The sequence below is a fragment of the Daucus carota genome, chromosome 1 (genome assembly GCF_001625215.2).
Source record: "Daucus carota subsp. sativus chromosome 1, DH1 v3.0, whole genome shotgun sequence".
Classification (NCBI taxonomy): domain Eukaryota; kingdom Viridiplantae; phylum Streptophyta; class Magnoliopsida; order Apiales; family Apiaceae; genus Daucus; species Daucus carota.
The window spans coordinates 6,301,656-6,370,920 of record NC_030381.2 but is presented as its reverse complement, the minus strand read 5'-3'; the positions used below and the strand labels follow the sequence as shown (position 1 = coordinate 6,370,920).

General features: G+C 34.5%; 10 protein-coding genes across 15 annotated transcripts; 5 read left to right on the top strand and 5 right to left on the bottom strand.

Moving 5' to 3' along the window:
• The first annotated feature begins 17,582 nt into the window (after positions 1–17,582).
• On the top strand, positions 17,583–23,794 carry LOC108210004 (agamous-like MADS-box protein AGL19). Its single transcript, XM_017381238.2, has 7 exons — positions 17,583–18,230; positions 21,736–21,820; positions 22,244–22,308; positions 22,434–22,533; positions 22,691–22,732; positions 22,999–23,037; positions 23,374–23,794. Exons 1-7 carry the CDS (start codon positions 18,040–18,042, stop codon positions 23,491–23,493), a joined length of 642 nt encoding a protein of 213 aa, XP_017236727.1. The 5' UTR covers positions 17,583–18,039; the 3' UTR covers positions 23,494–23,794.
• A 1,857-nt stretch (positions 23,795–25,651) lies between these two features.
• On the top strand, positions 25,652–28,196 carry LOC108205944 (protein STAY-GREEN homolog, chloroplastic). The gene is made up of 4 exons (XM_017376081.2): positions 25,652–26,095; positions 26,402–26,575; positions 27,438–27,605; positions 27,709–28,196. The coding sequence occupies exons 1-4, from the start codon at positions 25,964–25,966 to the stop codon at positions 28,051–28,053; spliced, it is 819 nt and encodes a 272-aa protein (XP_017231570.1). The 5' UTR covers positions 25,652–25,963; the 3' UTR covers positions 28,054–28,196.
• Positions 28,197–28,574: 378 nt separating this feature from the next.
• LOC108205935 (uncharacterized) lies at positions 28,575–30,159 on the bottom strand. The gene has a single exon (XM_017376070.2). It carries the CDS (start codon positions 29,678–29,680, stop codon positions 28,742–28,744), a length of 939 nt encoding a protein of 312 aa, XP_017231559.1. The 5' UTR covers positions 29,681–30,159; the 3' UTR covers positions 28,575–28,741.
• A 218-nt stretch (positions 30,160–30,377) lies between these two features.
• On the bottom strand, positions 30,378–32,316 carry LOC108216969 (expansin-A7). Its single transcript, XM_017389830.2, has 3 exons — positions 31,707–32,316; positions 31,031–31,346; positions 30,378–30,898 (listed from the first exon to the last, which is right to left on the bottom strand). The coding sequence occupies exons 1-3, from the start codon at positions 31,846–31,848 to the stop codon at positions 30,586–30,588; spliced, it is 771 nt and encodes a 256-aa protein (XP_017245319.1). The 5' UTR covers positions 31,849–32,316; the 3' UTR covers positions 30,378–30,585.
• Positions 32,317–32,469: 153 nt separating this feature from the next.
• On the bottom strand, positions 32,470–39,256 carry LOC108204978 (PGR5-like protein 1A, chloroplastic). Of its 4 annotated transcripts, none has more exons than XM_017374703.2 (11): positions 38,909–39,256; positions 38,092–38,204; positions 37,146–37,242; positions 36,959–37,059; positions 36,282–36,338; positions 35,062–35,138; positions 33,980–34,031; positions 33,303–33,413; positions 33,122–33,219; positions 32,974–33,038; positions 32,470–32,748 (listed from the first exon to the last, which is right to left on the bottom strand). In XM_017374703.2, exons 1-10 carry the CDS (start codon positions 39,099–39,101, stop codon positions 32,975–32,977), a joined length of 963 nt encoding a protein of 320 aa, XP_017230192.1. In that variant the 5' UTR covers positions 39,102–39,256; the 3' UTR covers positions 32,470–32,748; position 32,974. The 4 variants fall into 4 exon arrangements, with proteins under 4 accessions (XP_017230192.1, XP_063947545.1, XP_063947544.1 ...); XM_064091475.1 differs by having other exon boundaries at positions 32,470–32,792; positions 32,969–33,038; positions 38,909–39,209; XM_064091474.1 differs by having other exon boundaries at positions 32,470–32,760; positions 32,969–33,038; positions 38,909–39,209.
• Positions 39,257–40,392: 1,136 nt separating this feature from the next.
• LOC108204647 (uncharacterized) lies at positions 40,393–45,897 on the top strand. 2 transcript variants are annotated; one of them, XM_017374190.2, is made up of 9 exons: positions 40,393–40,540; positions 41,229–41,335; positions 42,060–42,286; positions 42,369–42,620; positions 42,740–42,816; positions 42,901–43,264; positions 44,356–44,406; positions 45,357–45,418; positions 45,497–45,897. In XM_017374190.2, exons 2-9 carry the CDS (start codon positions 41,245–41,247, stop codon positions 45,549–45,551), a joined length of 1,179 nt encoding a protein of 392 aa, XP_017229679.1. In that variant the 5' UTR covers positions 40,393–40,540; positions 41,229–41,244; the 3' UTR covers positions 45,552–45,897. The 2 variants fall into 2 exon arrangements, with proteins under 2 accessions (XP_017229679.1, XP_063947537.1); XM_064091467.1 differs by having other exon boundaries at positions 40,409–40,540; positions 41,235–41,335; positions 45,497–45,775.
• Positions 45,898–48,605: 2,708 nt separating this feature from the next.
• On the top strand, positions 48,606–51,359 carry LOC108204649 (uncharacterized). The gene is made up of 3 exons (XM_017374191.2): positions 48,606–48,856; positions 49,272–49,387; positions 50,444–51,359. The coding sequence occupies exons 1-3, from the start codon at positions 48,752–48,754 to the stop codon at positions 50,940–50,942; spliced, it is 720 nt and encodes a 239-aa protein (XP_017229680.1). The 5' UTR covers positions 48,606–48,751; the 3' UTR covers positions 50,943–51,359.
• A 1,488-nt stretch (positions 51,360–52,847) lies between these two features.
• On the top strand, positions 52,848–55,290 carry LOC108204646 (subtilisin-like protease). The gene has a single exon (XM_017374189.2). It carries the CDS (start codon positions 52,892–52,894, stop codon positions 55,091–55,093), a length of 2,202 nt encoding a protein of 733 aa, XP_017229678.1. The 5' UTR covers positions 52,848–52,891; the 3' UTR covers positions 55,094–55,290.
• Positions 55,291–55,426: 136 nt separating this feature from the next.
• Positions 55,427–57,013, bottom strand: LOC108216962 (cytochrome P450 76T24). Its single transcript, XM_017389825.1, has 2 exons — positions 56,132–57,013; positions 55,427–56,038 (listed from the first exon to the last, which is right to left on the bottom strand). Exons 1-2 carry the CDS (start codon positions 57,011–57,013, stop codon positions 55,427–55,429), a joined length of 1,494 nt encoding a protein of 497 aa, XP_017245314.1.
• Positions 57,014–57,776: 763 nt separating this feature from the next.
• On the bottom strand, positions 57,777–64,055 carry LOC108205001 (uncharacterized). 2 transcript variants are annotated; one of them, XM_017374741.2, is made up of 6 exons: positions 63,664–64,055; positions 59,775–61,431; positions 59,541–59,691; positions 59,298–59,445; positions 58,957–59,202; positions 57,777–58,279 (listed from the first exon to the last, which is right to left on the bottom strand). In XM_017374741.2, exons 2-6 carry the CDS (start codon positions 61,414–61,416, stop codon positions 58,034–58,036), a joined length of 2,433 nt encoding a protein of 810 aa, XP_017230230.1. In that variant the 5' UTR covers positions 61,417–61,431; positions 63,664–64,055; the 3' UTR covers positions 57,777–58,033. The 2 variants fall into 2 exon arrangements, with proteins under 2 accessions (XP_017230230.1, XP_017230229.1); XM_017374740.2 differs by lacking the exon at positions 63,664–64,055 and adding an exon at positions 63,011–63,255.
• Between the last annotated feature and the right edge of the window lie 5,210 nt (positions 64,056–69,265).

Sequence of the window (69,265 nt, the reverse complement as noted above, 5' to 3'; positions counted from 1 at the left end):
ATTAAACATTTGTGAAGTGGCTTGTTCATCGAGTCTTTGTCTTCGTAGTTCTTCTTCATAAGTAGAAATAGTTTGGAATCTTCTGAATAAATAAAGTATTAAAACTTTATACCTTCTGGACTTCTGGACGTGCTACAAAATATTATTTGTACACTGAGGCTTGAACATATTAATGAACTTCTTTCAGTGGTGTGCAGCAGCATCCTGAAATTCTTCAGACATATGATTTTAATAAATCACTTGACGTTCTTCGTATGGATTCCTTCAATAGTGCTTGCTAATTTACTTTCTTTCTTATCAGAGTTGAGTTGATACTCTTAAATACAAATAGGCTTAACATATGCCTTTCAATCTCCCCCTATTTGTTTGTTAACATAACATGCAAATTATCGAGAGGATAACTCAACTAACTGATAAGACAAAGGATTAAACATGAATTGTAAATAGCAAAAAGTTTCTGGTATTTCATTAAACATTCACCAGAATTCAAACAAGTACATTAGATTACATAAGGATGTTCTTACTGAACATATATTACAAATTCCTTATCAAATCTAAAGATCAACTTCCCCTTCTTCGATATCTGAACTGTGAAGGACAGGAGTTGACGGTTCTTCTCTGGATGGCACTTCTGATGTAGTGGACTCACCACGCTTCTTACGTTCTCGTGCCAGAGCCAGTTGATGTAACACTTCCAACTCTACAGGGTCTTCCTGGAAGTCTGATGGCTGAGCCTTTGTAACATTCTTCATCCTCCGGAAATATTGAGAAATATTCCTTCGGGTGCAGTAAGCTAGAATCACATCATCAGCATCAGACTTGGCTTTAGAAGCGAAGCCCTTGGTTCGAAGTAGAGTGGATGCTAGAGCCAGTTGCTTAGCAGGATACTTTGATAAAGCCTCTTCATTCAGATAGACAGTGCTTAAGAGCTCCTTGTGAACGAACTTTACACAATATGGATTCTTGACAACCTGTGGACTGTTGAAGACAGCACAATCCAACAGCTTATCACGAAGGAGTTCGTTCAGGTTGGAGCATCGCTTTACCTTATTGCGAAGTACCCAGAGCTCAGACACAGAGAATGATTTAAGAAATTCAACAGATAATCTGAATGAACCATTTCTCCGTGTATATACAATCAGCTCCCACTGTTCTAGCAAGTTATTGACTCCAACAGTCAAGTAATCAATTTCTAAAGCGAAGGCATGCATAAAGATATCCTCGTCAGGGTTTACCTCTCGAAGATCGTAGATCAGAGATAAGAACTTTCTGTCATTGAAAGACTCCCTTTGAGGTCCATTGAAAATCCTCTTTGCGATGTCCCAGCTTTTTCCAACTTTCCTTCTTATATCAAGATTCTTCTGCTTGCACGCAGCATCATAGATTTTCTGCTTTTCTTTCTTGATTTGCTCTTCTGTTATCAACTTGTCGTCTAGAAGTTTCTGGTAATCTCGAAGCTTACGCTTCCTAGCTTCATTCTCAGCTTTAAACTTCCGGACATTTTCTTCGTGTTCAGGATCAACAGGTTCTTCATCTTGGAATAAATAGTTCTCCTCAAATTTACCTTCTTCCTCTGCTTGACGGTAAGTAGCATCGAAGACGTCATCATCATCCATGTCTTGTAAAAAATCATCATAGTTATCAGAATCAAAGACATTCTCAGATTGATGTAACGGCTCCTTGCCTTTTGACTTTCCAGAAGTGTCAGGGGCAGATTCAGAAGTATTCCCTTTATTGCTTTGATTTGAACTATTTCCCTTGTCACCTTTGTCTCCATCTCCTCCTCTATCTCTTCTATTCTCCCCCTTAGTTGAGGGATCCTCTCTGGAGGTATCAGCATCTGACTTTGAGTTCCTGAGGAGTTGATCCAGCTTTCTGTCGATATCATCAAATTTTGACATATACAGTGCATGATTAGATCTCATCTCGACAGTCAACTCATGAATTTCTCCTTTAAGCTCATCCCTGGAAGAACTGGATGGGCTTTCATCAGCTTTCTTCTCTAGGGTCACCAACTGTGCACCCTTTAGCCTCTCATTTTCAGCTATCATCCGGGCTAATTCAGCTCTAAGCTTAGACATTTGTTCCTCAAACAGAGCCGGGTCAGTGTGTGCACTCACCTCACGTACACTCATAGCTGTTTCACTAGCCTCACGTGCATGTGTATCGCTCGGTGTTTGCCTTTCATCACTCATTGTTTGCACTCTTCCAGCTGTACCTGTATAAACTACCAATGCCCCCTGAGATGGGTTCAAAGGTAGTGGAGGAACAAACTGTCCTCCGGAAGCCTGTGAGGGCAAGTTTACTTGCACGTTGCCAAGTACCGCCTGATCAGAAAAGAAAGTTTGATCAGAAAAGTTTTCATACATGATAAACTGGTTTTGAAAATCTGTGCAATCAGTAAACATAGGAACCTGTGTATTTGTTTGGTCTTGCACTAGCGTGAGTGCTAGCGCAGTGCTTGACTCTGTACAGGGTACCGTGGCAGAGCGGTCAACTTCAATGGCTTCATTCTGTTGAGAGAATGAGTCCAGAGACTGTTTCATTGCCTGTTCCAAGTCCAAGCCTTTTTGGGAAGGCAAGGATGAGGCTGCAGATGTCTCCAGGGCTTCCAACCTAGGCTTCTTAATGGAAGACAGAGCTGCGGGTTGACTCGTTAAACTACTCGAACTCCGTTTCCTCGCAACTTTACGAACAGGTTGCATTGAAGTGTTGGTTGATGTGTTTGGAGAAACGAATATTTGTTGAAGAGAATCTTCAGCTAGGTTATGAACCTGTGTGTTGTCAGGTTCATTGCTGGTAGGCTGGAAAACAAAATCAATGTCACCAACAAAATCTGATACATCAACATTAAAATTAGATGAGAAGTCAGAAAGTACCTGAGCTACCTGTAGGTCCTGTCGAAAGGACTGCAACTCTGGATTTGATGTTGAGTCAGCAGGTAAAGGTTGGGAGGTTGATTGTGTTTGTGGTATATAGTGGTTGTGTTGTTGTGGTAGAGGTTCAGATGAAGACGGTTGAGCTTCGAAGAAGTTGTATTCCTGAGGTTCGTCTTCAAATGATTGTGATTGGTGTGTTTGATGTAGAGGGGAATGGTGTGGTGATTGGTATGGAGATTGATGTGGTGATTGATATGGTGATTGGTGTGGTGATTGGTGTTGTTGTTGTTGTTGCATTTGAAGTGGTTCTGGTTCTTGTGGTTGCTGTTGTTGTGGTTGAGCTTGTTGAGGCTGTAGCTGTTGAGGTTGAGCCACTTGGAATTGATGAAGTTGTTGTGGCTGAGCATTGATCTGCTCCATCAAGTATGGAGTTACTATGAGTGGAAGATTCTCATGTTTTCTTTTGTTTGTCAGAGCTTTCATCAACTTCGTACAGACACGCTGAGTTGGTGTAATTGGAGAGTTGAAGTATGCATTCTTCTCAGCGTCCATCATCTTATCATTCAAAAACAGCATTAAGAACCGAGGGTAAAAACAGACAACCCTGGGATTCTGTGCAACTGATCGACTACTGAGTGGTCCCAACTTCTTTAGAATCGACTGAAGAATCAACTTGCCAAAGTTGATTCGTCGATTGTGAACAATGCAGAATCCAATGATTTGAAGAAGGGAGGATATGATATTAAAGTTACTTCGAGTGGTTGGGGAAAAGACCTTTGCCAGAGTATCGAAGAATAAATCCCACTCAGGTTTCAAGTTCCCTTTCAGCATTCTTGGTAGATGTATCTCTCCCTGATAAAGAATGGTCTGAAAGAATTGAGTAATTTCAGCATCTGTCGGAATCTCAGCAAAGTTGTTTCGTGGAAACCCAAGAATTCTGTTGACATCATCTACTGAAATGGTAATGCTCCGACCTCCAGTAATATTTCCCGAAACCCTGTAGCTGTCCAAGAGAGTGGTATTAAGTGCAGAGGAGTAGAAGTCTTGGAGTGGACGAATCTGTAAATCAGCATGAGCAGTGATGGCCGTGCTGACTAAACTTTGACTATTCAGAAACCTCACCCAAGGTCGGAATCTCTCTAAGCTGGAATCAGGGTCCAAATATCCGTTGTAGTTGGTCTCACCAATAACAAATTGGCCCGCCATTTTATAATTAAAAATTGAATTAAACGAGAATTTTTCAAATAAAATGTTAATTCTCAAATTTCTCGTAAATTTCAATTAATAATTAATTAACAATTAACCAATTAATTAATAATTCGAATTAATTGATTAAACTCGAATTAAAAATTAATTAAATTGTAAATAGCCAATTTAATTCCACAATATCCAACAAAGTCCCAAAGTTCACCAATAATCCAAACAAGTCCTAATATTCTCGAAAAACCCTTCAAAATTCGAACTAAAAGTCGAAAAGCCCCAACCTCCAAATCTGTTAAACACTTCGAAATGCAGATGGGAAACTCAAGGGATGATCACAACAAAGATTTGAAGGCCACAAACGAGCACAAATCGCGTGTAAACAGCCTCGAAATCGTGAAATAAGGGTTTGAAATTCTCTCGAAATTTTGGCAGAATAACGGCTCAGAATACGATTAATTAGCAACCAGCAAGCAATAAACGCTTGAAAAGATAGTAACCAGCAAGTTTATAACGAGAAAACTTGAAAAACTCGGCGAAGAAACAATGGCGATATATATATATATACGGCTGTGTGTGTATATCGCGAGTGAAGGTGAAGTGGTACAGTGGTATGACAAAAGAGGTTATGTCATATTGGTTTTTTGACTTCGGTATGACAATCTAAATGATTGTCATACCGAGGTTTAAACGGGTTGGTGAGGGTTTAAAAGAACTCGGTATGACAAATGATTAAATTGTCATACCGAGTTTCATAAAGCGTATGAAACACACAACTTACCTTAATATGACATATGACTCATTGTCATACCGAGAAACTCAAAACAGGCACTCAGACTCGGTATGACAATTTTTCAGATTGTCATGCCGAGTTAAATAAAATTAAGAACAGAAATATATGCAAATATTATGATTTTTGATTTTCTTTTGAAATAAAACCTTTTTACACATAAAATCAAAAACCTAATATAAATAAAATCTAGAATATTACACAAATATTTTGTAAAATTCAACTTTAATTAAATATAAATATTTATGAATTTAACTTTAATTCATTAAAATGAATTAACTTAAAAACTAATATTTATGCTTAATTAATTTTGAAAAATACAAAATAGAAACAAATAATTATCTAAATGCTTGAAAAATAATACAGGGGAGTATGCAGCACTTAGAAAATTAACAGAGACATATATGAACATGCATAATTACACAGAAAATTATCAGATAATTTACAAACAATTATATAAAATCTAATAAAATACATATAATTACACAGAAAATTCACAAAAATATATAATAATATATAAAACAAATATATAAAATATACAAAAAGAATCATGGCATATTTAACATCCCTAGCTCACAAACCAACTTAGAGAAAGTGGATTCATCAAGTGGTTTAGTGAAGATGTCAGCAATTTGATCAGCCGTGGGTACAAAATGTAACACCACAGTTCCATTCATGACATGTTCTCGAATAAAATGATACCTGATATCTATGTGCTTGGTCCTGGAGTGTTGCACTGGATTGTTTGAAATGGCTATGGCACTGGTATTGTCACAAAATATTGGAATTTTGTCGACAGAAATACCATAATCATTTAATTGGTTTCTGATCCAGAGAATCTGAGCACAGCAACTGCCAGCAGCTATGTACTCAGCTTCAGCAGTAGAAGTAGACACAGAGTGTTGCTTCTTGCTGTACCAGGAAACCAACCGACGTCCTAGAAATTGACAGCTTCCAGACGTACTCTTTCTATCAATCCTGCAACCTGCATAATCAGAATCTGTATAGCCGGTTAAGTCAAAACCAGTATTCTTAGGGTACCAAATACCTAAACCAGGTGTACCCTTAAGATATCTAAAGATTCTTTTGACGGCTATAAGATGTGATTCCTTAGGATCAGCCTGAAACCTAGCACATAAACATGTTGCAAACATGATATCTGGTCTACTTGCAGTAAGATAAAGTAAAGAGCCAATCATACCTCGATAGCTTGTAATATCAACTTTCTTACCAGATTTATCCTGGTCAAGCTTTGTGGCAGTGGCCATGGGTGTCTTTGCCGGAGAAGAGTCTTCTAAATTGAACTTTCTTAGAAGATCTCTGACATACTTTGATTGGCAAATGAATATTCCATCTTCCTTTTGGCTTACTTGAAGACCAAGGAAGTAGGACAGTTCACCCATCATACTCATCTCATAATTACTCTGCATTAACTTAGCAAATCTCTTGCACAAGTTATCGTTAGTAGAACCAAATATAATATCATCAACATATATTTGAACAAATATCATATCATTATCATGCAATTTGTAAAAGAGAGTTTTGTCTATGACACCTCTAGTAAATTTATTTTCAATCAAAAATTCAGAGAGGGTGTCATACCATGTTCTTGGTGACTGCTTGAGTCCATAGACAGCTTTGAATAGGAAGTACACAAAATCAGCAAACTCTGGATTTTCAAAGCCAGGGGGCTGTTCCAGATATACTTCTTCTTCCAGCTTTCCATTCAGAAATGCACTTTTCACATCCATCTGATAAACTTTGAAGTTGGAGTGTGCAGCAAATGCAAGAAATATTCTGATGGCTTCAAGACGAGCAACTGGAGCATAGGTTTCATCATAATCAATTCCTTCTTCCTGAGAATAACCTTTTGCAACCAGTCTGGCTTTATTTCTCACAACAATGCCATCACCATCTAACTTGTTACGGAAGACCCATCTAGCTCCAATAGTAGATTTTCCTTTTGGTCTTGGAACCAGGGCCCAGACTTCTTGTCTCTCAAATTGATTGAGTTCTTCTTGCATGGCAAGAACCCAATCAGGATCAGCAAGTGCTTCTTCTATTTTCTTTGGTTCTAGTTGAGATAGAAATCCAGAAAATAAACATTCATTTGTCGTAGCACTTCTAGTCCTTACACCAACATCAGGATCACCAATAATCAGATCAAAGGGATGATCTCTGCTCCAAATCCTTTCCCTTGGAAGTTGTGTCCTTGATGATTCAGCAGTATCATCATTAGGCTGATGTGTGTGACTAGTTGATCCACCAGCTCCCCCTGAGCTGTTGCCAGGTTGACTTGATGATCCACCACTAGCATTAGTGGAATCTCCAGCATTATTGCCATTTCCTCCACCATTGCCTGGATCATTATCATTGTTGTCATCACCTGTTGCAACCTCAGGTGGCACATCATCATCTGAATCAGAATCTGGATAGTTATCAAACTTCAGAGATTCAGATGGATCAGCAGATTGTAAACTTGGTAGTTTAGTGTCATCAAATGTTACATTGACACTAACTTTCACTGACAGAGTATCAATTACAAAAACTCTATAAGCATTGTTTGTATAACCAACAAAAATTGCTTCAGATGCCTTTGGCTCAAACTTGTTCAAGTTCTCTTCACCATCTTTGAGAACATAACACTTGGCTCCAAATACATGAAGATGTTTGACATAAGGCTTCTTGTTGTTATACAGATGAAATGGAGTTTTCATATGATCCTTGTTTATCAAAGTTCTATTCTGGGTGTAGCAGGCAGTAGACACAGCTTCAGCCCAAAAGTACAGTGGAAGCTTTGCTTCAGCAATCATAGTCCTTGCAGCTTCGATCAGTGTACGATTCTTTCTTTCAACGACTCCATTCTGCTGTGGAGTCCTTGGTGCTGAATACTGCCTTCTAATTCCCTTTTCAGAGTAAAAGTTGATTAGAGTTTGATTCTTGAATTCTGTGCCATTGTCTGACCTTACAGCTTTGACTGGCACACCTTTATCCAATTCAACTAACTTTATATGATCAATCACTGTCAACGGGGTTTCATCCTTAGAAGCCAGGAAGTAAACCCAAGTAAATTTCGAGAAGTCATCCACAATGACTAAGGCATATCTTCCTCCATCAATAGATGCAACATTCACAGGGCCAAACAAATCCATATGCAACAAATGAAGTGGATCTGTAATGGTATTGATGGTTTTGCCTTTGTGAGATGCTCTCTTCGCTTTTCCTTTCTGACAAGCTTCACAAAGATCATCAGTTGAGAATTCCAGGGAAGGCAAACCTCTCACTAGATCTCTCTTGACTAGAGAGTTCATGGTTTTGAAGTTGAGGTGTGAGAGTTTCTTATGCCATAACCAACTATCTTCAGCAGACGCTTTGGCGTAGAAACAGTGAACTTCGTTTCCAGGTCCTGAAGACAAATCAGCTACGAATATATTGCCTTTCCTTATGCCACATAGTGAAGGACGCTTATCCTTGATATGTTTAATGATACATATCTCCTTTTCAAAATGAACATAATATCCTTTGTCACAGAATTGACTGACACTCAGGAGATTATGTTGAAGTCCTTCAACTATTGCAATATCTTCTATGATGATCCTTCCAATTTTGTACTTGCCATATCCCACAGTACGACCTTTGCTATTATCAGCAAAACTGACTGTAGGGCCAGCTCCTTCTCTTATGTCCTCCAGCAGGGATTTGTTGCCAGTCATGTGCATTGACGCTCCACTGTCAAGCACCCAGGTAACACGAACAATTCCACTGGCACCCTGCAAAAGACAACTTGATTAAACATCCTTTGGGACCCACACTTGATTGGGTCCAGCAAACTTAAAGAACTGATTTCTATCAGGTGTAACAACAGAGCCCCTTGGACTGATACTTGGTTCAGATTTGACTGAACTTACTTCCTTAACAACAGCCTTATAAACCTTGGTTTTAGGCTTCGGAACATAAGTCTCCTTTCTCTTGTGAGAAGGACTAGCAGTCTTTGATCTAGCATGCTTGTTGTTTGTGTGTTGTCTAGGTGATGTGTTTTCATTTTTAGCATGCAAATTTTTAAAATATGCAGACATCAAATTGAAAGCACAAGTCATACAATTATCAACACCACAGTATTTATGACATGCATCAAAAGCAGGAACAACAGGAGTATCAGTCATAGTAGTAGGAACATCAATAGATTCTACTCTAACCTTGTTATCAGATTTAAAGTTCTCAGTAGAATGACATCTATTGTTCTTGTTCTTACTATTCACAAAACTATTAGGCTTGTTGAATTTGGTTCTCTCAGATTTGACACCTAAACCAGCTTTAGGCAACCTAACATTGCCTTTCACTTTGATTGGTTTCAGTGATGTCGGGATCTCATCTTTCTTCTCATTACTCTCTTTCATTTTAAGGTCTTCCTGTTTGAGTTCATATTTAATGACAACAGGAGTTTCTAACAGAGGTTCAGCTTCTGAGGCCTTAAACAAAGGTTGAGGGGAATCTTTCAAAACAAAAGGAATTCCTCTCTCCTTTGCACTCTTCTTAAAGGGAGTAATGTTACTAGCCTTACCTACAGATTTGTTATAGTCAAAGCCTATTCCAACAGTTCTCTTGATCTCTTGTTTATCATTAAGTTCTTTGACTATCATGGAGGCATCCTTAAAGGCTTTACATTTCACTTTCTCTTCGTCTAGCTGAAGTCTTAAAGCAATCTCACCTTTCTCTAGAACTTTGACTTTAGCACATTGTAATCCTAAATCCATAGTCAATTGTTCTATTTTAGGTTTTAATACTTTCATCTCATTCATTTTATAAGCATGAATATCTAAGACTAAAGTATCAATTTTAAGATTGGCAGCTTTCAACCTTTTAATAGCATCATCTCTTTCGAGTCCTAATTGCATAAACAGTTTAGGGCATGTAGGATCTACCTGAAAGCTTCCAGCAGGAGGAGGTGAAGATGATCCAGCATTAGCCATGAGAGCAACATTCCCAATCTGCTCTTCTTCATCACTATCTGTATCATCCCAGCTTTTCCCTTCTGCTAGATATGATTTGCTCTTGAAGCTTTGACTTCCAGAAGTTCCATGATGCTTTCTTACTAAGGCATCATACTTCTGCTTCAGCTCATCATACGAATCCTTTCTCTTTCCTTGAACCTTGGGCTGCTTGCATTCAGTTGCAAAGTGTCCAGGTTCACCACAATTGAAGCATTTGAACTTGCTTCTGTCTACCATCCCAGTCTTGTATCCTCCTTTGCTTGTAGAAGATGAATAGCCCCCCTTCTGAAACTTACTAACAGTAGGTTTGTATTTATAGGAAGGGTTCTTCCGGAATCTCATGTTTCCAAACTTCTTGGCAAACAGGGATAGAGATTGATCTTCTAACAGTTCCAGCTCTTCCATTGTATAGAACTCATCATCACCACTGGAAGAGGCAGTCTGACCCATCTCAGGTACAACAAGCTCCTGAGTAGTCTTAGAAAGAACAACAACATCCTTCTTCTTTTCTTCCAGTACAGGTGACACAACAACTAGAGCTCTCGAATGGTTCTGTGTTTTACCCCAGCCATATCTCTGTTTACTCTGAACTTGCTCCAGTTCATAAGTTTTCAAAACTCCGTAGAGTCTTTCCAGAGAAATCTCATGCAGATCTCTGCTTTCCCTGATGGCAGTGATTCTGTGTTCCAGATGTTCGGGAAGGGTCAAGAGAAACTTCAAGTTGACTTCTTTCTTGTCGTAGAATTTCCCATTCAGATTTAAATTATTTATCAAATTATTAAGTCTGATAAATACTTCTGAAATCCCTTCACCGGGATGGGAACCAAACTGTTCATACTGAGCCATCAGTATCTCTTTCTTGTTTTCCCTAACTTCCTCTGAGCCTTCATTGATAATCTCTAATGTATCCCAGATTTGCTTGGCGTTCGTACAATTTACAACAGCATTGTACATCACTGGATTTAGAGATTCAACCAAGATTAGTTGAAGAGCATCATCTAAGTTCATCTGATCACTCTCTTCATCTGTGTACTCAGAAAGTTCTTTCGGAATGACCTGATGAGGTATCAACACACCATCCTCTTCGTGTGCTAATATGACCTTCATCGGAGTAGTAACACCCTTGTCTAAAATCCCAATGTATTTTCTGTTCGCGGTGCGGAGGAATAGGAACATGTGCCTCTTCCATAGGCCAAAGTGTTCCTGGCTGAACGGTGGGATTTTGATGCTACTGATCTTTTGCGTACTCATTTTTAAAGATTTAAAATGAATAGAGTTTGGATGAGAAATGGATTTTTGAAAGAAAAATATTTTAAATCAAAATTAATTTTTTTTTTAAAAAAAAATTAATTCGAATTAAAAAATATTTAAATTTGAAGTGAATAGTGTTTGGATGAGATTTGGATTTTTGAAAGAAAAATATTTTAAATCAAAATTAATTTTTGGAATAAAATTAATTCGAATAAAAAATATTTGGACGTTACAGAGTGAGTATAGGATCTGATACTGAAAATGGTATCAACTGCTCTGATACCAATTGTTAGGTCCAGATACGATTGTAGAAGGGGGGGTTGAATACAATCGTCACAAAATAATCGCGGCGGAATAATCTGATTGGAGTTTAACTTGTTAATCAGATTTAAATTAATTAATATAACAATTTTTAAGTCGTTATATAATTAATATGGTTCGTTTTAATGTCCACTAGTTCGTAGAATAAATTCGACAGGATGTATTCTAGTTTAGTGATTAAAACAACCGAATGATCAAAGCACAGGAAACTGTGGATTTAACGAATAGCAAGTTACAAACAACTTGAAAGTTTACAAGGCAATGAACATTGAACAAATGAAGTGGTGAAGCCATATATATAGGCAAACCATTGAACTTGTATGACAAAGCTAGGCATGACAACCCTTAGGAAGCTCTATGACAATTACACAAGTGCTATGACAAAAGGTATGACAATTACAAGCATTGTCATGGCACAAATGAGAAGGTATGACAATCTAAGGGAAGGTATGACAATCAGAATGACAATCAGTGGGAAGGTATGACAATTACAAGCATTGTCATGCTGATTTTGAATAGGTATGACATCCGTATGACAAACGGTATGACAATCATGGGAAGGTATGACAATCGAACCTTGGAGGCTAAGTCATCAGGTGGTATGACAAACGGTATGACAATCCAAGGCATTGTCATACCTTGTGACTTCGGTATGACAATGATCAATTGTCATGCCTAAGTCATTCGGTATGACAAACCTTTGGTTTGTCATGCCTCCTGACTAAGGCAGAATGCAAAGTGCGGTATGACAATCAATTAGATTGTCATACCGTGCTCAAAAACCATATTACAATTGATTTTTCCTATATAATTAATTCAATAATTATCCACTTAATTATATTAATTATATAAATTCATAAATTAAATTAATTCGAGTGTGAATTAATTTAATAAATAAATTACATAACTTATATAATTATTTTGAGATGTGGATTAATTAAAAGAATAATTATATTGAGCACAGCTTCAGTAGCAGGTCTTCTGTCTTCCTTTAAAAGATCTGATTCTTTGTCTTGATTGAACGACCACCTATTGTTGATGCAGAATATTTAATCTGAGTAGCTGACACACAAATGTACTGTCTGGTTCATCTGTATCTAGCTGAATCAAATATTCTTTATCAATTAAACATTTGTGAAGTGGCTTGTTCATCGAGTCTTTGTCTTCGTAGTTCTTCTTCATAAGTAGAAATAGTTTGGAATCTTCTGAATAAATAAAGTATTAAAACTTTATACCTTCTGGACTTCTGGACGTGCTACAAAATATTATTTGTACACTGAGGCTTGAACATATTAATGAACTTCTTTCAGTGGTGTGCAGCAGCATCCTGAAATTCTTCAGACATATGATTTTAATAAATCACTTGACGTTCTTCGTATGGATTCCTTCAATAGTGCTTGCTAATTTACTTTCTTTCTTATCAGAGTTGAGTTGATACTCTTAAATACAAATAGGCTTAACATATGCCTTTCACATAATAATATATACCATAAATCAATGAAAAATTACATAATCGTGTAGATTTATATCTTGGAAAGATCACACCTGTTTTTCTTGATCTTGAGTCTTGATTCAAGAGCAGAATGGCGTGGTTTTTCCATATGAATAAAAAGCATGAGAGGAGTATCTTTTTGCAACCTTGGATACTCATTCTTGCATCAGTGAAACCTCTTTGGTGATATATGGAGGCCAGTTTATTATTGAAGATCTCGGAGACTGTATATGTACCGCAAGCAAAACATGTTTTTGCTAATAATATATTATACAATATTCTTCTCCGCTTTTAGGTGAGGATGTGAGAAGAATAGATTTTCAATCAGTGTTTTATGTTTCCAACAGACTCTTAAATGAGCTCTTAAATTGAAATTTGAGGCCGGAGATAAGAGCCTCTTGTTTCTCTGTACTCTCTCAAAGTTAAGAGTCACTCTTAACTTATTTTTTACAATAAAATATTCATTCCCTCCAATTACGTTTGTGTATAAAGAATATTGCTGGAGTTGAGACTCTTAAATTTGATGGTTAAATTTGATTCCTATGTGTTTATGTAGATTTAAAATTTCATATAATTTCTTATAAGATTGTGAAACAATATGTAATTAATTAATAATAAATTTGGCCGGACATGGGAAAGGAACACGGAGGAGTGAGCGGCAAGATCTGGAAATCCTATTTTATGCCTGGAAATCCTGTTTTTTTTTTTTAATTTTACAACTACCAGATGTAAGAACCAGAAGCAAAGGTACCTAGAAGGGGCAACACAATTTCTTTGATGAAAGGCCGGCTGGCGTGATTTACATTTATGATGGAAAAAGCAGAGCAAGAAGGTCCAAGGATGATCGGATCTCGTTTTATATTTTCTATTCAAATATGTTCATCAAATTTTCTAATAAAATTATGATAATCTTATTAGAGGTGGAAAAATGGTTTGAGTTTAAGATTGAGTATGTTTTATAACAAAATAGCTTAGTTTGAAAAAATAATTATAAATTATATTGGGAAACAAATTTATAAATTATTTTGATAAAAAATATTCTTCCCTAAGAATATTTTCCTAGTCGATTTCGGAATGTAGAAAAAGAAGTTTCGTTTCAATATCAAATAGATTGTATTTCAACATTTTCCTTCATTCAAATCCTATCTTATAGATTTAAGAGTTAATTAGAAATCCTATTTGAGCTTGATGGCCCAAATTCTTATTTCATGTTGAAAATGGGTTGTATCAAAATGACTCTAAAGAGGTCATATATTTTTTAGGAGTTATTTTAGTGCCATACTCATCTTTTCATTATTCTCTAGTTGCTTCTTTCGTCCGATTTTCAACCGCTGTTTGGGTTCCTAATTTGGGCTTTGGTTCAAGGCCCGATTTTCAAATGCTATTTGGGTTCCTAATTTGGGCTTTGGTTACGGGCCACATACCAGATTACCAGTCAGTTGCTTTACTCAACCGAGACGGTTGTTTAGTTAAAAGAGGTAAAATAATATTTATTTAATTAAAATTTTATATATATATATATATATAATACTTGATTTACATACTATATATAAAAGTAAAATAAAATAAAATTAGAGATGTAGTGTTTTCAAATTCTAAGTTTTCAGAATTTTTCAAAGACTTGTAATATTTGAACTGATGTATGTTTTGTATTTTAAAATGTTGCATTTTAATTTTATAACTTGTTATTATGACTTTTTCCAACAATTTTTGTTTATAGATGAAGACTTTTTTTAAAAATATGTGCGGATTGCTCCGATTCGAAAATCCGGGTTCTTTTGGTCATGATATGGATCATGTTCTAAAAAATCTGGTTAAAATCTAATCTGAATGATATGAATCATTTCTGATTCGATCGATGCAGATGTGATCCATTGATACCCCTGTTGTGGTTCCCCGTTCCCCGCAAGCCAAGTTATATTTTGTGCGGATTCTTTATATTCGTATTTAAAATTTTATAATATATAGTTGCATAGTCTAATTATTTTCTTTTAAATAAGAAATTAATATTAAATTATATAATGAGATTTAGAATTAAATTATGAAATTATATTTTATATACATTTTCAAATACATGTTACATAAAAATATAAATAAATAAGATGTATGAAGAGAGTATAAAATAATTTAAAAAGATAAAAACAAAACAAAATAATATTTTTGGTAGTATAACTTTTTAAAATAGACCGGTTAAGTTTGAAATTTCACTTGTTCACCCCGTAAACAACTGGTTTCATCACTTTCTTCATTGAATTGGATTCATAGGAGGGTACTAACAAAATCACGTGGCAGCTACCGATTTTTATTTGATTTTGATTAAAATCGTAATTCCATTCGAGGAAGTCGAGTTTCGAGCCAGACCTAATCGAGTCGAGTTGAGCCGGCTCGTTGAGCTGATCGAGCCTAAATATCTGTTCGAACTTAATTTCACGAATTTGAGTCGAGCCGGCTCATTTAGCTACACAAACTGGAGCTGGTTTTAACAAGTCGAGTGAGCCAGGTCATATAATTTTACACTTAATCGAGTGTAAATCTCTATCCGAACTCGATTAGCTTAATTTCACGAGTCGAGTCGAGTTGACTTGTTTAATTAAACGATTCGAAACCTTTACTTGAATTCGGCTCGTTTAGCAAGTCAAGCCGAGTCGAGCCTAGTCAAACGAATTCGGACAGAACGAGTTCACGATTCGCCCGACTTGAATTACAGCTCTAATTTGAATTACCGATAAACGTGTTATCATATTTTTGTTCAATTCCATCACGATTATTAGATTTATTTGTCGAGGAAAAAAATTCGTGACTTTCATATATATTTTGGTGGGTCTCTGAATTATTGTATACTATTCTTTTTATCTTTTCCCATCTTTCTATATTGCTTATTTGCTTGACATAATGATATGTAATTTAAACACACGTAAAAATATAATTTTATATTTTCATAAATATTTGAATATTAAATCTCTATTTATAATTTTTTAAAACTAGCTTATAAAACTATATATTTTATAGAGAATTTAAATACTTGCTCGAGATAAAATCTGCCGGAGGAGAGAGTATTATACTGTACAGATTTACACAACCTCCCATTTACCAGGCCACCATGGCACGACGTGCCACGGTCTCCAAAGTGCTGAGCAGGCAAAATCCTATTGGCCGGCTTATCCAATAGTCGTACGGATCATGAGATGTTGACCACTGATTAACGTACGGACAATCGATTTAATATTAGTCCCACTCACCGACTGGACTTAAAATTCTGATACCTACTGCACCACATTTAATTATATAAAAATCTTCTCCTTTACACTTGCTAAAACAGTTCTAATTCAATCTTGCTAACGATTAAACACTATTCCTATTCCACTACTGGTACTATTATATGCTTACATTATTCCATTATATACTTATTTTGGACCCACTTGTTTCCGAAAGTGGATAAAAGAATAATGATTTCATGTATAGAGTACTCAGACAGGAAATGTAGTACAGTATATTTTTTTTATTTATTTGTGATGTAGTATCTAATAATGATTGTTATAATATATTTTATATAATTATTATTAGATACAAATAATACTCACTCCGTCCCACCCATTTCTTATCAAATGGGTTGGGCACGGAGGTTAAGGAATATGTATAAAGTAGTGGAAAAGAGGAAGAAAAGTGAGTAAAGTGGTGGGACCCATTGATTTTTAATGTATAAAAAAAAGATAGTGGAGTAAAAGTAGTGTGAAAAGGAAAGAAAAGCGAAGAAGTGGTGGGACCCATTGACTATTTTTGGTAAGTTTTGAAATGTAAAGAATTAGATGGGACACCCCAAAAAGGAAAGTGTAAAGAAATGGGTGGAACGGAGGGAGTATATGTTTTCTGGTGAATTAGATGGATTTATGAGCTCCTACTGATTTAAATTATTAAAATTTTAATATGTTTTTTATAATCTCTCATTTAAATATTTAAGTATTTTAATATATTTAAAACAAGTATCAATAAATATTCTCCGGTTCCAATTTGTATAATTAGCTTCTTTAACTAACATATATTATAAAAAATGAAATGTAAGATTTAATTTTGATCATATAGAAAGAGCTAGTGAGTGCTAAAGAAGTATACTTTATAGATGCAGGGGCCGTTTGGCCAAACTTAAAAAAAATGATTTCATGCTTAAAATAAAGAAATGGAGTAGAAGTGAGAAGTAAATAAGTCAATAAAGTGTTTGGAAAAAAAGCAGAAGCTGTGAGAGAGAAGATACCAGAAGCAGAAATTGATTCTGCTTCCCAAACAGCCCCGCATTGTTCTGATAACTTAAAATAACAGTTATAAGTGGAATGTTCTTTTTTTTAAATCCCAAACAAAAAAGTGATTCATACATAATGGAACAGAAAAAATAATATTATTTTCATTATTTACTCTATATAAATGAGTTTTAGATAATTATGATCCTACTAGATAATTCTTATATATCTTTATCTTTATAGTTTATAATGGATAAGAAAACAAAATAAAATTATACTTTAAATGAACATGAGTCCATCATACAACGCATATATAATCTATATTAGATTCAATGTATTCATAATGGTGGTCCCGAATATGGTAGCTGTCACGATTATGCAACTTGTGATTTATCAAAAAAAGGAAAGAGGCCGCTGGTGCTGTTCCTTAATAGAACATTTCATTTCTATCAAACAAACCTAACCTAAACAGTAAAGAGAAAGAAGAAAGATCTATATTCTCAGAAAGCTACTTTCACTGTATATGATATTATATACAGTATTTATATTTATTCCTGTAGCTAGGGTTTTAATTCTCCTCCTTTCCCCATTTGTCTATATATTTCTTGCTCTCATTTCAGATCTAGCTACTTCTGCAAGTAGTAAATCAGATCTTTTTGTCTGCTTGATTGAGTTTCCCTTTTTAGACTGTCAAGTAGTCAACTTTCATATCTTCTAGTCCTATTCTATAATTGGAAATGTACTTGTCTATTTGATATATATCTTTGTTTGGTAATTAGTTTGTCTGCTAATTAATCAAGATTCAAGGTAGATATCTTGTTTAATTTGTAGTTTCTCTTTTTTGGGGGGTTTTCTTGAAATTGAGCTTATTTTATAAAATATTATGAGAATGGTGAGGGGAAAAACACAGATGAAGAGAATTGAGAACACAACTAGCAGGCAAGTGACATTTTCAAAGCGCAGAAGTGGACTCCTGAAGAAGGCCTATGAGTTATCGGTTCTTTGTGATGCACAAGTGGCTGTTATTGTCTTCTCTTCCACCGGAAAGCTTTATGAGTTCTCAAGCTCATCAAGGTACAACCCCCCTAAAACACCTGCAGGTGTGTGTACAAACCACCACCACCCCCCCAAAAAAAAAAAAACACCTGCAGGTGTGTGTGTGTGTGTGTTATTAGCAGTACCTTTTTCAGATGTTTGATCTGTCCTTTTCATTTTTTCATAATCTTTTAAGATTTATTATATTTATAATAGGTGGCCAAAGGAATGTGTTTGAGTGTAAATTACATTAGCATTTATGAGTAAATTTAACTGGGTACAAGTACTGACTTGTACATTTTGCACCAGCTGCAGGTTATAATGTACTGACTTATAATGGAAAGTAATAATCTGTAGGAGAATCAAATCTTGCTCAATAGATATGGTTCCAAATGGGGTACTACTATGTATCAATTGGTGTGTACATTGTCTTCCCATCATTGTAAAGCTGTAATGTATAAAAACCAAAAGAAAGAACAAAAATCATCGAATTCAACGAACAAGTACTACACAATTTACAAATTATGAACATAGCGGAGTAATTCAAAATAAATTACAATATATATATAGAGATATTATGTGTTTGATAATATATGATTTTATGGGAACCTCTTTCTAACATTTTTAAGTTTTTAACAGAGTCGGTTACTTAATATGATATAGTTCAGTTGCTTAATGTTAGTACTAAAGTACGGTACAAATTATAAACCGGGGAGGGGGGAATCTAACATGTGATCGTACTTAAACTGTTGCGTATGTCGAGATCAAGAGCATTACTTAATTAAATGGCCTTTCTGTACATAAAATCCATATGAATATATCCCCTTTTTATTCAGTCTGTGTAGCTAGCTAGAAGACTTCCATACTTGATCATACACATATAAATTGCAGGTTATAATTAAGCATTTAAAACAAAGATGGCCGCGCCTTTCTCCACACACACATTTACTTATCTCTTGCTGTTAAGAAGTATGCAGCTGCTAATTATTAAAATTAACCACTGATTCCAGACCTTAGGGTGATGACTTAGTATAACACCATATTTTAATATCTTCAAGAAGCCGCAAGTTTTTTTAGTAATAAATTTTTATTTTTACATGAATATTATACGTGTTTACATTGATATAACTTGCGGCTAGATAGTCTGCATATATAAACAGTTAATTGACTATTTTTGAACTGATTAACATTAATATTGTACACTTTGATATTGAAATTGCTTAAGTCATTTAATAGTTGAGAGTCTAGTTTTTGGTCAATGGAACCGAACTAATTAACCTAGTCATTAGAACACGATTGTAGAGACTTATATAAAACCCTAAACACGTTTATATATTTGATAAGTTTTTTCTGACAAACGTTTAATTAAGTCTTTTATAAATAATACCACGGTTAAAATACTGTCTCAAACTCACACACGATCTTGTATATTGTGCACTAAATTAGAGGTCTTCACCAAACAATCTCCTTACTTTTAGGATAAGGGCATGCTTATATCTTAATCTCCCTAGACCCAGCTCTAAGCAAGATATACCGGATAAGTTTGGTTTGGTTTAATTAAGTTCAAATGTTAAACATTTAGGTAAAACAAATAGCTCTTCACTAGTCCGGTACATTTGCCTGCATGAAAACATTTATGAGAAATTTCAAATTTGATCCGATGGTACTAATTAATGTTACATTCATCTTAATTACCAATTCTTTTCTCGGTAGTCGATTATATATGTACGTATATATTATCTTTGTATGTATGAATACAAAAAAAAGATTTTAAGGATGATTTGGTTCGCCGAGTTGTATGAGATTGGATTGAGAAATCGGACTAAGATGGTATGTGTTTGTTGTATCATATATGATAATTTGTTTATTTGGTTGAGTGCTGAAATTAATATATTCAATTAAAAAAATATTCGATATATATTATTATTTATATTTATTCTCTCTTTAACTAAATCTCTCATAATTCGTATTTTTAGTGTTGTCTATTTTTTGTGTTGTGCTATCATTTAATATTATATAAAAATAAATATAGAATTGAATAATTATATATGTGAAAATATTAGGTTTTAATGTATATTTTTACTTTTATACATTAAATATACATACCAGCAATATATTTATATATATTATATATTATAAAAGTATGTATGTTTATACAATGTTGATGTGTATCTATTCTATTAAAAATATTATTACTTAAATTTAAAGATACTTATGTAATTTATATTCGTGACATGTCTCCAAAGTATAAATCCAAACACCCAATGAACTACTCCCTCCGTCCTACCGGGTCTTTAAGTTACTTTTTGACACGTATTTAAGACTTGTATAAAATATACTTACATTTATATATATATATATATATATATATATATATATATATATATTAAAAAACCTGAAAAAAGTTTGAAATTTAGACTTTTATTTAAAAAAAGAAAAAAAATTAAATATACGTTATATAGTTATACTTTAGGAGAGTCTCAAAATGCGTAAACTTCCTGATGGGACGGAGGGTTACATATTTTTTCGTGGCGTATATATATAGAAATAACTAAGGCGACATTATTTTTTGTATCATTTTCGTGTATTTGACGGATCTATATCAAGCCATCCATTTTATAAATATTATTAAAGAACTCAAATTAAATATGTGCTATATCTTCTTATGTATAATTCTTGGACAAAAATTTAAATCTATCATTACGTATTGTGCGCTAAACTCATAAATTTCACAATTCTATAATTTGTGGTTGATATATATAGAACAATGATAGAATGAAGTAATAATTGTTATCTTGCTAAAAGTAAAAAAAATTGGAGAATGAACAAAGGATAATTAAAAGTGTGGAGTAATTGAAAGTTAGTTACTTTTGTTTTTTCAAAAATGCTCTATATTTAAAAGTTGCTTATATTTGTATTAATAAGATTTAGACAATGGGGCCGTTTGGTTAAAATTAAAAAAAAAATCACTTATTAATTAAAGCAAAGAAGTGGAGTAGAAGTAAGAAGTAAATAAATCAATAAAGTGTTTGGAAAAGAACAGGAGTTGAGAGAGAAGTTAGCATTCTCACAAAGTAGAAGCCAGAAGCAGAACGTGCTTCTCATTACAAACAGGGGCAATACATTAATATTGTAGACATAATGCTAGTATTTTAGTACCATAAAAATTATCACTTTTTAATAATAATTAGCAATAATCTATTTCAGTTTATCACAGTTATTGAACATGTTGTCGTCACTCATCTATGCTCATTCCTGTGGGGAAAAGAAATCTATATACTCATTTTCTTCTAAAATTGTATCAAAAGATTGACACTTCACCTATATTTTATCTAAGCACATAGTTGTATACATCTCAAATTCCAATTTGAGCGGAAGCTATTATTTTTATTTCCTCCTTAGAAGACAATACATATAGTGTTCATTTGATTGTGGCCACCCAAACACTTTGTGACCGGCTATATACATCAATAGATGCAAGTATATATATATGTATGTTGTGCATATGTATATATTCATTTGTTTTTTTATGGGATTTCTTCAGTATTATTGGTACTATAGAGCGATATCAGAAGATTGGCAATGACCAGGAAACCGGAAAATGTTTAGCAGTTGATGAAACCAAGCAGGTTAGGATTCTTTCATTAAAGGACTGTTCAGCTATGCTGTCTTTTTATGTGAACTAAAGTTTGCTTGATATTTGGAGGAATTATAATCCACGGATGATTATCCTGTTTATCTACATTATATAGGATTATAATCCCATAAATTATATCTCAATAATTGTTGTAGTCAATTTTCATGGGAAATACCTTGTAAGAGAAGGAGGTATTATAATCCCATGAATCAGAATCAGGAAAAATATTACAATACAATTTCATGGGATCATAGTCCTTTTAAGTTTTAAAAAAATAATGTAGTTATCCCGGGATTAAAATCCTTCTAAACAAACAAAAGGTAATAATTGTTACTAGTTCTTAGCATATTCATATGGACATATGTATTAGCTTCTTGGTACACAATGAGTAGATAATATAGTCATGAACATGCAGCATGATATGGAGGGAGTGGTTGCAACCATGTCGGAAAAGATTAAGCAGCTTGAAGAATGTCAAGAGTAAGTTCACTGTTCCGTATTCAGATTCAGCTGCTAATTAACATGATAGATACTGGAATGATTTATTTTGTACCGCAGCTGAACTTAATTAAATATTACAGAATTGAAATTTTTTTCTAATGCAGAAAGCTTTTGGGAGTTGGTTTGGAGTCTTACACTGTTGATGAGCTACAAGAATTAGAAAAAGACTTAGACCTAAGTTTAAAGAACATTAGGGCAAGAAAGGTATACATTTATGCGTAATTAATATGCTGTTGATTTCAGCTTATTGGTATATATATATATTTTTCCTTGTGTTGGAGCAAGTCACTTGAAAAAAGTTCTTTGATCAGCCTGAAATTAATTGATAAAATTTAATTTTTGAGTGATTTTCTTCTTGCAGCACGAGTTACTCAAGCAGCAGATTGACCATCTAAAGAAAGAGGTGGTTATCTATAACATTACAATCTCAATTGCATACGTTATTTGCCCATTGCTAGCATTCTAATCTGGTTATCTTGGTTGGTATAACAAGAGGTTGAAGGTTAAAGCGTATGAGTTTAGATTTCTGCAATTGACCGTTACTAACTAAAAAAGTCAAAGTATACTTGCAAACAGAAGTTTCCATCAAGCTACTAGGTCTTTGTTAAGTTGATAAGCGCTATTAATCATTATTGAAATTAAAATTGTGTTTTATGCATGCTATACCAGGAGCGAAGATTGGCCCAACAAAACGCAGAACTAAAGAAGGTAATGCATCAATTATATATATACTTTATTAATCTTTGAAAAATGCTAGGTATTTTAACTGTTGTTCCCAATTTTTTTTCTCGAATCCTAGTTTGCAATGTTTAATTGATTTCATACACATTAATAATAATGATACTCTCTCTATACACATTAATCATCTAATTAAAATCAGTTATTTATTTGTCATTTGAGAAAAAGAATTGGAACAAGATTTGAAACACGTAGCTAGTATTACTCTTATTTATTTGCATGTTACCTTAAGACATTTCTTATATTATGGGGGTTGATCAATACAACTTATGGCAAGCTAATGTTTGCTTGAACCAAAAATTACAGTCAGGATCGCAAGATTCATCCTGGGAAAATAAGTTCGAAAAAAATTCAAAAGGAGAAGCTGAGGACGTTGAGATCGGGCTGTTCTTGGGACCGACGCCGGAAAGACGAAGAAGCCATTAGGCAGGAAGCGTTGCTGACATTCTGTTCTACACAGTATTACCTGTACTAATAAGTTGCCCAATTTAAGTTGAGTTCAGTTATGTGAAATGGAAAGCAGAGTGTATTAAGTTAGCATGGGGAGTGAGTGAAGGGCCTTGGCCCAAACATGTCCATCAAATTTGTATCATGGATTGTACATATACCTTGATTTTGTTTGACCCGTATCTTATGGGTTATAAGCCCAGTAAGGGTTTTGCTGTATTGAAGGTTTGGCTTCGTAAAAACAAACAGTGTATTATATGTTCTTTTTCTTTTTCTTAAACAGTGTGTTTCGGCAGAAGAATAAGACCTTGCCCCCTTTCCAAAATATAAATAATTACTCCCTCCGTCCCAAATTAACTGTCCAGTTTGACTTTTTGATGGTCAATTTGACCCAACTTTGACTGAAAAATATGTATATTAAATAACTGAATAAAATTATGAAATATATATCATTGAAAAGATTATCAAATCTATTTTAGAATATATTTTTCAGTTTTGTAAAATCGTAAAAGAATAATTTTTAATTTTCAGTCAAAGTTGGGTCAAATTGACCATCAAAAAGTCAAACTGGACAGTTAATTTGGGACGGAGGGAGTATATAATTTCTAAGATAGAAATAAGACATAAATTTTTCTTATTATTTTCTTGAGATCATTTGGCCAAATTAAGGAGAAGTTAGTTAGTTGATCAGGGAAGTGAATTATAAGTGATAGTTAAAATTCATAAATTGATGAAATGTTTGAATGATGTTGCTTATAAATTATTTATGTGTTTGGATAATTTAACTTATAAATAAGTAGAAAATCTGATAATTTTAAATTTAAAATAATTTTTAGAAAATCAAATTATTTAACATAAGAAATTTTAAGAATAATAAAGTTTAAATTATTAATTTACCCAGAGTCCATATACAATATTATGAAAACATCAGCCGATTGTACTGATTATCCGAGTTTGACCATTGGATTTTTTTATGTTAGACGCAAAACACATTTTTAAGTGTTGGAGAGAATAATTCTTCACCTAAAAAAGAGAGAATACCAAAACAATGTATAAAAAATGAGCAAAGTTAGATGAAAAGTAGGTAAAGTAGTGGGATTTATCAATATTTAATAATAGATTTGAGATAGTGGAAGAAAGCAGTGGGTGTAAATAGTAGTTTTTATTGTTAAATATGAGATAGTAGGAGAAGATAGTGGGTGTAATGATGAGAAAATCTTACTATTTATAATAACGTAAAGAAGTGAGAGGACATCCCAAAATAGTAATGACAGTGATATTGGTTGTATACAAGAATGGAGTACCATTGCATAATTCGGTTGAGGTAGTTCTGACAGACCCTGCAAATTATAACTCTCTTTCACTTCTTTAGAGCATCTCCAATGGTGCTCTTAAATCACTCTTCAAAATATAATATAATATTTGGCTCCTAGTGAGTTAAGACATCGAAAAAGATTTCAACTCCAATGCTCATTTTTATACTTGCTCCTTATTCATATTTTATTCATATAAATGAGAGAGAAAAGTAAAAAGAGAGAATTGTTGGAGGTAAAGTTGGAGGGAAATCAATATTATATTCATGAAAAAGAAGTTAAGAGCTCTTACATCCTCTTTAAAAGAGAGGAGAGATGATAAGCTCTTAAATTTTTAAAGAGTTTCTAGGAGCCCATTGGAGCTCTAATTTTTGCTTTGCTCTTTAAATTTAAAGTTAAGAGCTCATTTAGAGAGTCCCTTGGAGATTCTCTTATAATTTTTGTGAGATATTCTATACAATTATTTATCTTTCAAAAATTATTATACATAATAAAATTTAGTGAAATAAAAATTCATTATTCTATCATTTTTCTTCATGATACTAATTTTATATATTAATTTTATTATTATATTATTTTTCACTATTGTTTATTTTTTTCTTCAATCTTCATGTACACCAAATATATATATATATATATGTGGTTGGTAGTATTTAAACAGATATTTTTAATCTATAATTCTCAACCTAACCCCCTTGATTTTTAGACTCTTTGAGTAAACGAAAGTCGAATAGGTGGTTTAATCGGTTAAACAGGTTTTCAAAGTGCATACGTGGTAAATCTGTAGCAATATGTAGTGTCAACGCAAACACAACTTTAGCGGGACAAGCAACCTCCCTAATATGCTCAAACTTTCTTACACAACACACACGCAAGACATGATCTACGTTATACATTCGGAACCCATTACTCTCAACTCTCTACTCTCTAACACACTTTCTCCGCCAAATCTTCTCTGCCCACTCCCTAATTATCACTTGTCCTAACCTACCTAAACACACTTATTTCATGTCCTAGTTCATACTTTTGTTATTACAACATATACAAGATTTATTTCTCAGTTGTAACTAACTCCTAAAATCTTGGAGATTTGAGAAAAGGGTTTGGATTTTAGGGTGTGTAGAAGGTTCCGAGATATGGCTACTTTGACTGCTAATTCTCTTTCTCTTCATATCCCTCCTAAGTTCAAACCTAATATTACTCAGAAATCTCAAAGCTCTGTTTATTACTTTACCAGAAGACCCAAGAAATATTCTTCTTTATTTCCTGTAAGTTATTTATTTTGATTTGTTTTGTGTGTATATTTGATGTGTAGTGGCGGAACCAGTGGGGTAGTCGAGACTGTAGTACTGACTAAATTCCAAAATTCAGTAGAATGATTTTTCTGAATCCTCGATTTTAGTTGAAAAATAGTAAGAAGATTATTTTAAGCCTCACTTGATCCGAAACAATTAGTGGTATTTATTTATAGGTTCAGCCGCGGCTGTTTTGTAATTCTGATTTTCATGATGGGTTTGAGTTTGTTAAAGAAATGATATATATATATTTTCTAATGATTATTATGATTTGATCAGGTTGCTAGATTGTTTGGGCCAGCTATATTTGAAGCTTCAAAGCTCAAGGTTCTTTTTCTGGGAGTCGATGAAAAGAAGCATCCAGGGAATCTTCCAAGAACTTATACACTTACTCATAGTGATATTACTTCTAAGCTCACCCTTGCTATTTCTCAGACCATTAATAATTCTCAGGTATGTATCAAAGAACTTTTGAGAATCATTCTCATGTCTAAATAATTGATAGGGTTGATCAGGGGCGGATCTATCTTAGAGGGGCCTATATTATCAAATTTTCTGGGACACTTCTATAATTTTGTAAAATTTAGAACGGTGAAAAAAATGTTTTGGGGGGAACATGTGTCCCCGGCCTCTACATCCGCCTTTTGGGTTGTGATGTCAATAATCTTTTAATAAGGAAACTAGGAGGAAGAGATTGATGCAAGAAGATAGAATTGAAATAAAATGACACATTCAAAAGTTTCGATGACAGGTTTTTAAAGATATTGAGTAAGAAACATTATGGAGAGATCCAGTTTTTAGCAGTATAGGAAGCAGGGGATAGATTGGAAAATAAAATGAAAAAAATTCATTATAGTCTCAGTAAATTAGTAATCAGTAAAGTAATAATCTTGATAAATTAGTGTTTGCTTACGGTCGAAGCATAACAGGCATTGTCAATCTTGATATATTAAGAAATTTCTCCAGTTCTGACACTATTCATTTGCGGAGGTTAAACTGCAGTGATATTATTTGACCCGAAAAATGGAACAAATTTAAGTTATTCATCGAATTTTATTTCCTGACAAAGCTTAGTTCACATGATTTTCATCCTGTGTTTCATATAAAGGCTATCGTCACATTACATTGTGATTGAATTTTGAATTAAGCATTTAATTTGAAGTCCTCTGTAGTGAAACAGGGGACTACTACTTCCAGTAAATAGCATATGGATCAGTCAAGTTATAGTTTCTTGATGCAAGCATATTGAATGGCCTGAACATAATACTATAGTAAAGAGAATTCTCGAAAATTTATTTATTTTTTTTAATTTTAGATACAAGGGTGGTACAATAAACTGCAAAGAGATGAAGTGGTAGCAGAGTGGAAGAAAGTGAAAGGAAAAATGTCGTTACATGTTCATTGTCACATAAGCGGCGGTCATTTCTTGTTAGATCTCTTTGCGAGGCTCAGATTTTTCATTTTCTCGAAAGAGCTCCCTGTGGTACTTTCACTAGCCTTCCTTCTAAACAATATGTTACAAATTACTTTCCACAATCAATATTAATTGAAAAGAAAAATTTATAAATCTATTTATCTATAAACAGGTTTTGAGGGCTTTTGTCCACGGAGATGGGAATTTGTTAAACAATTACCCAGAATTACAAGAAGCTATGGTTTGGGTATATTTTCACTCAAACCTTCCAGAGTTCAACAGAGTGGAGTGCTGGGGTCCGCTCATCGAGGCAGCTGCACCATCTAGTGGATTCAGAGTCAGAGCCAATCAGAATGAAGAGAGCCCATCAAGTAACTGGAATTTACCACAGCCCTGTGAGGAGGCTTGTAGTTGTTGCTTCCCACCAATGAGTTCAATCCCATGGCCCCGACAACTTTCGAATCCTGTTGAGCAGAGCAGTGATGAGGCGATTCAGAGCTTGCCTCAAGAACCATAGACTATATTATTTGTTCATATGCTTTACGAAACATTTGGTTATTTGTGATTTAGAATATTGATTATTGTAAATGTACATAGAAACAGCCTTTTTCTTTAGCATACAAGACATCATGTTAAGAAAATATGAGATGGGGTTTCACATGTTCTTGGTCCCAAGTTGATTTTTAGATGTACAGACAAAATGATGAATAGTTTGGTGATTGTTCTGCCAATTTTTTTGTCTGTGTTTGGCACCAGATCAGCCCTGGATCATAAATGTTTCATAAATTTTTAGCGACATTTATATATGATTTCGTGATTTTAAGTTTGTCCATCTTACACCGTTAGAGCGGAAGAGATAAACACAGTTTACTTGTTAAAAATATGTTTGAAATAGAGATAGTCACTAAAAAACTAAAAACATGTTTGGAGTAAATCAACGGTGTAAGATGAGTCGACTCGTTGATTTAAGATGAGTCGACTCAAAATCACTCTCGATCCTAACACGACCAAAAAATGTAATACCAATACATCATAATCTGACTTGAGATCATTCCTAATTACTTTTTTGATATAAAACTACACAAACAAACACCCTAAAAAGAAGGCATTGCACATCTATACATCCTATTCAGTTTTAACTTTTAATCTATATAATCTCTGTTCAATTATACAAGAAACATGTAGAAGTTGTAGACATGAACCTTTTATGGAGGAGGAGGAGGTCTGTATTCATGCTCTATTATAGGAACTGTTCTAGTGGGAGTTGCAGTAAAGGCTCTCACATGCCCTACCATTGACACTTGTAGTGCTTCCTCTTCATAAGCCCTTCTTTCCATTTCTTCCATTCTTTTCTTCTTCTTCACCTTCACAAACATGGCAATCAGAAGCAATCCCAAGAGTGAAGCACCAATCGCAGCTCCAACCGCGGTTCCAATCACTACTTTCCACCTTGTAATCACCTTCTTTCTCGATGGCATTAAGGGAGATTGAACAACTAATCCAAAATGACCATGCCCCATCGAAACACAAACATTATCAGAGACTTGATGGCTTAATGTTACCTTTCCATCGTGTCCGAAGTTAGCACACATTGGTATAGTTCCTCCAGTGGAGTTGACAAGCCATGTAGTGTTACTGAAATCTATCTTGATTGGTCTTTCTCCGGCTTTGATTCCAATCTCATACGGAGTGCTGAAATTCATATCATCACCCGCGTTATAGGCTAGAAGGCCTAATACAGGAGAAATAAGCTGATAACCTGTTAGTTCATAGTTATCATAGTATATAGATGACCAGTTGTATCCCAGATTTTGTGTCACTACAAGAACTCTTTCAGCACAAGGGTAGACAGTAATACCAATACCTAAGTGGAATTCTTTGAATTTTGCACCATACCTCCGGAGGCTTCCACAACGAAACCTTATAGTGTTAACATTAATGCCTGAGAGGTTTGTTGGAAGATGAATTCTGTGCAGCTTACCTGTTCCTATATGGTTGCTATACGACTGGAATGTGTAATCTCTAATGACAAGATCAAGAAGTCGAGCCGATTTGATACTCACTTGAGCCTCAGTAGTACATGACATTGGTTTCAATGCCACCATTGCAAGAACTATGAAAATGAAAACAAGGACACAGCCCATTTGATGTATTGAAAGTTTAATCTAGCCAGTTTGTATGCAAAAGATGGGTTGGAGATTGAAGAGAAAGCTGGAGATCTATAAGAAGAATTGTTAATTGTAATGCAAAGAAGCTTTCAAGAATAATGCATGTAAAAAAGAAAAAGTAAAGCTTTAATCTTGTTTATATAACATTCCATGTGGAATTCCTCAAGCACTGAAATTGGTGGCCTGAGTTATGTTTGTTGGCATGGTAAAAGCTGAGATGAGTACTACTTTTAAAAAGCTTTTGTTTTGCTTAGTAACTAGTTTATCATCATTTCTAATTATCCATAATATTATCCTTAAAAAGAAAGTTTCCAATATAAATTGATAACAAAAGAAGTTTGATCCAATTTCACTAATAATCTTGAGGTGAAGATTACAGAGGTGGTTAGAAGGGTGGAGAAATGATTTGGAGAATGGGGCTGATGATGAAATTGAGAGTCAAAAGAAGGGGAGGCGTGCTCAGGGAACAAAGTAAAGAGAAAGCTTCTTTAAACATCTGTTTCTGCCTCTATGCAGTGGGGCAAAATTATATATTATTGTGTTTGGTAACATGTCCCTCCACTCCAGCTACATGCTGCTTCTCATCTTATTATTTGTACGAGAGCGGATTTGTACTATTGTAAAAGGTCTGCGTACATTTTACCATTTTAGTTCTCACTTTCCTAGTGACATATTTTGATGGTTAAGTAGTAACACTAATATTTCTTGACACTTGATAAAATTCAAGTGAGAATACAGATACAGCCCTGCCCTTTCATGACTAACTGAATAAACGAAAGGCAGAGAATACTTGAAGCGCAAAAAACAAAATGCCTCGAGGCTTGGAACTGCAATTCTGCAGACTTAAATATCTACAAGTGAACAATGTGACAAAGGGCACATTAATGAAAATTTTTCCATGCCTTGTAAGTTAATCCGACGTTCCAGTTTGCAGGCGCAACATTCCAGGCAATGATAGTTTCTCTGGAAGTGTAGGAAGTGAGCTTGAATGAAAGAGCTTGACCTCCTAACGATGCAAAAGCTTGGTAGGAAGCTCCCCAGTTGTGGCTCATGCTGATCCACCCTGTTCTGCTTCCTTTTACCCACATGTTAGCAATATCTCCTCCTCCAGCTACATTCATCACATACACCAACAGCCAGTAGCCATTCCCTTGAAACGTGAATCGAAGGCCGTCTTTTTTGACACATGGCACTCTGCAAGATCAATGGACATTAGTTTATCAAACTTTCAGAATTCAAGTATTAATCTTTAACATCACTAGTGATGATTCGGTAAAATGTAAAAATTTGGATGCAAAAAGTACAAGCTGTAGTCTATGCAATTACCTTCGGTACATGACAGGGACAATGCCAGCCTTCCATTGAGCAATCTTCATGAAAGCAGGCTTTGCCATGTCGAAGTGAGTACGGGGTGGATTGCACCAACCACCGTTGTTGGAGTCTTGAGACCAGTTGGGAGGACAAATGTTGGTGGCTGTAATTGTCGCGTAAGGTGACCCTTTGTAGCACCAAGGAGAGTTAACACACTTTATCTGATAACAAGTTCCACATGCATATCCATTCTTGAATAAAGTCGAGCTCAGTGCTGCTGTATCGACGCCATAACCATTGTTGAACAAGTTTCCGTATCCACAAGCCCCTCCTGCAAATTTAACCAATTATGAAACATTACAAAAATGAAAATATTCAGATGTTTGAAACAGCATGTGTTGCAGGTTCCACAGGATACGAAAAGCAACACAAGTAACTTCTGTTGCTGCATTTGCATATGCAACACTTTCAATATAGTTGCATATAGGTAAAAACTAAAAAAATAATCTAAATTTGTACTTTAAGTTGTCAAAAAGTGGGAAGCTTCAGGATTCTTTGACACCCTAATTCACGGGTTCGAACCAATCCTTCCGGCTCTCCATGTTCTAGATTATATACTTCATAATCCCAAGCATTCCCAAAAGCAACAACTTGAAAATAAATATCAGATGCATTGAGATAGCACTCATACCCATTGTTGCAGATGCAGTCTCGTCGCCATAAAACGTGGCATGGGCAAGAGACCATGGCCCGGGTCGATATATTTGAACAGCTAAGGATTTCCTCAGAAATGTTGCTAAAACAAACACCAGGAATGCGATGAAAGAAGCCATGGCTCTACTGTTAAGCTTAAGAAACTGTTTGCTATTTGATCTCTAATTGCTTATGATTTATGAACCTGTGCATGCAGTCCTTATATAATCCATCTGACTGCAATATCCAAAGGAGATCGATTGCCTTCGTGACAATCACGAAGATGATCAATAGTATATTGGTTTATCAAAGTCAACATATGTTGCATGCTTTCTTGTGGTATATTACCTCAAGAATGTTGCGATAAACTTAGTCCTGTGCCACTTAGTTGTTAGAAAAAAGAACATTGTGTCAATGAAAAGACAACGTGCGTGCAGGTATTATACTATTGTGAACTCCAGGATCTTACATACAACTTGTCAAATCATGCATCTTCAATTAAATAATTTAATGTCAACCGAAGCAAATGTCTGGTTTACTCTCAGCACCTTATCGAGATGCTTACCTGTTATTTGTTAATCATTAAACAGGACCAAACATTGATCACCTCTAGATCCTCCACATGATTCTCAATTTAGAGAATGTCCGAAACAATACAAAGGGACTAAAATCTGCGACATGCATATCTGATGTACAAGTCACCTATGAAATTGCAGCATTATGGACAACTGATATTATATACTACAATAAAATGACAGGAATGGATATGTAAAATGATTTGATAGCAACTTGATATTTATACATGTGTAGTATAATAGAAGGTTTAAATCATAATTGACTACAATTCATGCTTGTAGAGGAACGAAGCCTGTACATCACAAACAAACATTACTACAGTGCTATGAACAGACAACACAACTGTCACATCCAGATAGAGTTCTCCTCTCTTAGGACCGATGTTTCTTCCTACTACTATATATGCATGTACTGCAAAACTCTCCATGCCATTTGCGTAGCTCATCCCATCATATATTTCAACGCTGCATTGAGACCTTGAAGATGTTACTAATTGATCAACTGAGGACTTGCGTATGCAAAAGGAAATCTTTGTAATAGGGCATGTAAGTTAACTATAATATTGTCAAGTAAATTCAAGGCGTTTCGTAGGGAATTTTTTTTTACATCATCTTAAAATTTTGAGTTAATTGAATTTTTAGAAGTTGATAAAAAAAGAATTATCGATTAATTAGAGAAAAGTACCTCACCTTAAGTTCCTTCTGGTAGCGTTATCAAACGTGTTTTTGAATCATAGACCAAAGCTGTTTGACAGCTGAATGAAGAAAAGAAAATCATTTAATCATCATCGAGATAAACATGTGAAACGTAAAGTCAATATGAGCCGCAAAAACTCACTTTGTGCACTTAATGGTGTTGCTTGAACCACCATTAGATATTGTAAGGATGGTCCCAAAGAAAGATGTGTTCTCTGTACCACAATTCGGGCAGGGACCCTAAAAGATGATGGATTTTGTTAGTATGATTCACAAACAATCGCCTTACGGAAACCTCTTACTAATGCAAGAAAAGATTTTACCTTTAAGATCAAAAAGTCCTTTATAATGAAGTTTGTGAATGTTTGAGACAAATACAATATCAGGGGCAGAGCAGCAAACCAGGTGAAAATAAAGCTATATGGCTCTGGAAGCTGCACAACTCAATGAATCAGAAACTATGATTCCACAAAAAAATTTGACTACAGAATTAGTCACATGAAGGAAGAGCAAATATAATATTTGAAAATTAACATGCTTGATCTGAACAAACATTTGTAAGTGACCTATTACGAGAACAATACTATATTACAGTTATTCAAAAAAAAATGGAAAACCCACAAACCTCTTTCCACCTTTCTTGCCTACTTGTAATGAAAAATAATGTTCATACTGTATTCTTGATGTTAAAATTTTATCCTCAAGGCTAATGAAATTGGCCTATAAGTTAAAAACGGCACTGAGCTGAGGAAAAATGATGTACAGACCTAACAATATATTTTGAATGGATCGCGGCCGATGTGCCAAGATAGCATTTTTGTATTGATTATCTAGTTATTTGTCAAATAAAGATCCATGTTTTTCATTAAATCACATATTCACATGGAGCCAACTGTGAAATTTGGCATAAAATTGGTCTGCATCAATTCTCCAGTCTAACATAGCTCTTACTGTAATAGCACAAATATTTGTTAAATCTCAGTTCAGAGAGATCTACTACCTCCAATAGATATGTGATCTCAAATCCTGTCAAATCATCCAAGAAGAAAAATCTGTCAACAAAAAGGACAAACAGTTAATGAATGGCAGAGTTCCAAATGTCACAGAACATATACCAATTAAATTCTTTGTATAATGTACAGAACTGTTGAAATCTCTTAACCGTACAGAAATCAGCATGAGCAGAAGACTTTTACATGAACAGAGATCTTTGCATTTTTACGCATCTCAATCTACAAAAAAAACTAGCCTTACCCGAACTAATTATCACAAACCTCTGTATTAAGATTATGAGGTGATGAACCAACTATTGTTATAAAAAACGGAAGAAACTTCTTTTTTAATTTAGAGCCATCTAGACTAGTGAGAGAAGCAGAAGGCAAAATTTAGAGAGATAATACTACTGCTTTCAGCTGGGGAGATAAATGCTTCCTCTAGCAATACAGATAGCATTATATGAAAATGACTTTGTTGATTGACTTGCTAAAAAGATTTGGTAAGGGTTTCAATCACCAGGAATCCAAAAACACCACATTATTAAGAACATACCCAAGGAAAAGCAGAGGGAATTTAAACGAGGGATCTTGAATTCTTTCAATTTTGAAAGACCTGAGTACTTCGATGAAAATAAATGTAATAATCTGTTGTTATTACTTTGATGCAGCAATATAAATTATTGTGCAAAACTGCTAATTGTTACTATGATTTATTTACTTATTCAAGTTGTCCAGATATATTTCACATTTGATGACTTCATAATACTGATAATGAATTTTAAAAGGTTTCCACTGTCCAGCAGTAATGCAGTATCCTATTGTGCCAAAAACGGGAGCGTTCATGAAATTTGTTGAGCTCCAGTAGGTACGTAATCATTTACTGACTGAACCCATCAATAAAATTCAAACCGCACATCCCGCCAAATTTGGGTCGGCTGTGGTACTTAAAATATGCACAGAAGTGAGGTGGTAGCCTGGTACGCTAGTAACCACATTAATTAACAAACAGTAAAATCTAGACTGATTGACTGCAGATGACTAAAGACAACTAAAATGCAATTATCTATTAAGTTACACAGATACTTACAATCCTAATGCAACCACAGCTGCAGGAACATTCAATAGGAACATTTTGAGATAGTCAACATATAAATCACTGTACACCTGCAGGACACAATTTAAATAAGCAGTGTGACTGTCGATGTCCATTAAGTTAGAGTAACATTAACACAAACTTCACGAGTCCACACTATGACATATAATTTTAATCAATTAATGCTAAATTACAAAGATATTAACTATTTTTCAGTACCTTAAGGATTCAACCACCATCCTTTTTCATTTTGATATTAGTATGTAGCAGTTATAAGAAAATCTGTAAGACTAAGCGCATGTTAAAGCTCTATGATAAGATATACAGTAGCATACGGCATAAGTAGGGTGTAAATGAGTGAAACTATCAGTGAGATATTTACATTCAACAATAACCGATCCATGCTCAAGCTATTTAAATACATTATTGAGCGAAGCTCGAGGATCAAATTACTCGGCTCGTAAGGTTTAAATGAGATTTTAGTTTATATATTTATTCCATATTATAAATATGTATAATATTTATACATATTTATATAGTGACATATTTATTTTGTCAAAAAATAAATATGTCACTATATAAATATGTATAAATATTATATATCTTACATAAAACAGGTCGAGTTTGAATCGAGAGCTTTGGTCTACATTACTGGCTTTATTGAATTTTTTCGAGCTGAGCTTCGAGCAGTATTTGACTTGGCACAGGTTGATTCCACCCATAGGCATTAATGTAAAACTTATGTAGGATGCTAATGTATAGAAAAAAAAAAATTAAACTTTTCTTGAGATGCGAACAGCATTGACATATGTTATAACATGTGTATAATCGTATGTTACCATAAAAAATCAAGCTCAAGGGAATTAGTAAGGACCCTGCTACATATTATTGGAGTTAAGATGCATTTCAAATTTCTAAGTATACGAGAATTCCTACTGTTGGTAGTGGAAAGACATTTTCCATTTTTTTTTTATTTGCTTAACACAAAGACTTGTTTCTCAGATTTTTTCTAAACTATGTCTAAATGAAGACTGGCTCATCTTTAAATAAAGATGGTGAAATTATATCAACCTGATATAATTTACAATGAAAAACCATAGAAATAACATCAAGTACTACTCTTTTGCTTGTATATGCATTACAATAGAAAATAAGCAAGGTTACGAAAATCTGTCTACAAAAATGTACATAATTACTGAAATTCATGCACACACCTTTCTACTACGAAGACTGCACCGCGGTCCTTCAACAACAATATCACTTCCATCCATCTAGAGGCCAGATTAAACTTGTTAGGTGTTAGTATATGCAAAACAAGCTCAGAGAAAAAACATTCAACCAGTGGACAAACTTCTTTTACTATATTTCAACATGAAATTATAAGTTTTCACTTTCTGTTAACCAATAAGTTTGTTATTCTTCAGATATTAAGACATGTTTTAATGTTATGAAACCTAAGTGGAGGAAAAATGTCCTAGGCCAAAAGGATTTTTCAGCAATGTACTATATATTTGTTTTACAGTGAAACAACTTGTAGCACAGTCAATTATTTGATTGAGATAAATCAAGTGGACATGACATGAAGTCAGCAAGTATATATACCAATATATTTTAATAAAAAAGATTAGTACCAACAATGACAGTAAAGTTAATGATCAGTACCAACAATGACAGCCAAAGTTCCCAAGTTAACTTTTCAGACAAGTGAAGATCTTAGCTAGAGGTTTTCATCTTTATTACACAGTCGCTCCATTGTTGTGGGTTTTATTTTTTCTCGACATAAGAAATCGGGGACATTTGATGTCTTTTTACTTATTGATAAACAAATGCCACTAATTATATGCACATGTTTAGTTGAGGAATGTAAATAATATATACAGGGCCTATAGACCTTTAATTGCAGCTTCAGTTTGTCAAATTCCTCATCAGTCAGAATAGGGTTTCCTGATACATAAGCCATGGATGCTTCCAAGAACTTCTGCTCATCAGAGCCTGCATTCGGTTACTCAAAGTAAATTACCATATAAAAAGAACTGATGAAAAGATCCATGCCTCCCTAGAGAGGAAGTTGAGCGTACTTAGCATAACAACGCTGCTTCCTTCCCACATTAGTTCTTCCTTGAGGTTATCAAATTCTTCATTCGACATAATAGCCTTTCCTTCGTAATAGAACGACTGCAACAGAACAAATAAAAAACTCAATATACCACAGAATAATTATTTGAAAGAGTGGGGATCTATGCAACCAAAGTACAATCGTGACTATATGATAGCATTCTTTTCATATTCAATAGCATTATTATTTGGTCAATATCTATGCATATAAACTCTGCGGAACAGGAAAGCGTTAGAAAAATAGGTGCTTGAGCATAGATATTAATAATAACATCTAGGTAGTGATAAAGCTTTGGCTGTTCTCAGACTATTACATTATAAGATAACTTGGCTTGCTCTTTCAGTTAGTATGATATGGGTAAATAATCTAGAAATTTTAAGATTTAAGTAAAGTTTATGATACAATTCAAATCTGAAGTATAACTAAACTTGCATGATGATAGTGGTAGAGAGAAAATATACTTGGTTATCTGCCTTAACATAAATGAAATTCAGCATTACTTCATTAAGCCCATATATATTGCATTTAGGGGAAATGTTGAGGTTTGATGATATATCTGATTGATATTGTCGACATATTTTCCATTGTACTTCAACTCAAAGCCTACAATTCCCATTCTTATAGAATCTTGAGTGGCAGAACATAGTCCGCAATCTGGTGTTGTAGTTACCAGAGACGAACTTCATTAAAAGTTTTTTTTTTTTTTTTGGATTACTATTATATTACTATGGACTATTGACTTACATTCAAATTATCTGCAACTCCAAGCCTATATAGAAGCATCTTCATTTGGTTAATCACATATTATATAAACATCTTCAAAGGAATGAAATTATATTACTGATGATTTATCTAGTTTTAATTCAAATAGATAGGACTAGCAATTAACTCTAGTTTATGGTTAGTACTTGTAGTGCTTGCAGAAATTCTTGTTCCATTTCCCCCATTGACTTCTTTTTCTTCTCTAAGCTGCAATAGGGCAGTACATTACTGTCCTGGACCTCATCTTCCTGGACCTGACCTGCTAGGACAGAATGGTTGAGAAATGGATGTATGAGATAAACATTTGCAAACGATATCACACAGAAGTGCGTATAAATGTTCTTAATCATTTTTAGAATTAATTGTCATGGCAATGCAAGTATGCAACTCTCCAATTAAAGTAAACCCATGTCTTATTATAAATTTCAATATGGTTGTCTCATCCTCCTCTTTGCTTTACTCATTTCTCACTCTCTCTTTTTTCAGTTGATTAAAGTGTCCAAATGACATCAAAGGATCTAACACATAACAAGTGACATGTCCGACTCATAACCAAATTGTCCGATTAATTAATATACACATCAAGTTTCACTTAAACAAGGTAGACAACAAGTCTATAACTTCTTACACAATATGTGCAAGTAGTCCCCCAAAACTACCTTAAACTCGTTAAGCATCTAAAATTCAAGAAAAACATGAAGCCTTAGCAGCGCAATTAGAATTTAAAATGACCCGGAGCTAAAACATCTAACAACAAATATTTCACCAATATTGTTAGAATATGATCTAAGTAAGCACTCCAGTTTCCGGAGGATATCAATCTCACGGGAGACTCGAGTTCGACTATCTGCGACCCCCAAAATTCCCATATTTAATCATGGACCGGTAAGCCTCCTCCCAACACCTCAAAAATTTCACCAATCATCCATCTTATTAGCCAATACATACCAAAAATAGACAAACCTGGTTGATCAGTAGTAGCCTTAGGGGAAAGCAAGATGACTCTTCTGATGGGCAGGTGGTTTCTTCTAATGAAGTGAATAGTCTGATGAGCCCTTGTTGAACATGGTGAAGAAGAAGCATAAATGAAAGGCTTACGAAAGGGGGCATTAAAGAACTTAGGGGTAGTTATGGTAAACCCCATTTTGGAGGCCATTTTTGATGGTGAAGCTCAAGCAATGGTGGTGATAAAAATGAGGTGTGCATTTGGTTTTGTTATTACAAAGTGGAAAATATTGTAACACAAGTATAAGATAAGGCTACTTTGTTCATGTGTGGAGGGAAATTCGTGAACCAAATCTTTACATGTATCGTGTTCTGTTATTTACTAGTATGTATTTATTACATTATGTGTGTGCCAGGTCAGCACAAGAAATCTAGGACTGTGCTCACCTGGCAGTTTCACGTGCAACCTGCTTTTCGAGTGTGCCCCGTTTATCCCACGTGTGATTATCCCACAGTACAAAATAAATTATATTAAATAAATGAGTAATCTATTCATTATTCATGTTTAGATGATTATACAAATTGTTTGATATCATAAATAATTTTGAAGTAACATTATTATAGATATATAATTATTTTAGTGAATCGTCAACATGATATTCACAATAATATATAATTAACACAGTCACATTCATAAAATTTGAATTTCTTAAAATGATAAAATTTTAATTGACGATATTAGATATTAATAAATTTTAAAACATTTAATTCAATATTGAATATTAAATGTATTATAAATATTAAATATATATTATAATATGTGAGTGTCGTCTCCTGTTACTCTCATTTTATACAATCTTAATATAATTAACTAATTTATAACCCGTGTCAATTGTCATGTGATTTATAATATTTATAATTTTATCGTCTATATTTAAAATTTAATTGAAATACAAATCTGATCAAATTATAAAAATTGAAAATGATAATTATTTGAGTGATTAATTAATGACCTATCATTTATGATTTATGAAGATATTGTTTTGATAAATGGGGTCGTTTGGTTAATCATTTTCAAGTATTAGGGTTTAGGATTACCTCAAACCCCCAAACTATGGGTTTTAGATACCTTAGGAGGGAGGTGGGTATGGAACATGAGTATGAGGAATCAAAAATATATTTATATTATATACAATCACATCAAATGCTTGACACAAAATTAAATCAACAACTCAAAATTGGATAAAATAAAATTATAAAATAATTTTTCATCAATAAAAAATAATAATTTAAAAATATTCAAATTCAATATATTATTCATTTCATCACTCAACCAAACACAATATCAAGAATGATACCTCATCCTTGTACCACTTTAACCCGATTTCTCATTCCAACCTCATACCATTTCGTGAACCAAACGACCCTATTAGATTCTTAATCGGATTGTAGTATAATCGGATTCGAGAGGATTATTGTAGGTTTTTTTTTTTTCGAAAAATAAAGAGGAAAGAAATAGTACAGCTTCTGGGTTTGGGCCGGATGAAGGGGGCTTGACCCGGAAAGAATCTAGGGCACGTCTTTCGGGTTTATCAATTCAATTCACTCGGCACTCACTCCCCTTCTGCTCCATCATCTCTTCGCCAAAAGGTATTTTTCTTTTGTATCTATCATCTTGATTTTTGTATCTATCATTTCCCCCAATTTATCATCAGTGCTACACATCTTTTATACTGATGTTTTTCACTTTGTATTATGCCCGTGTGTTATGATTACTTGCCTTACTTGACATAATAATGTAATCTTGCTATTGTACCCATTTCCAGTAAGTTTTATCTAGTGATTAATCATGCGTAAGTAGTAAACAGTATATTGCATAGTGTCGTAATACTCGGATTCTTCAATGCTGTAAATTAAGTCCAAGTGTTATCGTTTGAGTTCGTAAATACTTGATACCTGATAATTCAGTAATAATTTTGAAATTCACCCAGTACATTCAGCTGCTGTCCTCAACTCGTACTATATTACAAGTTGATTGCGTGTTACGTGGTTTTAAACTACACTAGTTGAGTTCGAACAAGTTATGATACTGTTTTTATGCAGCTTATGAATTATGTTCAGTCTAAATTTTACTAAAAGTTTTGGTAAGCGTAGGAAATGATTTTTTTGATTGGTTTATAAAATTACATATTTCGCCTAGGAGTACGTAATACTAACAATGAGGTTGTTTAGGACTACCTAATAGGATATTTAGTGGCTCGTAGTGCAATAAGCTTGAATATATGTTCCATTATCTTTGATTTGAAATTTTTGTTTTTTAATAATATTTATGCATCAGGAGTAGGCAAAAGAGAATGTCCCCTGATACAGGAAAAGGGTATACATCTGTAGCCGATTCATCTCTGACTGAGACAAAGCATGATAAGAGGAATTTAGATTTTTCAGGTATATACCATCTCATTTTCTTGTGTAGAATCTTATAGATGCATTAATGTTGTATAGTGTGGCCTTTTATTTTCCTTATCTCTCTAGATATAATTAAATTTGCAAATGCTAAAAGGCCTCTACTTTAGATGTCCTCTATTTTATCAGGATTAAATATGAATCAGATTAATAGTTTATTTGTGCTAGAAATATGGTACACATTGACATTTAAAAGAATCGGTGATGTTACAAAGAGCATGATATACTATTATGATTTTAAAATTTCTGACTTTAACATTGGATAAGTTACATTAGATTATTGAGACATGAAAACTGTTGAAAATTGATTATTTTCAGCGACTCGGCTGAGTACTTCTCATAGAAAGGCCCAATCAACATTATTTTAACCGAATCGTACAACCACTTTTTCAATATCCCAGATCTCGTTTCTTTTCCCTCATTCCTTCTTATATATAGTTATATACTAATACTACGACATTGTATAAAATATGTATGCGTTCATCCATTCCATGAGAAGGAATAAAATGCTACCACAACATGCTGAAGACTTGGTGTTTGTCCAGACAATATTGCCCATCATGGTTGTACACATAGATGATTTGCACATGTATACTGTGTTCTGGAATGGAATCTAGTTATAAACATATTACAGATTCTTATTTGACATTCTTTGAAGTTTATATATATTCTGATTAAACATGGGTAAGATGAAAAATTCTGTCAGAAAGCCCAAAGTACAAAGTGGATAGACATGCCTATAGCTTTAAGAAACAAGAGCAAGGGTATTCATGCGAGCAGGTGGGAACCTCTGGTGCTAAGAAACATAGAACGATTGGTACAAGATATTTCATCATTAAGAGTTTGAATCATGAGAATATCCAATTATCAATTGAGAAGGGAATTTGGGCTACTCAACTCATGAATGAGCCAATATTGGAAGAAGCCTTTCACGTAAGATGCCTCTTATTGTTAAATATGAATAATCGTGACTAGTTTATAATGATTCACCTATATGCAAAATCTTATCTTGCAGAATTCTGGGAAGGTGATTCTAATATTTAGTGTCAACATGAGTGGTTCCTTTCAAGGATATGCTCAAATGATGTCTCCTGTTGGCTGGAGAAGAGACAAAGTTTGGAGTGCAGGAAGTGGTGGTAATAATCAGTGGGGGCGCAGTTTTAAGGTTAAATGGCTACAGTTACATGACTTGCCCTTCCAAAAGACCCTTCATCTAAAAAACCCTTTGAATCAGTTCAAACCTGTGAAAATTAGTAGGGACTGCCAGGTAATTTCTAGTAATAATTTCTGTAAAAAATTATTTGCTCCTTGTCTTGTATGTGTCAGTTATGTGATGCAAATTACATGGTTTTTCCTAAATAACAAGTTATTTTCTACTCGTTTCAGGAGCTACCTCAGGATATTGGAGAAGCTCTTTGTGAGCTCCTTGATAGAAAGATTGATAACAATGACAAGCAGATAAGGTATCTCTTTAATTGCAATATTGCATTGTATATAATTAAAACAGTGATCATCATATATAGGTAACTGTGAATTGACTTTGGCAGGGATTACCCATCATTTGAACGACCTCATGTTGAGCCATCTTGGTCTGTCCGTGATGAGGAATTTAATTTTCCTCATATGCCTAGGACAGGGGGACTTTATCCTTCCTTATTTTACCAACATCAACTTGAATCGAGTAGGACTCATTTTGCACATCAGAGATCAGCTCAGACATATCTTTGTGATAATTCACCTGTCGCCTCTGGGTCTCCAAGAATGGCTTGTTCCGAACTCTCTCATGTCAAAGGGGGTGAAATGAATGTTGATTCTGATCATGGTTGTTCTTCTCAACTTGATATTTGGAGATTCTCTGCAGAAGGGAGCTCTGTTGGCAGTGCCCTAACTGACGATGATATTCTTGAAATGGTATTGCTTCGCCATCTTAACTCGTTGTTGTTGATTATTCTATCTTCCTGTAAAACTAAAGGCTGTTATTATGGTCTGTGACTGTGTTATGAACTCTAAACTAGGTGAGTAAACCCTTGATATATATAGTTCTGCACCTGTTCATGCACCTTTTTTATTCATAATATGCAATTTAGTGAAATAATTTTACTTTTTCATATGTAGAGCTAATTTTGGAAATAAATATGGTTTTCTTAAATAGTGAGAAATTTTTCAAATTTTAAATCCTCTAATTTCTCATCTTTAAAAATGAAGAATGAAGTACTTCATCATATGTAACAATAAACAGAATTTGATGTTGCACTCTTAGAATTCTGTAGATATCAGGCACTGCCTAATTTACAAGTTGGTACAGAAGATACTTCAAATATCTGAAGGTAGAAAGGATCAGATTCCTTATATCTGAAATCTTAGTCAGATTACTTCTAAGTTTTATCATATATATTGAGTGCAAATTCAATGTGTTCTGCAAAAGAAACTATGGTCAAAGACTCAAAGGGGATGAAGAAGCATCTTTTTTTGTTGTCTTTTCCCCCATCATTTTAATAAAGCACGCGCCCTCTTTTAGTTTGGTGTTGTTGGGACTGAGTTCTTTTGGTGTCTCTGGACCTGGGAAGCATGTTGGGGGTTGAGGCCAGATATGTACGGGGTGCACCACCTGGCATATTCCCGTCTTTTGCCGATCAGATTCGTCGGGGTGCGAGAAGGGGGTGCGACGATGGCATAAATTGTATACTTTTGATTGAATTTCACCTACAAACTGATACAAACATGCCCTAATTTGAAGAGATAATTGATTGGAAGGAAGGAGAGTCGTTGACTAAAACATCTTGTCGGCGATCTTGACTGATACATGTGTGTGTGTGTTTGTGTATGATATTTGTGTTCATCTGAGTGCTGTTACTTGATTAGTGCAGTGTGTTGACTAAGGTGTCAATTACATGTGTTAATTATATATCGTTCCTCTTTCCCTTTTTATTTATTCTTAATTTTCTGGGGTCCGCTGCTATGAATAAAGGTATAATTTGTTTATTCTTGTTGCATTAATGCAGACGTATGAAGAGTACCTGGAGGCCCACAACAAAAACATGCCATACCATACAGTTAGTATACTTTCCCGATGCTCTCCAATGGATATGCTACTTTTATATGAATTTGTAATTTTTTGTTTCGTATTGATGATGACACCTGAAGTGGTCCCAAACTCCTATTTTATTGGGATCAGTTGCTGTGTATTCATTTGGATTTAGAATTTTACAAGATCAAGACCTTGAGTTCCATTGTAAATATTCAGTAGAGTTTAGAGAATCCCTCTTATTACTTATGCTTCTAGATCTATGAGTAAGGATTAGCCCTGTGTAGGATTTTCGAAGTACAGATCAGATTCTAGCATTACTATAGAAGCATGTATTCATATTTGTCAGTCTTCTGAATAAATTTAATATAAAAAAATTATTTATTTTATCCTTGTTTTCAGGCTTCTCTTCAAAAGTTGAAATATTATCCTAGGATCACTTATTAATATGAAGGCTTGGCTGTGGCTCAACTTTGTTCATCATGTCATATGTAGCTGTTTAATAGTCTTAGTTGTTATTCACTCTTGCCCGATCAGAGCAAATTATTATCATTATATATCCAGACAGCCTGTTTCTCACACTATTGCAAATATTTTAAGTTGTTTATTTTTTATTCTGCTAAATATTTATGCTGATAATTAGCATACAGAAATTTGTCCAAGGGCTAGGGTTTGCAGTGGTCAGTAAGTTGATGATGTACTATGGTTGTGTAAATATTATTGATCATGAGTTGATGATGTACTATGGTTGTCTAAATATTATGATATCATCACTTCAAATTACAACTTACCTTGTCGTGTATTCCACATTTCTGCCTTTGACAAGAGATAATCCCGTATTTCTTTTTAGAGATGGAGCTTGTACATTGACCTTTATTCGGATCTGTCAATGTGATTCTGGTCTTAAACACAGTATTCTCTAAGATATGTACAAAATCTTTCCAAGTGAAGTCATGTAAACTCTGATGTTTTTGACAGGCTGCTATACCTTCACGGAAAAGTCAAGAGTCATCATCAACCAAAGAAAAGAGTGATGATTCGTAAGTGAAGTCATATTGCTTTTAACACCTCTTGCGCCCAATAAGATTCATTGTGTAATTATAACTTAAATCTTGCAGACACTGTCGAAGGAATCGGACGCCCAAGAGAAGTCATAAGCAATCTCAGGAATAACAACAGCAAAGAAGATAGCATTTCTCATCGTGAATATGATTATATTGTACTATTATTGGGTTTCATCATGGGTCTTTCATATTCTACATGCGTATCAGCGTATGTTTACCTTATTATATGAATGCCCTGGAGGAACTTGAATTTTATATTGCTCCAACCAAACTTGTACAAAGGCATCTTAGAAACTTGTATTTTAATTCTTCATTGTACATTAAGTTTCCCCATCCCGATTACTATATGTTGGTAAGAAACAGGGTCAAAATTGACCGCTTACTTAGCAATGGCTGGTCGGTTGTGATGTTATGTTCTACCGAAGAGGAATAAATCATTTAAGGATTTGAAACCAGTTTCAAGTATGTCGACATTTTTCAATTGTACAGCTATTTTGGTGCAGAAATGTGTTGTTATTTTAGCAGCAAAGTTTATTGCCGAGTTCAGATGAGCTATTTTGTTATGCAAAGTAAACATACTATAACAATGAAAAATATGCCAAGCTTCAATTTAGACGGAAAATTACTTCTGGGGGCATAGTTCTTCACTGGGCTACATTTAAACTTTGATATGCAGTCAAAGATGGTCTATATCTACAAGTTCCGTTAATGGTATATGTTCAGCGGAATTTTTCTATTTTTTTTTTGCATCTAGTATTTTAGGGTGTTTTTTCGATTTGGTCTCCCGTCTCCCTGTAATAGAATATCATGTTGTATCCCAAATTTCCGATCTCTGCACCTTTTTGACCGTTTTCTATTCAAATCTCTTTACATAATTTATCTCTAAATCCATCTAATTCCGGTACTTAGAATTATGATTTATGAGATGGTTTTCTTGGGGGGCCTTTGCAACTTCCCACCTTCAATCACATCTCAAATCTTTACACAGCAACCAACCCTCTAGACAGCAAATACTCACTTTGTCTCTCTCATTTCTTTACGTTATTTTTTGGCACGTTTTTTAAGACTCGTTAATAGTATACTTCCATAATATATTTTTTAAAAAATATATTTTTTCTGAATAAAAATTTGATGTTTAAACCCTTATTCAAAAGAAGAAAATTTTTAAAAAAAATTATAAAACTATATTTTATAAGAGTCTTAAAATGCGTGCAAACAGTGAGGGAACGTGAACTATTAAAGGGACGTGGGAGTAAAAAACATCCTCTACCGGCTTCTCATGAATAAACTCCACCACACTCCCCCCATTCCCCACCCTCACATCCCCAACCTTAACACTATGATCATACGACCCCATAACAAACACATCATTACCAAACAAAGATCATAGTTTTTCACCTCTAATATTTTTTATGCCGAACATATTCTATTATCATTCATATATTTTTGACTATTATTATATATATTTTTAATAATATATTTTTTATCACTCTATTGATAATTGATCCAATTAAAATATCAATGTATTTTTTTTTTCAAACAGAAACAATCTTATTTAGTTTTAGACAATTAAGTATTAGATAAATGTATTTTTTCACTAATTTTTTCCGGTTGAATTCTATATGGAAGGTTCAAATTTGACCTAACGTGATTTCGTTATTAATTTTTATAGATCAAGCTAACCTAAAAAGTTTTATGAACTTTTAAGAATTTTCTTTCCAAATTTAAATTTAGAGAGAAAAATTTAATATCCATCCCAAATAGTATCATCGTTTCTTCTAAATTTACTCTCCACCAAAAAATTTATATTTTATTTATTATCTATTACTAGCTTATAGCCCGTGCAAGGCACGGGAGCTTTTTAATTATTTATAAACTTTTTAAATATATTTTAAATGGTGTGGAAACATTTAATTTATAAATAATAAATTAAAATTTTCAATAAAATAAAATTCGAAATTATGATTTGTTTGTAAGTTAGAACTTTGGTAAATACATCATCACAGGCATTAATGGTTTCAAATAAATTATTTTAATCAAGCAATTCCTTTTCTCGTATGTATCATGCCAAAGTATTAAATTCTATCTATCAAATTTTAATATATTTTGAGTGGAATACATTATGCCAACTTCTATTAAATTATATTAATAAATGTATTTTATATTAAAATTATTATAATGTGATTTAAATATTTTTCAAAAAATTTATATGGTTCTAAATTAAAATTGATAAACATAATTTGTTTTGAATTAAGAAAAGGAATCATAAATATGCAATAAGAAGGTAGTATCTATTTTGGATTAAGAAAAAGTTTTTGTATTTGTTCATCACATAAATCCGGCTTATTAATTTTAAAATATATTATAAAAAAATTGTGACGGTGAGATTTATATGATTCTACGAATAAAACTGGTAGGAAATATTTATTTAGGATTAAAAAAAATCATATACATGTGAAAGACATAATTTATTTTGGATTCAGAAAAGGAATTATAAACATGCAAGTAGATATCAGTTGCCTTCTAGAACAGAATTTAATTTTGTTTTAATCTAACGGTGCTTATTTGTTCAATATAAGATCCAACGGATGATAAGCTTTTGGACCAGAGGACCATGCGACCAAATTATCTCCCTTACGCTTATTATATATAAGTATATAATAGGCGTCTTTTTTATTTATTATCTATCGAGAGACGAGTTTTATGATAACAAAGTATACAATATCGGCCTTTACCACAAGCATACAATGAGTGGGGCTTGTAATAATAGAAATATTTTGTTGGTATGGTCTGTGAAATTGAATTCTTTAGTAATAATATAAATAATTATATCTTTTTAATCTCTTACAAGATATTTTTTTATTGGAAAATTTTCAAATTTAATTAATATGATTTTGAAATTCCTCCCAAATATCTCATACACGAACACTTATCTCATTAACAGTTTTATCTAAAATTATGATTGACTCTGATTTAAAAATAATTAAATTGTCAAATATAAATTAAAAATTATTAATTTTAATATGACGGAAAATTTTAATATTCATCACCCTACCTAAAAAAAAATCTCTCAAAAAAAAAATCTCACACTACTCTATTTGTTTTTTATTTTTTTTGAACTTATCAGTTATCACACTACTTTATTTTACTATTTAACATTACTGAACAATATCGAGCATAATAATTTCTCTGTTAGTCTGCGTGCTCATTGAGCTTCAGTTCATCTCTTTCTTCTCCTTGAATCCCTGTAATCTTGCATACATACACACACATATACATACAGAAAAAGACCCATATTCTTGAATTGACATGTTGAATCACAGCATAAGCAAAGAGGATGTGATTTCTAAAATCAAAGATGATGGTGATTTCGATAGGCTCCGCGTCAAGATTATTCGTAAGCTCAAAGAAAATGTAAGAAAGATTCAATCTTGTTGCGTTTAATAAATTTATATAATTGTTTTGTTGTGTTTCTTGATGCATTATTGAAAACCCCATCTTTTTATTTTTTGTGTTATTTTTATTTACTCATTTGATTGGTGATTAGTACTTTTTTTAATAATTAGGCTTATATGGTTTACAAATTAGTATATGTTTCAATAATTTGCGGGGTGAGCGAGAATCGAACTGATGACTTGAAATGACAGGGTTATAGTATGGTATATCGGTACTTGGTATAAAGTTATAGATAATGTGATGCATTGTTGTGCTTTGAGTTGGAGGGTGTGATGTAGTTGAACCCATGTTTGTGTTGTTAGCTGGATGTTGTGGAGTTGTGTTTAGGGGCTGTGAGTAAGGCTGATGCTTAATTATGTTGGAATTGTTGCAGGAAGAATTGCGGAGTTCGATTGTGTCTGCGGTGAAACAATCAGCTGTTCTTAATACTCCGGGATTTGAGAATTTGAAGCCCCGTCAGCTTTCCGATGCTATTCATCAAGAAATTAGGTATTATGCTGTTGTGATTTAACTTTTAGTTTTATTCTGATGGTTTGTGTGTTAAAGGGTTCTTTTAGGTATTTGAAAGCAATTTGAACTTAATGGAGTAAGAGGATCATGATCTAGGAAGCATGAGTGCGGGCGCAAGAATACGGGAAATTCGGCTGTATGGGGGATTCAGACGTGTGGGGATTCGGCAATTATTCAAACTTTAAAAATAAATAGAATGTATGTATGTTTCAATACAGTGGCGGATGCACAGAGTAACTTATAAGGGGGCACAAATTTTTTTTACTAACCTGATAACATCAAAAGACATACTATGTCTGTTACAAAAGCTTCCTGGCATTTTGACCAATCAAAAACATTTTTCTCCCTAGTCTTTCTACGCCGTTTTGTCATTGTATCTGCATTACCGTGTCTTGTTCCCACTTTAGTTCTTTTTATTTATTTTAATATTTATTAAATTTAGTGAGGGCAAATCAGCATATATAAAAAAAGCAAAAACAAAAATACCAACATTTTTTATTATTATGCGGGCACAGAACCCCAGGGCCCCTGAGTGTATCTGCCTCTGTTTCAATAGTTACATTTATATTTAAACTAAATAGTCATATAAATTCTGTCAAAAAAAAATAAAAAATAATCATATAAATAAAATTATTCTTAGCAATTGATATAATAATTACTTAATAACACTGGCATTTTATGGTAGCTAAGTGATAAAGAATCATCTAGTTAATTAATTACAAGAAGAATCCCCGAGAAATGCGTGCACTGTGCAGCAGGTGAGTGAAAAGTCTGAAGAGTCCCTGCTTTCTAAATCTTGATGTGTAAACTAACAATTGCAACAATTTTTGGATTTTTTACAACAGAAGTAATATATAAAGAAGTTGATGTGTGTGTTTTGTTATAGACTTGGGCACAATACTTATTCTATGATTTTATTGGCAGTTGTTTATTTTGGTAAATTATCCTTACAATCGATTCTTGATTATTGAATTTATGTTAGGTTTGAAGCGGTTTATGCTAAATTCTTGAACTTGCTGATATTGTTTATTGTAGGGAGAAAGTAATGAGTCAGATTTCTGATGGGGTTTGGGAAGTTATTAGATCAGGTGGTGGTATGCAAAGTGAAATAAATGAGACAGTACAGTCTGTTTACAGTAGGTTGCTGAATCCGGAAGGAAGTCAAGGTGGGGGACCATCCTCTAATGCCAATGCAATGGCAGTTGAAACTAGACCTAATAATAATAATGGGTCTATTGTTGCTTTACCGGACGAAATCAATGGCACTTTTTCTGATACTGAACCAAATGAGCCACCCGGTTTTGCACCCCATGTTCTTCATCATAATAGCAATTTGGAGGAACAAATAAAAGAGGAAGCTCAAGATAAGCTACCATCAGAGGATCTTAAGAGAGAGGCCCAGCGTTCAGATGATGTCTTCAACAGAGATAATGTGAATCCTTCTACACGCCCTGCAGTGCCTATGACTGAAGAGCAAAACCAGCCAGGTGATGGTAGTGATGAAGACCCTGATTTACCACCTGGATTTGCATGATGAGTTACTATTCTCACACTTATAATTATCTTTTGAAGGGTTTGTCCCAGAGATCATTCTCTTTAGAATTATAATCTGCAAAAATATTAAACTGTTTTCTGTGGTCTAGCTATGAACAATGATGGTCTGAAGGCAGGATCCCGTTTATAACTTCCATTGTCTTTTGCCTCGGAAGAATCTAGTATAATAGTTCTTTTGATTGGAAATCGAAGATAATAGAATGAATCACGATGTCGATATGTATACTTTAGTTGCCCTTATATGTTCTTGGCTGGAAAGTATGGAGGTGTAATAGGATAGCTTTGTTTCCTTTTGAATCTTGCTCTGACATTAGTTTCCCCTGTAGTCTTGCTCTGAGATTAGTTTTTATGCACCATAGTAACAGTAAATGATCTTTTATAGAATATTCCGCTGTTAGTGTCATTTTCAAAGGTTTAAGATTCAGTTTTTTGCAATTATTAACATCACTTAGATTTGATAAATAATTCAGAAACAAAGAAGTGGAGGTGGATGGTTGATGTAGCAACAGAGTATCGGTTTTGGTACAGGAATTTCTTTTATCATGATGTTTGTCTCTGTGTACTCTTAACAAAGTTCTATATTGGTTGGTATTTTCTGGAATCCGTCTTTGGATGTGTCAAATTTTACTTTGTTACGAGTTACTTTGTTATGCAGTATATCACTACGTGAGTTCCTTTGTTAAGCATATGGTGTGTGAAATTATACAATAGCTTTGTAATGCCTTAACGAGTTCGATACTCAAAGGGCATGTGTTTTCAAGTATCGTGTTCCTTGTATTCATCAAGCAGGTATGGTTACTCTTAATGTTCATGGTTCTCTGTCACTGCTGCCTACTGTTTCTGGTTCTTATTCTCAAGGGGCTTCTTTCGGATTGGAATGGGGCTTGTATTGCTTTTGTCTAGACATGGTAGTTTATGAGGCAAAATAGTTTGATATAATAATATTTTTATGACTCAACATACGTTATTCACCGATGAGAAGGCACATTAAGCATGCAGCATATATAAATACAATTTAATTACAAATTTATGACTAAACGTACGTTAAATATGTACTGAGATATAAATACAAAATGTTCCTCAATGTGTAAACATATTTTTAAATGCAAAATTACAGCTTAATACGTTAATGGCTAATTTCCATTACAAACGAGCATCAAATATATTGTACAAGCCGTAAACACAAATTTAGAGCCAGTTTGTTAAAGTTAAAAGTTATTAGTTTAAAATTATTGTAAAATTTCTATTTGGGTAACAAAACAGAATTCAATTTAAAGTTAACAAGTTAGAAATTGAGTTAAAATTTTGAGATATTAATTTTAATTACTTACTTTTTTTAATTTTTAATAAAAATTATTCAAAAGTCATAAATTAACTATAAGTAACTTTTATTTTTATTATTACATTTTTAATAAGTCATAAGTTACCAATAAATCAACAATACCCCAATACACATTTTAAATTTCTACATTATCACATTCACGTTAAATCATTTGAAACCAAGCGTCCTCTTAATCAGATTTCTCCGCAAAAATATTCACATGCCTTTTATTCCAAATTTTATACCCTGGGTGAAGGTCAACTAGAATGAGCTAAATAATACGACGATCGAAACTTTTTTTACAGATACTTCAAAACAAAGAGTCTTAACCAAGAATAAAGAATTTACAATGAACTTAAGCTTAATCGCCTCACAATAGATAGATTCTATGTCCATTACTTAGTAACATAACCCAGCCGTCCCAAAACCTCAAGCTATCACTTCGTCGAATCCAATATTTTCGTACGACATGCGTATCATGTTCCACGAAACAAAAAATGTCGAATTCTAGTTCCCGAACATAACTCAACGTGTGAGACTATAAATACTTGTGTTGTAACTGAGATGACTTATAAGTTATATAACAAGCAGCACAATAAATATTTAACATGGCTGCTTTCGGTTTCTTTTTGAGTATTGTTTGTGTTTTAAGCTTCTTGTGCTTAAGCATTGCTCAAAATGCCAGTTTCAAGACCTACATTGTGCATGTAAGAATTGTTGATGACAAGGCTTTAGCTCAGTTTGAAAATCATGAGGGTTATTATCGGTCTTTTTTGCCCGAGACGATATCGAGTTCAGATCAGGAGGTTCGGATGGTTCATAGTTATAGGAACGTTGTTAATGGCTTTGCTGCTAGATTGTCGGATGAGGAAGCTGAGGTTGTAGGGAAGAAGGATGGAGTTTTGTCGATTAGGCCGCAGAGTGTGTACTCTTTGCATACGACGCATAGTCCTAACTTCTTGGGGCTGCACCAGAATTTTGGGGTTTGGAATGGCTCAAGTTATGGGAAGGGGGTGATTATTGGGCTTTTGGACACTGGGATCACATCTGATCATCCGTCGTTTAGCGATGAGGGGATGCCTCCTCCACCGGCTAAGTGGAAGGGGTCGTGTGAGGGGACGACGTGTAATAATAAGTTGATTGGAGCTAGGAATTTTGTTGCAGGGGAGGCTGGACCGCCTACTGATGAGGAAGGGCATGGGACTCATACAGCGAGTACTGCAGGGGGGAATTTTGTGAAGGGAGCTAATGTGTTTGGGATGGCGAATGGGACGGCTTCTGGCATGGCGCCTCTGGCTCATGTGGCAATGTACAAGGTTTGTTCAGAGACTTGTGCTGAGAGTGATATATTGGCTGCAATGGATGCTGCTGTGGAGGATGGTGTGGATGTTCTTTCGTTGTCGTTGGGAGGCCTGTCAGCCCCTTTCTATGCTGATAGTATTGCTGTGGGGGCATTTAGTGCTATTCAGAAGGGGATTTTTGTGAGTTGCTCAGCAGGGAATTCTGGTCCGGAGAATAGTACTATGTCGAATGAGGCTCCTTGGATTCTTACTGTTGGAGCTAGCACGATTGATAGAAACATAAGAGCAACTGCACTTCTGGGAAACAAAGATGAATTGGATGGTGAATCCCTCTTCCAGCCAAAGGATTTCCCTCAGACTTTGATGCCACTTGTTTTCCCTGGTTCAAACGGTGATGAGAATGCTGCATGGTGTGCTGAAGGTTCACTGGACAACGTCGATGTTAAAGGCAAAGTAGTCTTGTGTGAAAGAGGCGGTGGTATAGCAAGAATTGCCAAAGGACAGACAGTGAAAGATGCTGGTGGAGCTGCAATGATACTAATGAATCAAGAGCTAGACGGAGAAAGTACATTAGCTGATCCTCATGTTCTTCCAGCAACTCATGTGGGCTATTCTGTTGGAGTTTCAGTCAAGCAGTATATGAATTCAACCTCGTCGCCTGTGGCCACAATCTTATTCAGGGGAACTATAATTGGAGTAGATTGGGCTCCTGCTGTTACGTCTTTCTCATCTAGAGGTCCCAGTGTTGCCAGCCCCGGAATCCTGAAACCTGACATCATAGGCCCTGGGGTCAGCATTCTTGCAGCATGGCCTGTTTCTATTGATAACGCAAGTACGACAGCAACCTTCAATATGATTTCAGGCACATCGATGTCTTGTCCTCACCTTAGTGGCATTGCAGCTTTGCTAAAGAGCACCCAACCGACTTGGTCTCCAGCTGCCATTAAGTCTGCAATCATGACCACAGCTGATCAGCTAAACCTAGCCAACGATCCTATTATTGATCAAAATGAATTGCCTGCGGACTTCTTTGCTATTGGTGCAGGCCATGTAAATCCTTCTAAAGCCAGTGATCCTGGCCTTATCTACGACATTCAGCCATCTGATTACATTCCTTACTTGTGCGGATTAGGATACACTGATGAACAAGTTGGAATGATTGTTAATGGGGTGGTTAGCTGTGCTAATGAAACAAGCATCCCTGAAGCTCAGCTAAACTACCCTTCTTTCTCTATTGCATTAGGCTCCTCAACAGTAGAATTCTCTAGAGTTGTGACTAATGTCGGCGATGCTGTTTCATCTTACACTTTGAAAATTGTTTCCCCACCTGGTGTCGTTGTTAGTGTCACCCCAGCTACCCTTGAGTTTTCGAGTGTGAACCAGAAACTGACCTATAAAGTGCAGTTCAGCCCATCAGGCGAGGCTCCCAAGACTCCATTTGTTCAAGGATCGCTTATGTGGATGTCTGGTAAACATGTGGTGAGAAATCCCATCTCTGTCAAGTTTTAGTCGAAAAAGGCAGCCGAGGATCATCTGCTACATTTCATTCAATCGGGGGTGTTTCCAATTTGGTTGGCATTTGTTTGTGTTGGTACTTGGTTCTTTCTTACAGATCCTTGTAATTTCTTAGATTAATAAGCTAACTCATAACATCCATGGAATTGTCCTAAACTATCAAATACAAAACGCAAATTTATCTTTGTGCAGTTCAATGTTACAGTATGCATATTCCAATGAACTTGTACAAAAAGCACACATCTTCCTGCAGAATCTACAAAACCTCAATTACAAATGTAATGGTATTCGAATCAAGCCTTACAGTAAAACAATGACAATTCTTATTTAAGGCCTTGCGGTGGGAACAGCAACAAGAGGCTTAGCCTTCTGCAATGTTAATGAAAAACTTTCAGTCATGTCTAAGCCCTCAGGTTCTGTTGATTCATTGGGAAGTTTCCATTCAAAATAATGAACAAGGGAAACTATCATCAAGCTCACCACTCTGTGAGCAAGTGGCATTCCAGGGCACATCCGACGCCCTGAACCAAACGGGAGGAAGGAGAAAGTTTGGCCCTTGAAATCCATTCCACTTTTCAAGAACCTCTCTGGTATAAAACATGTAGGCTTGTCCCAAGTATCAGAGTCTCTAGCTATAGCCCATGCATTCACCAAAACTTGTGTGTCCTTGGGTACGACGTAGCCACTTATGTTTACATCTTCTTCGGTCTTATGGGGAACCAGAAAAGGCACTGCAAGGTGCAATCTCATTGTCTCCTTAACAACAGCCTGCAGATAGGGTAGTCGAAGAATCTCCGTTTCTTCAATTGTTCCCCTTTTTCTGACCATCTCAGAGATTTCATCGCGTAGTTTCAACATTATGTGTGGATGGCTTATTAGCTCAGCTAATGCCCATTCAGTCGTTATGGCACTAGTTTCTGTACCAGCCAAAAACAGTTCCTTCAAAATAAAAAAAGTTACATCAGAAACTAAACCATAGTCACTGAAAAATTAAGTACTAGTCCAGTATGATAGAGGATCAAGGAACAATACCACTAGCAGAACTTGAATATGTTTCAAGTTAAAATCAGATTGATTTTCTTGGCTGAAATCGAGCAAAGAATCCAATATATCTCCGCGTCTTGAAATACCAGAGCTTCTCTGGTTTAGCCTCTGGTGAATAAAATAATCACAAAGTTGTTCAAGACATCCATAAGCAGCCTTGGCCTTTTGCCTTGCTCTCTGAGGATCCACACATCTAACACAAGGGAAATAATCAGCAATATTGAATTTCGCAGTAATCTTCATTATAGTAGTCACTGCATTCCTAAAACCCTTCTCATTTCCCAGCTCATACTCATCCACATTCACAGAAAAACACGTCCTCGACATCATATTCATGATAGTTGTGAAGGCAATCTTGTTGATTCCAACACTCTCTCCCTTTGTACAAACATCCTTGAGATGGCAAACCATTTCTTGAACCACGTCGTGTCTGATACCTCTCAACAAGTCCAGTGTTTTTGAGTTAGTCAAGTAAGAAGTTAAAACTCTTCGTATGAGTCTCCATTCTTCACCAATTGGCAACCATGCCACTGCATGAGATGAATGTTCTAGTTCAGTGATGGAATTAGGCACCACTCTGCCTGAAAACGCCTCATCGTGCTTCTGCAGAACTTGTCTTGCCATTTCTGGTGAGGATACTACTACACTAGTGACACTTCCCAGTTTTATAGTCATTAGGGGACCATATAGTTGAGCAAGCTTGGCTAATGACTCGTGAGGTTTCGAGCCAATATCGAAGAGGTTCCCGAAGATAGGAAGGCCTCTGGGACCTGGAGGAAGGTTTTTACTATGACATAATGCTCTTACATGGTGAATTACAAGCAGTAAAAACGAAAGAGAAAGAAGAGAAATGAGCAAGAACAAGTCCATGTTAAAGTGCATAATTAGCAATAAACTGGGTCACATATTTATATAGGTGAATGTAGATTAAATAAGCACCTTGATTTCATGTCCATTAGTGATTGTGTATTGTGTCAAATAACATGCATCTGCTCAAATACATCAATGATTTATCTGTTAGGATTTCGGAGTACAAGTACAATGGACTTGAACCAGTTAAATTCTTAGCTTTCAGCAAAAATCAAGTGACTAGAAACCCTCGAAGTCGGAATATCAAAAAGTTAGGCTTTTTGAATTATTTAGTTATAAATATAAAAACACTGAAATTCAAGAGGCGTTGTACTTTCTTTGTCTACTCCAGAGTAGTTGCAAAATCTGCCCTATATCATGTAACGTTTTGATGGGTTAAAACAACAAAACATTACACGATTTAGCGATTTAGCTTTTATTACCAAATTAAAAATGTTAGATTATCGAGCGTTAATAACTGGTATTTGATGTTATTTTTTCCAACTCTCATATTCTGGATATTACTTCCGAATTTTGTGAGATCCGGAATCATTTTTATCTGTTTTGAAACGAATATCGCCATATTGTTTACTGCATAATTAAATTTATTATTTTAAAAAAAACTAGAATTATAATATTAATTATATTTTTATATAAAAATTCTGATAATAATAATTTTAATTATACGGTCACACATAACTTATAAATCACATCATTTAAACACTTAAATAACCTGTAATATATTTCTTCACTTCAAGCAGCAATAGATAATTTCTTGTAATCATAAACCAAACAGTCTCATTCTTATTATGCATTTGGTAGATAACATCATGCTATGCTTCAACAAGTACAAGCACAGATGACTACGTTCTTCCCTTACTGTGGCACCATGCCGAAAAGATATTACAGGCTTATTATGTTACACATACACAAATATTACAGATTGTCAAGCTACATTGGGCAAAACCCAGCATGGAACAAATTAGGCCATCTGGTTCAAGGTAAGAAAACTCGATTATAGTAAAACCAAACCTAAGTTTCTCATAGTCGTGCATCAATTTTGTTGAAGCCTAAATCACCAGTATTTGCAGTTAAAGCAGCATTTCCACTGGTAGGTTGAGAACAAAGATAAGATAAGGACTGCAGCCATGAAACCAGAATCGGTTTTCGAATAACATCATCAGATTCTGCAACTTGAGCATATAGGTCATTGAGAATCATGTTTTGACCCTCCTTGGGAAGCTGCACAGTCAGCTGGGCTAGCAGCTTCATAAGACTTGGCAGGACCTGGGGGAAACAAAGATATTAATTCTTCCGACTGTGAAAACTAATGAAGCCTCTTTCAAATTTTATTTTGCACATCTGTAGTTTTACATTTGATGTGAATGTATTTTATTTTAATTACTACTCTCTCCGTCCCAGCCATTTGTATACAAATGGTTGGGACACGGAGATCAAGAAATTGTGTAAGAAATGAGTAAAGTTAGATGAAAAGTGGGTATAGTGGTGGGACCCATTTATATTTAATAATAGATTTGAGATAGGGGAGGAAAGTAGTTGGGGTAATAGTGTTTATATTATTATAGAATCAAGATAGTGGAGGAAAGTTGTTGGTGTAATGATGTTTTATATTATAAAAATTTACTACTTTTGGAATGTATACAATTGATGGTACGTCCAAAAAGGAAACTGTATACAATTCATTGGGACGGAGGGAGTATAAACTTAACACTATAATCTATCTTAAGTTCAAACAAAAATGCATAATATTGTTACTCTGAAATCTTAAGAAATGCATAACACAGTCCAATGAGACTGGTTCTGTTGAACAAAACCCAAATAGTTACACGGTCCCTATAAGCACACCAATTTTATAAACAGGGAGTGTACAAAGATCGATGAAAACATTTCACATTCTCCTTATAAAGGTATCAATATAAAATGTACAACAGATTTATTCTTACTTGTATATCAACCAGAGAGAGAAGCCTCATGAGCAGTTCCAGAAGTTTCTTACAGGGCTCTGCCTCCTCTTGCCAATTTGTCCATGCCTCATTGTCATCAGCCATGATTTCACTGGAAAGGTTATTAGCTCTTTCAACAAGACTATGAATGCAGTAAAATGTAGAAGGACTTCCAGCAGGAAGATATCGAACCAATGCAGCAACTCCAGAAGCCATCCCCTCAAAAGGAGTAAGCCCGGGATAACTCTACATATCCATCAAGTCATAAAATTAGCAAACAGAGCATCTATCACAAGCTTCCATTTGACAAATCAGATTTATATATTTTAAGGTATGGATACCTCCAGGGATCTCTGCATATAAAAGAAAACTAGTTGCTCCTTCAATGATAATCTTTCTTCATCGTCAGAATCCTTTGCAGAAGAAATAAAAGCCATAAACAAAGAGTGCGATGCCCGAGCGACTTTTCCATTGGGATGTCCCATGTATCTGATTGAATGTGTAATAAGGAACCAATATTTCATAGAAATGAATGCAATTCATTTTTTTTTTACTTGTTGAATAAAATGTCGCTATGAGGATACAAGAACATTGTTGGCGCCACCACTTCACGAAATACAGAAGCTGGTACCTGTTCTATGCAAGTGGGAATGACCCGAAGGTAAAACAAGATCCGAGCAGTCTGTACATCATCCTTAGACCATATATAGTCTAATTTATTCAAGCTGGAAGGTCCTACAAATGAAAAATAGGATGTGTATATATATCTGAAGGGCATAGTGCAACAAATTGAAACATGCCAGGATGAAGTGACATACCATCTTTATTTATCAGTTGACTGTATGAAGGGATAGATTTTACAAACGATATGCAAGCCAAATCATTTTCTTGGACACTAACAACAACCTTTCTGATTGTGTCCATATACTCAGATAATCGCATTCGCCGAAAGTACTCAAAACATGAAAATGCAATTAAAATTCTGACTGAAATTTCTAGTTGGGTTTCTCGTGAAAACCTGGAGTGCAGCCTCTGTTTTGTAACTTCCAATGCAAAAACTACAACCATAAGGAATGCAGATTCCGCAATTTTCTCCAAATTCCCTATCAACTCAACCTCGATCCCTCTAAGCACTAAACCCACTTGGCGGTGCAACGAATAGACATCCTCACAGTACTTCCATATACAATTTTCCACTACACTCTTTGACCCTTCATCGGCTAAGAGATACTGATTGCAAAAGACAGCACTTATAGCACCAGCTTCCCTAAAGATGGCACTACTTAAGTGCTGCTTTACCTCATTAAACACAATTGTTGAACTATCATGGTGGTTTTCCAGTATCTTTGCATAGAGACGTTTCAGGGGAAATATTTCATTCAGTAAAGCTGAAGAGAGACACATAAGCAGGGAGACCTGGAAAGAGACAGGACCGCTTCGGGCCAAAGCTAATGATATACAATGTAGTAAGAGAATGTTCCCTGGTTGGCTCCCTGAAGTATTACAACCTTCAGTCCCGGAAATCAAGTTTCTTGCAACACGCCCGATACATTCTTCTGCAGAACTCCTTGATACCATTAAGACACTTGATACAGATCTACTGGAAGCTCGCAGTACTCCAGCAGCAGCCATAAGCACAGCAAATGAAGCACATGTTGGAGTTGAAGTTCTTAAAATCTCCCCGGTAAGAACACTAATTTTATCTGAAGAATGTGTCTTGACAAATCCATAAAGAACCCATTCTATAAGATGCAATATCATGAGACCATCTGATACACTGCCAGAAGGTCCATCAGCTCTATTCCAAATTTTAAGTAGGGAATCCACAATCCTTACAAGATGAACAGTTCCCGAAGAAGATAAAGCATATCCAATTCCAGCAAGAAATTTTGCAGTATACCCATTACTTGTAAAAATATATGGATACTCTTCTTTTAATAGTCTGCTGAGCAATTCCAAACAATCCGTTTTTGACTTCTCAGATATGGAAGGCACGCACGTAAGAGCACCCGCAAGTAAAAAAGCCTCAGAGTAGAAATAAGGGCTCTGCTCTGAATGAATATGCAATGAGAAAAGTTGATGAAGAATGACAACAGCTGAATCAATATGCACTGAAGATGGCTTGGATGACTTTCTAACCCATATATACAGAAGTCTGAGAAGGAGAGGATAGGATTCAAGCGGAGGTGAGAGGTCTTTTGAGGACAGAATAGAAAGTAGAAGTTTTGCTTGCGGGTCTGACACATAAACAGAGGATTGGGAATTATGCAAGACTTGTAGAGATTGAAGATGATGTGGTTGGAAGAAATTTTGCTTTAGGGAGTCCCTAAGATCACCCCATGCTTGGATGATGGCTCTTGCTGATGATGAAGAAGATTGTATAGAGCTGATGCTGCTGCTACCATTACTGTTAAGAGTAAGCCATTCCTCCAAAAAGAGGTTTTGAGCTTGTTTAGCCATTATACAATTTTCAGCCTGTAGGTACGCAAATATTGTTATAATCTCTAAAATTCGTTTCTAATATAAACCTAGAATCCATTTCTCTTTTAAAAAATATAATTTAATATAATTTATAACCACATCTTGTCTTGATAATGCACCTATCTGAAAAAATAATGTCGACTCCAACCTCCGATTCATTGAATCAAATTTTTTAATGTTGCTTAAATTAGTTAGCTATCCACAGATACCACAGTACTCACATCTAGGCCTGGCAATTTGACACGTAACACGCTAACACGAAACGAAACGACATGAAAAAAATGGATATGGGTTTTGATTTTTGATACACGAAACACGAAAGTACACGAACACGAAATTACACGAAAGATTTCGTGTCAGATATGGGTTTTCATTTTGGGTACACGAAATACACGAAAGTACACGAAATATTTGTACATAATTTTAATTATATATATGTTATAATATATTATATATATAATTGTGTAAAAAATATATATATTTATATGTATATGTAAATATATATTAGAGATACATTAACAAATTTGTAGAGAATTGTATGCAAGTAGCCAAGTATATATATATCATTCATATTTAGTAAAATCAAACAAGAAAATATATATTAAAACTATTTTTTGATTAAAATTATATTAATATTTTATATATAATATACACGAAAAATACACGAAACGATTCGGATCGGGTATGAGTTTCAAATTAGGTACACGAAATCAATAACGAGCGGATACGGGTTTTACCTTCGAGTACACGAAACACGAAGATACACGAAACGAAAATATACGAAACGAAACGATTACCACCTCTACTCACATCAGACATCCTACACCCAATTATATCAACAGCTAAACTTTTAATTGCAACTACTCCCTCCGTCTCTAAATACTTTTCCTGTTTGTACTTTTCACGTTTGCCAATACACACTTTTGATCGTTCATATCTTTCATTTCATAGTAGCATTAAATATAAAAACTTCACCGTATTAAAGTACTCGTGAATACGAATCTAACAAGATCACTCATGACTATATTTAGTTTTATAGATTAGATATAAATTAGTAATATGTCTCATGTTATGAACAGTACCGACATCACAAACAGGAAAAAAAAAAGAAACGGAGGGAGTAGTTGTAATTGACCTCGCAAATCATTACCCTCATACTATCTCATCTATTAAACTTCACCAAACACCTTTTCTTTCACTTGATATAGAAATTCTAGCCATATAAGTTCTGATCACACTCCTCCTCTCTATGCTTACTGTAGATGTAGCCAATTAAGCTTTGAAATGGTGCTCCATGTGTCGAAATCATTGCAAAAAAAATTAAATTCTTGATCCTCCACAGGTAATCTTCTTTAAAAATGAAACATTATATACACACCAAAGTTCTAAACTTTCCCACAAGTGATACTAGTAATTGTCCCCATTCAAATGCAAAAGCACCCTAAAACATTAATTAAATCGAAAATATCGAAACAAATCGAATACACAGCAAGAAATTCTGTTGGGAATTTAATCAAACATATCATGAGCATCCTAAACCTAAATTAATACTTTGCAAGTGAAAAATAAGTACCTTTTAAGTTGATAAAAGTGTAATTCTTGAAGAAGGGTGTGGAATTGGAGTCTTGAAATATGTGTATAGTATTTAGGGTCAGAGCAATAACGAAGTGAAAAGCCTTATTTTCTCCCGCTCTTGTAGCAGCTTCAGTGGTGATGCAATACAGTTTATCACGGGGGTTTTTATTTTTCAAGGATTGCTATCGACGCTTGTGTTTGGTGTTCAAGTGTTGCTTGTGGAGATAGGAACTGTTTATTTGTTTGTTAATTTGTTAAATTATTAATAAGTTCGTTTTATTTTTGAAACACAAAGTGTTTTAAAAAAAAAGGGGCTTTTCTCATAAATATCCAAATTTAAATGATTTTTTGCAAAATTACTTTCATTTTTTAAAACAAATTGCAAAAATACTATATTTCAAAATATATTTGCGAAAATACGATATGCAACCATATCTGCAACTCTAGCAATCATATATGCAACCACAAATGCAACTTTGAAATTTTTTTTTGAAAATTACGTTTAGTTGCATATTAAGTTGCAAGTGGTTGCAAAAGTCGAAAAAAGAGTGCCCCTGCGGGGCCAAACATTGCAACCTAAAAAACAACTAAAACAACAAACTAGAAACCACAAAATCAACTAAAATCTAACAAATCAACCAACAAACCAACCTTGCGAAACTCTCCCACGCCTCCTCACACCCCGCAACCTGGGCAATCACGACAATCCTCATCCTCCCATCTTTCATAACCAACGAAAACATCATTTTTCAAATACATCATCACGAAGGCGAATGACGTCACGTGAAGCGCAAGGCACGCAGAGGAGCACGGCGGCGCAGTGCTCTTCCAGCGAAGTCAAGATCTATTCGAACATTATTTGAAGCTTCATCTCCAGATCTACAATCTCTTCCAGCTTTTCAACTGCTTTTTACGATCGACGATGGTGATGAGAGAGAGTACGAGAAGAAAGGATAAGAAGAATAGAGACCGGAGAGTGAAAGAAGACGAAAGGAAGATGAAAATGGGGACAGTAGAACAAAGTCCCGTATCTGTGCAAATGAAGTTATAAGGAAAACGTACGTTTGCAATGATTATAGGTAAAAAGTATTTTTGCAAATAATATGACAAAAGGAGGTATTTTTGTCAAATACCCTAAAAAAAAAGAGACGAGAAATAGAACTTCAAACTTTTTTTTCCAAGTCAAATCAGAAAAACTTAAAATTAAATTAATCTTCATCTATTATAAGAAAATTTAATTATTATTTTATCATTATTTTAACTCAAAGCTATCGATTTCTTGTACTCCGTCTGTCTCACTCAATTGTTTACATTGGGGGACGAAGGCTCGACACTTGTTTTAATCCTTTTATAAAATATAATTTAATAAATTATTTTTGATTTTTTTCTTCTAAATAAAAATTTAATAATTGAACTTTTATATAGAATATAAATTTATAAAAATTATAAAATTTTATTTTATATACATCTTAAAATATGTGTCAAATAAAAATAGAAATATTATAAAGAAATGAGACCACAGTGAAAGTAACTTGAACTCCCTCAATCCCCTCATTCTATTTTAAGACATCTCATACATTCTAAAAATAGGAAAATTTTATAATATAAAATATTAACTACACTCACTCTTTTATTCCACTATACATATTTTATATATTAAATATTAATTGGTCCCACAACTTTACTCACACTCAACCCACTTTATACATTAAATATTAGTTGGTCCCATCACTTTAATTATTTTTTAAAATGCACTTTAATTATTTTTATTCACTAAATTAAAAAAAATAACTTCTGTGTCACACCCCATGTATATAGATCATTGGGACGGAAGAGTGGGGGTAAATGGTCGATTTCATTTTCCACTTGTAAAAAAGCGATGGGTGTGTGCCTCTCTTCAAAAGTGTATCGTTTACAAATTTGCAAGTATATCTTACATGTTATTTGTCATTTATGATACTTAGATGTCAAGTTTGTGATGCAATTTTATCTATGAGTAATGTGTAATGTTAGGTATCCCAAATTTTGTTATCAAATCACGTGACAGATTGATAGTTGATTTTAATTGGATGGTTGATGTGCATACAGGTCCCATTATTATTAGTGTGAGTACTAACTGAATTTAAGGGATATTTAAAAACACTTTTTAGAGTACTTAGCATTTTCCTTATAATTTATTATACTCACACATATAAGATTTGTACATGCTCGTTCATGCATCTTGTATATCCATCACTGATCGATAAAATTTGGAGCGTGTTTGGCTGAAAAGGTTTTGATTTTTTTTAGTACTTTAAGTTGGTTCTACTTCTTATGTATTCTTTTGTTAGGTCCAAAGTATCGTAGAAGGGGGGGTTGAATACGATACTCACTACAATTTAAAATTCTTTCGAATCTTGCGGATAAACAAATTGCAGTTCTGTAATGGGTTTCGTGTTCCGGATATATATTGGGTCGGTTTCTGAGGATATGAAAATATTAAACCAACACACAATATTTTCCAAGGTATATCTGTATATTGATAAATACCTCGAAGGTGCTACAAATCCAAACCCGAAGGTTGGCTACAATGACCACTCCTCTAAATATTACAAGCCCTATCCACTACAAATATTTATGGTACAAAACTAGGCTAGGGTGTGTGTATATTTGAGAGAGTTTGTGCATAGCACTTGGCCATCCATCCCGAAGGATGATGTTAATTGTGAGAACCACAATCACATATTTATAGGCTTTCATAAACTAACCATGGTTAACGAGTTCGTCCTGGACGACTTGAGTTCGTCCTGGACGGATTCGATTTATAAAAATAAATCTATCTCCAAAGAACACAGGAGATTGGCGCCACTTTCATATACATATATATATATATGAATATATGTATAGCTAAGTTGCGCTCCATATATACATATATGTATATTCCAGTGTCTTCAATTGAGAGAGTCAAACTTGGCGCCTCCTGGTCAAAGTTTGCGCTTGTACAGTGCATCCATATGTGACTTGAGATAGAATATTTACTTGGCCACAGAGTTGATTCAGTGTCAAGCGCAAGTTTTGACTAAGTCAAACCTTGCGCTTTGACATGGTCAAACATTGCGCCCCTTCACTAGAGTGTTCCCCTGTATGACTCAAATTACTTAGAATATTTTTGCATGTGCCAATCCTTTCCAGTTGAAGAAGTCAATTGTTGCGCTTTGACTTACAGTCAAACATTGCGCCAACTTCTTCACTGTATGTTCCCCTGTAGAGTATTGCCTTAGAAATTCTTGACAAAAGCTTAACTGGCGCTTTGACCAAGGTCAAAGATTGCGCCCCATGGTGCACCACTGTGTACATAGTGAGTACTTAGAAAATTCTAAGTACAGAGTTTTGTGAGGAGGCGCAAGCTTTGACTAAGTCAAAGTTTGCGCTCCACTTGAATTCACTCCACTGTATATGTACTTAGACATTTTTCCCAACATTCATATATCATATTATATTCATAATATTATGTTTAAATATATGTATAAATAAGGATATATATATATATATAAATAATATTTATATAAACATATAGTAATATATATATATACATATATTTAAATATATTCTCATATATTTAAATATATATAATATACATAAAATTATATGTAAATATAAATATAAATATATATAGGGATATATATATAATTATCTATAGATATAAATATACACATATTTATGCACATAATATAATATATATATATATACACTTAAATATATAAATGTTTATGTAAAATATAAATACATATACTATATACATATATATTTATTTAAATATATATACATATAAATATACATATACATATGTTTAAAAACATATATACATATATATTATATATATTATATTTAATTAAATATACATATATACATATATAATTATATTTGTACATATACAAATATATAAGTGCACACATATATAAAATGTCACTTCCTGATATGGCTTTCTGTGGAAGCTTTGACATATGGCATTTGAGCAGTAAGCTTTGGCATAGCTGGCATTTGGCTTGACTTGGCTTTGGAACAAATGACTTGATATGACTGGATCAATTCTTCGATCGATAAATACTTTGCAAAGCTCCGTACGTGCTGACGCTTAGTGCACTGGTCTGGTTCACAAGCGACTAACACTGAAGTTGAACATTGTACCGTCTTTGTCAGCAACCATTGATCAGTCGGTTCCGGGTTAGTTTATGCTTCAGTTTGTTGATTATAAATAACCAACCAAGATATATAGAAATATCTTGCTTCAGGGGTTGCACTGAAATCTTTCGAGTACTTGGACAACATCTTCATTGCTTCCACAATCTTGAATACTTCAATCTTTATTCTTCACTGAGGCATGAACATATTAATGAACTTCTTCCAGTGAACTTATTCCTTCAAGACTGTAGATGGCTTCTTCAACCTTTGTCTTCGTATCTTCCGATTCCGGTGCAGGCGTAGTGTTATTTACTTGTCCTGTTCTATTGTTGAGTTATCATCCCTATGTAACAGATAGGGTTGTCTTTACATTTAGACTTACAATCTCCCCCTATTTGTTTGTTAATCATAACAAGCAAATCCTCTGGAGGATAACTCAACTAACACTAGAAAAAGTAAAAGTCCTGGACTAGTAAATAATGCTACAAAGTTTCTGGATCATATAATACATTTCCAGATTTCATTAATAGAAACAACAGATGTGCATATCACCTGTATTTCCTTGGTTCTTGCTTACCTGCCAGATAATCCTCATAGTCTGTCTTGAAGAGAATTCAAAACATTCCATTATGCAAAGAACAATCAGCAGCTTCATTGAATTCTTCAGTGGTAATGAATAAGTTCATGTCTACCACATACTGAAGAATAGATGTATCACCTTATACTTCTCCTCCCGTTACCTTGATCAGGTTCCCCTTAGTGATAAGTAGTTGTCTCCCCTTAGATGAAAGATCAATCCTCCTCCTCAGTTGAAAGAAGAATCTCCCCCTCAGTAGTACACAACTAAAGAGTAGTTTAATCCCCTTTAGTTGTAGACAACTAAAGAAAGCTAACTTACTTTTTCTTCCCCCTTTCATATATTCTCCCCCTAAATATATTCTCCCCCTTAGTTGTGGAATCCTCCGAGGATATGTGGTATCAAATAGGTCAAGGAACGTGTACAATACTTCCTGTACCAAAAGATAATCTCCCCGTAGAGAACTAAACAACGCTAAAGCTGGGGTCGAAGAAAGAGTTCAGAAGAAGGGTTTACTTTGATTGGGTTGGTCCCTATGCTGAAAGAATAGGTTCCAAACGGAAAAGTAATGAATAAGAACTGACATTCCAGTAACAACATCCACCTTGTCTTTAGGTATAAATTTGGTAATTAGTAGGTGTCTCACTAAAATGTTCTGCAGGTGTATCACTCAACACTCAATTTTCTCTCGGTTTTTGGGTAAGGGTGTCACTCACGAGTTCTGTAAGTGTATCCCTCCACACAAATACTGAGCTTCCAAAATGCTGAGTACCTGCAAGAAAATCACCTTAGCCACCCTTAAAGGGGGTCACCGGTGGTGCAATGGGAGTTCGTAATTCCCAGTCCCTGCAGACTCATCAGATAAATCCGAATCATGGTCCACAAGTTGCCAACCACTAAGTGGCTTATCCAATTAAGGATCCAGAGTTGTTTGCTCTGGGAGGTTAGACAAAGGCTTAATTATGGCAAAGGCCTAAGTCCTCCTCAATGTCTGTGAAGACACTTGATTCAAGAGAATCATCAACCATAAGTTCACAACGTGAAATGGAATGAACCGTAGTTGCTTCCGTCAATTCTTTCAACAACTTGTGAGCTTTCAATACCAATTATTATTATATGTACCTCACAAGTGTTTCACTCTTCTCAAAATCCTATGTGTTTGCACTCACTCATGCTCACATATTTCTCATTCTGATATCTCACTGGTCCTTCTCAGAATCTCACCAAGTGTTTAACTCTCAGTGTTTGGCTCACAGTGTTTCTCTCAGCACTCAAAGTATGGTCTTCTGTACCTGCATGAGAAAATCACCATAGCCCCTTCAAAAGAGGTCACTGGCGGTGCAATGGGGTTTCGTAAATCCCCGATCCTCAACTGACTCATCAATAAATTGACTCATAGTCAGAGAGTTGCCGATCTCCTATAAATAGGAAATCCATTCCGATTGGATCCAGATCTGTTCTTATCTGGGGAGGGAGACGAGAATCCTGAAGATTTGGCAATTGAGATCCTCGTTT

Excerpts from the sequence above, each read along its gene's own strand:
- LOC108210004 (XM_017381238.2), top strand. The coding sequence starts at position 18,040 with ATGAGAATGGTGAGGGGAAAAACACAGATGAAGAGAATTGAGAACACA. Across the intron at positions 22,534-22,690 it reads AGAACATTAGGGCAAGAAAG|CACGAGTTACTCAAGCAGCA; the intron begins GTATACATTTAT and ends TTCTTCTTGCAG. Across the intron at positions 22,733-22,998 it reads TTGACCATCTAAAGAAAGAG|GAGCGAAGATTGGCCCAACA; the intron begins GTGGTTATCTAT and ends ATGCTATACCAG.
- LOC108205944 (XM_017376081.2), top strand. The coding sequence starts at position 25,964 with ATGGCTACTTTGACTGCTAATTCTCTTTCTCTTCATATCCCTCCTAAG. Across the intron at positions 26,576-27,437 it reads AGACCATTAATAATTCTCAG|ATACAAGGGTGGTACAATAA; the intron begins GTATGTATCAAA and ends TTTTAATTTTAG. Across the intron at positions 27,606-27,708 it reads TCTCGAAAGAGCTCCCTGTG|GTTTTGAGGGCTTTTGTCCA; the intron begins GTACTTTCACTA and ends ATCTATAAACAG.
- LOC108205935 (XM_017376070.2), bottom strand. The coding sequence starts at position 29,680 with ATGGGCTGTGTCCTTGTTTTCATTTTCATAGTTCTTGCAATGGTGGCA.
- LOC108216969 (XM_017389830.2), bottom strand. The coding sequence starts at position 31,848 with ATGGCTTCTTTCATCGCATTCCTGGTGTTTGTTTTAGCAACATTTCTG. Across the intron at positions 31,347-31,706 it reads GACTGCATCTGCAACAATGG|GAGGGGCTTGTGGATACGGA; the intron begins GTATGAGTGCTA and ends TTAAATTTGCAG. Across the intron at positions 30,899-31,030 it reads GTCCCTGTCATGTACCGAAG|AGTGCCATGTGTCAAAAAAG; the intron begins GTAATTGCATAG and ends TTGATCTTGCAG.
- LOC108204978 (XM_017374703.2), bottom strand. The coding sequence starts at position 39,101 with ATGGCCTCCAAAATGGGGTTTACCATAACTACCCCTAAGTTCTTTAAT. Across the intron at positions 33,414-33,979 it reads AGATCACATATCTATTGGAG|CTTCCAGAGCCATATAGCTT; the intron begins GTAGTAGATCTC and ends TGAGTTGTGCAG. Across the intron at positions 33,039-33,121 it reads AACACCATTAAGTGCACAAA|CTGTCAAACAGCTTTGGTCT; the intron begins GTGAGTTTTTGC and ends TTCTTCATTCAG.
- LOC108204647 (XM_017374190.2), top strand. The coding sequence starts at position 41,245 with ATGTCCCCTGATACAGGAAAAGGGTATACATCTGTAGCCGATTCATCT. Across the intron at positions 41,336-42,059 it reads GAGGAATTTAGATTTTTCAG|AAAGCCCAAAGTACAAAGTG; the intron begins GTATATACCATC and ends AAATTCTGTCAG. Across the intron at positions 43,265-44,355 it reads ACGATGATATTCTTGAAATG|ACGTATGAAGAGTACCTGGA; the intron begins GTATTGCTTCGC and ends GCATTAATGCAG.
- LOC108204649 (XM_017374191.2), top strand. The coding sequence starts at position 48,752 with ATGTTGAATCACAGCATAAGCAAAGAGGATGTGATTTCTAAAATCAAA. Across the intron at positions 48,857-49,271 it reads TTCGTAAGCTCAAAGAAAAT|GAAGAATTGCGGAGTTCGAT; the intron begins GTAAGAAAGATT and ends GAATTGTTGCAG. Across the intron at positions 49,388-50,443 it reads GCTATTCATCAAGAAATTAG|GGAGAAAGTAATGAGTCAGA; the intron begins GTATTATGCTGT and ends TGTTTATTGTAG.
- LOC108204646 (XM_017374189.2), top strand. The coding sequence starts at position 52,892 with ATGGCTGCTTTCGGTTTCTTTTTGAGTATTGTTTGTGTTTTAAGCTTC.
- LOC108216962 (XM_017389825.1), bottom strand. The coding sequence starts at position 57,013 with ATGGACTTGTTCTTGCTCATTTCTCTTCTTTCTCTTTCGTTTTTACTG. Across the intron at positions 56,039-56,131 it reads ATATTCAAGTTCTGCTAGTG|GAACTGTTTTTGGCTGGTAC; the intron begins GTATTGTTCCTT and ends TTTATTTTGAAG.
- LOC108205001 (XM_017374741.2), bottom strand. The coding sequence starts at position 61,416 with ATGGCTAAACAAGCTCAAAACCTCTTTTTGGAGGAATGGCTTACTCTT. Across the intron at positions 59,692-59,774 it reads TCAACTGATAAATAAAGATG|GACCTTCCAGCTTGAATAAA; the intron begins GTATGTCACTTC and ends TTTCATTTGTAG. Across the intron at positions 58,280-58,956 it reads TCTCTCTGGTTGATATACAA|GTCCTGCCAAGTCTTATGAA; the intron begins GTAAGAATAAAT and ends TGTTTCCCCCAG.